This window comes from Neltuma alba, unplaced genomic scaffold, assembly GCF_004799145.2.
Source record: "Neltuma alba isolate B1F8T4 unplaced genomic scaffold, ASM479914v2 tig00012192_pilon, whole genome shotgun sequence".
In the NCBI taxonomy this organism is placed as follows: Eukaryota; Viridiplantae; Streptophyta; class Magnoliopsida; order Fabales; family Fabaceae; genus Neltuma; species Neltuma alba.
This window is the reverse complement of record NW_021636732.1, coordinates 225382-294835: the sequence shown is the minus strand read 5'-3', so window position 1 is coordinate 294835 and position 69454 is coordinate 225382. Positions and strand designations below refer to the sequence as shown.

General features: G+C 37.1%; 8 protein-coding genes across 10 annotated transcripts; 4 read left to right on the top strand and 4 right to left on the bottom strand.

Moving 5' to 3' along the window:
* Window positions 1–9918: 9918 nt before the first annotated feature.
* On the bottom strand, window positions 9919–14240 carry LOC114724524 (hydroxymethylglutaryl-CoA lyase, mitochondrial). Its single transcript, XM_028910877.1, has 8 exons — window positions 13709–14240; window positions 13365–13428; window positions 12876–13055; window positions 12464–12544; window positions 12207–12370; window positions 11622–11758; window positions 10954–11069; window positions 9919–10445 (listed from the first exon to the last, which is right to left on the bottom strand). The coding sequence occupies exons 1-8, from the start codon at window positions 13918–13920 to the stop codon at window positions 10197–10199; spliced, it is 1203 nt and encodes a 400-aa protein (XP_028766710.1). The 5' UTR covers window positions 13921–14240; the 3' UTR covers window positions 9919–10196.
* Window positions 14241–23288: 9048 nt separating this feature from the next.
* Window positions 23289–25358, top strand: LOC114724526 (transcription factor bHLH106). Its single transcript, XM_028910878.1, has 2 exons — window positions 23289–23708; window positions 24508–25358. The coding sequence occupies exons 1-2, from the start codon at window positions 23421–23423 to the stop codon at window positions 24934–24936; spliced, it is 717 nt and encodes a 238-aa protein (XP_028766711.1). The 5' UTR covers window positions 23289–23420; the 3' UTR covers window positions 24937–25358.
* A 9341-nt stretch (window positions 25359–34699) lies between these two features.
* LOC114724552 (CDPK-related kinase 7) lies at window positions 34700–39221 on the top strand. Its single transcript, XM_028910911.1, has 11 exons — window positions 34700–35694; window positions 36103–36233; window positions 36374–36415; window positions 36555–36663; window positions 36992–37070; window positions 37158–37454; window positions 37556–37671; window positions 37969–38076; window positions 38149–38211; window positions 38297–38464; window positions 38688–39221. The coding sequence occupies exons 1-11, from the start codon at window positions 35212–35214 to the stop codon at window positions 38823–38825; spliced, it is 1734 nt and encodes a 577-aa protein (XP_028766744.1). The 5' UTR covers window positions 34700–35211; the 3' UTR covers window positions 38826–39221.
* Window positions 39222–40242: 1021 nt separating this feature from the next.
* Window positions 40243–45343, top strand: LOC114724553 (uncharacterized). Its single transcript, XM_028910913.1, has 6 exons — window positions 40243–40832; window positions 41372–41464; window positions 41692–41925; window positions 42436–42538; window positions 43934–44163; window positions 44863–45343. Exons 1-6 carry the CDS (start codon window positions 40531–40533, stop codon window positions 45083–45085), a joined length of 1185 nt encoding a protein of 394 aa, XP_028766746.1. The 5' UTR covers window positions 40243–40530; the 3' UTR covers window positions 45086–45343.
* A 2360-nt stretch (window positions 45344–47703) lies between these two features.
* LOC114724554 (dual specificity protein phosphatase 12) lies at window positions 47704–51834 on the top strand. Of its 3 annotated transcripts, none has more exons than XM_028910914.1 (7): window positions 47704–47821; window positions 48284–48773; window positions 49453–49505; window positions 49907–49971; window positions 50076–50154; window positions 50532–50837; window positions 51304–51834. In XM_028910914.1, exons 2-7 carry the CDS (start codon window positions 48337–48339, stop codon window positions 51456–51458), a joined length of 1095 nt encoding a protein of 364 aa, XP_028766747.1. In that variant the 5' UTR covers window positions 47704–47821; window positions 48284–48336; the 3' UTR covers window positions 51459–51834. The 3 variants fall into 3 exon arrangements, with proteins under 3 accessions (XP_028766747.1, XP_028766749.1, XP_028766748.1); XM_028910915.1 differs by lacking the exon at window positions 47704–47821 and adding an exon at window positions 47850–47866; XM_028910916.1 differs by lacking the exons at window positions 49907–49971; window positions 50076–50154.
* Window positions 51835–52263: 429 nt separating this feature from the next.
* On the bottom strand, window positions 52264–56922 carry LOC114724555 (rhomboid-like protein 20). Its single transcript, XM_028910917.1, has 8 exons — window positions 56794–56922; window positions 56579–56679; window positions 55888–56028; window positions 55416–55482; window positions 54241–54392; window positions 54036–54137; window positions 53699–53821; window positions 52264–52979 (listed from the first exon to the last, which is right to left on the bottom strand). The coding sequence occupies exons 1-8, from the start codon at window positions 56816–56818 to the stop codon at window positions 52809–52811; spliced, it is 882 nt and encodes a 293-aa protein (XP_028766750.1). The 5' UTR covers window positions 56819–56922; the 3' UTR covers window positions 52264–52808.
* Window positions 56923–58651: 1729 nt separating this feature from the next.
* On the bottom strand, window positions 58652–61276 carry LOC114724590 (F-box protein At2g26850). Its single transcript, XM_028910963.1, has 5 exons — window positions 60393–61276; window positions 60191–60270; window positions 59940–60112; window positions 59684–59758; window positions 58652–59211 (listed from the first exon to the last, which is right to left on the bottom strand). Exons 1-5 carry the CDS (start codon window positions 60993–60995, stop codon window positions 59024–59026), a joined length of 1119 nt encoding a protein of 372 aa, XP_028766796.1. The 5' UTR covers window positions 60996–61276; the 3' UTR covers window positions 58652–59023.
* Window positions 61277–66411: 5135 nt separating this feature from the next.
* On the bottom strand, window positions 66412–67838 carry LOC114724506 (F-box protein At2g32560-like). The gene is made up of 5 exons (XM_028910857.1): window positions 67503–67838; window positions 67335–67402; window positions 67043–67215; window positions 66757–66831; window positions 66412–66647 (listed from the first exon to the last, which is right to left on the bottom strand). Exons 1-5 carry the CDS (start codon window positions 67836–67838, stop codon window positions 66412–66414), a joined length of 888 nt encoding a protein of 295 aa, XP_028766690.1.
* Window positions 67839–69454: the final 1616 nt, after the last annotated feature.

Here is a 69454-nt window from a genome sequence, read left to right as displayed (position 1 = left end):
CTTCATTTCGTTGAGACGAGATGGAGATATGGGCTTCAGGGCCCACGTGTGAGAAGAAGATTTCACCAGGAGTCATTTTGTTGGTTTAGGGGGGAAAATATTTTTCACCGGCATTTAAAATACTTGTTTGAATTTTATTTTGATACTAAATATAAGACTCTAATATATTTTATTTCTCATATTTATTATTATTTTTAAAAATGGTTATTGTAATAATAATAGTTCTAGCTAATATACTTAATTATCGAGGATATTTTGAGAAATATAACACATATTTATTACAAAGAACTGATTTAATTAATTTTTTTAGTCTACTTAAATTAGTTAACTAACTCTTATATTAAAGACCGGAGTTAGTATTTATAATTCAAAATTTTAAAGGTTCATCGTTGGTATTTAATTCAAACGGTCTAGATTTCATCATATGGAACTCTAAGCCTCAATGAACAACAAACCAGATCCCGTAACTAACGTCACTAAAGGTTTGTAAGTTATGGCAATTGAGGTGTCTTAAATTTTAATTTTCATGCAAATTTTATTGTAGATGTACTTTATTTAAATTAAGAAAAAACATTTATTTTTTAAGGCTTTTTTCGCCTTTTTCTAATCATGCAAATGAAGTTATGGAGGCAAAAAATAAAACATGAGTTAATGACAACGCTACCTACTCATTATTTGGTAGCAGCCTAGCAGGTCAAGAGCATAATGGTGTGTATGTATGTGGCCTTTCTTATGGGATAAGAAGGATGGGCGGTTGAGTGGTCGGCAAAGAAGGAAAAAAAGAAGGATGGGTGTGTCAGCGTGAATCAGAAATAAACCATTTCTCAGATGCATAGGTATCTTTTTATTGGAAGTAATTTTATTCGAGACACTGTACAACACTAAATGTGGACACCTCTTCTAGCAGGGATTCGAACCTTAATTCATCATATTGTAAAATATTAGTCTTTTCTGTTAGACCTAATTTTTATTAGGAAAATGCTTTTTTTGTTCAAGAGAAAAAGAATTTGTGGCCGAATTCAAATCCCAACGGTTCAGATGGGCCCAATAGAAGTCCCGCCATAGGAAACGGGGACCGTAGACCCAAGCGTCCCAAGCATGGACCCAACAGCACTATTTGTTTATTTTTTCACCCTCGAAGTACTGTCAGGATTCAGACATGTTCCCAATAGAAATTGAGTCTAATAGAATAAGTTTGTTCCTCATCACATATTAAATTAAGATTCGAATTTCAGTTAAAAAAGATACTCATATTTAGTATCTGACAATATCTTAAATAAAATTGCCTCTGGCAACTGGGAGGAAAAAAAATCGAGACGCGTCACTGGAATAAAAGTGTTTTTCTTTTATTTCTTATAGGTATAAATCGTTCAGTTCATTTTAGTGGGTCCTACCCGGACTAGAAATAACTGGGGGCTTTATTAATTCAATATTTTTCGGTCGAAGATTTGAATTGGAATTATAAATTATTTGCACCAGGTGTTAAACAATCAACGTAAGAATTCAGTTTTCAATTATCTCTCATTTAAAAAAAACTTATTCACGTTATGACTTTCAAACAGCGAGGATATTAATGATGTTATTATCGCTTAATTAAATATTATTCCATTCACGTTTCTGTTAGTTTGTCTTCCAATCATGACCAAATCTCGCTCGGAATCGTCTTAAAGGCGCATCATTCTTGCGCAATATTATTGGTCCGCTTTATGCATCATTGACATTCTCATTCTTGATGCTAAACAAAATTACTTACAAAAATAATCCATCTTTAGATTAGCTGTATAAATTGGTCAGCTTTAGATTAATGATGTAAATAATCTATTTTTAATTCATTCCATTAAATAAAATCCTAGATGTTAGTTACGGTTCGGGATGAAAGGGGAACGACATGCCAATGCTTACGAGATTTTTTTAAAAAAAATAAAAATTGGATTATTTCTTAATATTCATGACATGATTGCGAGTGTCCTGCATTTTAAACGGGTGAGAGTACATGGGGTATGGGTTCAATGTACTGGTGCTATTTAAGAGTTGACCCAAATATTTAAACTCCAGCATTCAAATCATGACATTATTTCAGTCTCCAGGCCCAGCTCCTTAATTAGACTCATAACAACTAATTGCAATTTAAGTTACTGTACTGAGACATGATAATGAATGGAAAAGATGATAATGCGATTCCAGAGGGTAACCCAAAAGAAATCAAAGGTGGAAATCTTAGAGACAGGTTGGCGATCATCATGGACGATCTGACCACTTAATTTATAGCAATGTATAAATAAGATTTTGAGGAGCCTTACCATATATTACCTTCTGTCCTAATTATAAGATCTCATTTATAGTTTACAAATAATGTCTTATAATCAAGACCGAAGGTAGTACTATTTCTGTTATTAATATAAGAGATAAATAGTTAAGTTATGGATATTATAAAAATTAGTTAATTAGTTATTTTTAATAAATATACTTTGATTTTTTAAACCACCTTATTTAATCATGTGCATTAGAGCTGTCTCTTGTTTGATAAATTTCTCAATCATTGATACTACCTTCGATTCTTAATATAAAAACTAGTTTAACTTTCAATTTAATCACAAATATAATACTGAATCCATCTCTCATATTTATCTTTTTTTTAAAGACAGTTCTTGCAGTAGCTTCATATGTTAAATGTTTCATCATATGGTAGTTCTAACTAATACACATGATTAACAATAATATTTTAGGAAAGACAACACATATTTATTACAAACAACTAATTTATCTAATTTTCTTAATATATTTAAATCAGTTAACCAGTTTTTATATTAAGTAACGAAGGTGATAGTTGACATGTAAAATTAACATGAATGCTTTAAATAAAAAAGTATAAATTTAGGAAGCACAGATTATACAGGATCTAAATGAACAACTTGTCGAGCTTAGCGTTTTTATGTAAGACCAGTTGCGTTGATGACCACATTTTTCACGTACTTAATTTGATGGACACAGGGCATCGAACGGAAGATGGCTGTGTGTTGTCCGTCAAAAGCAGAAGACGAACGGCGTCGATCTCAAGTTGATCTTGTCAGATTTACATAATCCACCGCCTTAAATTGACTTATTCTCAAATTGGCCTGTTCTCATGCATTGTCCAAAAAGCTTTCGTGAAGTTCTCTTGCCCGCGTCTGCACTGAGCAAACAGATAAAATTTCCTCTTTCCTTACGTTTCTGTCAGCTCACAGCCGCAATCCAAATCAAATGCCACTCAATCAAATTTCTCATCCTTTTCGTCTCTCCAAGCATCCAGACAGAAACTAAGACAGACACGGTCATATAAATATGATTCGAAAACCCTAATCAATGGTTAATAATAACGCTATTATCATAGATTACGTATATTTGGGGACTAAATCAGAAGACATGCATTATATATGCACACACATGTGTTATGCGTGTGCATGCTTTTTTATATAGCAGCGCCACGGTCCATGGTTCTTCCTGTCACCTTAGGGTATAAAAATTATATGTCAAGTTGACAACTTTCCATGGCTTTCATGAGCTAGTCGATCCAAACATTAAAGCAAGCAAAAACATAATCATTTCCGGCAAGAAAGTTAAGATGCGTGTTTTCTGAATTCGTCTCTCTCCCACCACTTTTCGTTCGTTCGTGGCCCACATCACCATTTTCTCTTCATTCATCCTTTGTATTTCTCATAATTTCTTCTGTCATCATCTTCAACCTAATTCCAAACAGGGCTTCAAATATACTTGCTACTTAAATTCTGCATATACCAGTCTCGCTTTATATACACATAGCAAAAGATGTATAGTATATTTCTGGGTCGCAGTAACATCACATAATATAATTGAACTCAGACTATTCAATTAAAGTAATGAACGTGTTTACTCCTTATTTTTTGACTTCATCATCTACGAACTGGGCACATATATATTTTTGGGAGTTACAAGCTAAGGCAAGCAAAGCTTGAAAAGGTAGATATTGTTGAATCATCAGTCAATTTTGTATAGCCGCAACTTGGTGTGGAAATAGGGCATAATTATGCGAGTAAGTGAGCCAACATACTCATTTAACAAATCCGATGGAGAGTCTAATCACAGGATTAGCTCGTTTGACGCAAAGCACGTTATTTGTCAAATAAATCAACTTCCTTAATTAACTTTGTTGAAATTCCATTGCCATGTATGCTTAAATTTAATTTCCATATGTTTTTGAAAGTTTTACGGTCAAAGACGTAACTGTAATTTAAAGAAGGCATTCATCAAATGATGCAGTATGTGGATACAAAATGACAACCATATGGGAGTGATGGACCGATCTAATACATTTGACTCAAAAAAATTCAAGTTGGACATACCCGTAAATATATTCAACCTGAAAAATATCAGCTTTGAATTATTTATTCCCACTTAAAACATACATGATATTTGTCTTGAGCGTTTTGTTTTGGGATCTAGTTTCTGTGCTCATCATTTTAATAAGCACTATCAGATCTGGATCGTTTATATCATATTTGGATAGTCTAAATTTGATTTATTTTTATTTTTTTGTTTAAAATAATTATCTTAATATGTATAGAATCTAAAACAAAAATAACCTTTTAACTATCATTTTTTAAAAATAATTTCTTATTTAAAAACAAGTTTTTAAAACTTTTTAATTTGGACAACTCAAATCAGATATAAACATTTTAGATCTAATAAGTTTAGAATGTTAATCAAAGTAATGATCACTAAAACTGAGTCGTTGTTTGGCATATGCATGTGCGGAACAACAGTAGTCTGTATTGTTTTTTTTTGTTTTTTAAATTTTTTTAACTTAATTTACTTGGATCTGTATTCTTTGAAGCTTGAGTGTAAATAGTCTAAGATTTAATGAATTTAAAATACTCATCAAAATAATAAGTACTAAAATTGAATCGTTTGTTGGCATATGCATGTACGGAATAATAGTAGTCAGTATTGTTTTCTTCTTTTTGTTTTTTTTTAATTTTTAACTTAATTTACTTCGATCCGTATTGTTTGAAGCTAGAAAGCTGCTACGTTGGCGATCAATTAAGACTCGACATTATTTTACGATAGAAAACGATGGTGTGGGAAAGTTACTTAAAAATAAATGCGCGAAACATGTTTGCTTATTTCACGCTGCATTTATTGTAATATAATTGATTCGGTATCAAACAGCTTTAACTGCAATTTTCAACATATATAAAAAATATATATATAATCTTTGTTTTTCATGTTAAAAAATATCTGCAGGAGTCTGCGCGCTGGTCAATATCAATAATGCGTCCGCACTCATATGATGCAACAGTGAAACAATTCGACTGTTTTCTGGACCTTCGAATTGTAAAAAGTTTAACAAAATAAATCTGAAATGGGTTTTTGTTTGATTGGATTAGGAATAATAATTCATTGTCGAAGCGGCGATCGACCTGAAAGTGACGCAGGGTGGTTAAGTGGCTGTGTGATTAAGAATAATCATAATTCCACGATATTCTCCTCTTTTACATTACACACATACACGTGTGATATACAATATTTGAGATATATGAATATCCCATCATCAAATAATTTAACTTTAGATGATATATGGCATGGTGTTCGTATAAAGAATTGTCGAAATTAAAGACGTTATAAATAGGGGAATCCAGCGAGGAGTTAAAGAAGAGCCAAACAGTGAGCAAACTTTGACAAGAAGCTCTGGGTGTGTGTGTGCTGGCCATTTTAACTAGAACTTTAGGAAGTGAATTGGGAAGCTTTCATTTCACTTTAAGCCATCACTCAAAACCCTTCATTTTTGTCTCTCACTTTTTCTTCTCTTTTCCTCCCCTTTCTTCTCCTTTCCTGCTACTTTCTTCCTTGCTGCGTGTGTTTGTCTTTGGGTTGAGTGAGACAAAACCCGGCTCTGAAATCTGCATTTTCTTTTATTTTTCAACATATAACCAACAAAGTGTGGCACCAAGTTCCAAGCATTTTGACTCTCCCCCACTTCATTTGACTTTTCCACTCTGTTCCAACTTCTACCCATAAAGACTTCTTTAATTTCTTGCTCGCATATAACAACCCCCCTTCCTCTCTCTCTCACTCACCGTCACCTTCACCTTCACCTTCGTTGTCAAGTCTCGAGAAGAAGATCGATCCTGGGTGGTCAGTGAAGATCTCAATCCCATGCGATGGTTTGTGCAAGGAGCAAGAAGCAGACGGGACTGATGGTTGTGCTGTTTCTGATCCTCCTTACGCTTTTACAATTCACCATTCCATGCCTTGCTGCAAAATCCAGATTTCACAGTTTCGAAGCTTCTTCTGGCTCCGCTTCTCAGTTCAGACCTGGTCACTCCCCTCCTGCCTTCAAAGCGAATACAAACAATAAAGATCATGATCAAGTCATTTTCGGAGCAGACAAGAGGAAAGTCTACACAGGTCCGAATCCTCTACACAACAGATAAGTACGTTAGCAGAGATGTAAGCCTCCATTTCTCTCCCTTGCTTGGTCCAGTTCTAGGTTTCCTCCTCTCAAATCCTTTCTGCTTCTTTCTTTTCTTTGATTTTTTTCAACTTCGCTTATTCGTGATCTGCCGTCAAGTTTGCGGATGTATATACTATGTATAAGAATTAGGATTGAGATTATATTATTGTCGAGAGAAAAATATTTATGAATTACTATTGAAAAAAATAGTGAGATCCTTTGCCAACCGTTACTTTATGAATATATCAACTTGTGCCGTGCCGTGCCGTCCATTCCATCAAGCTATTAATGGGGGCTGTTTGCTGGTGCGACCAATTAATATTATTGTCTGCTTTTGCTTTTAGATTCTGAACCGTGTTCGTATGCATGCGCGTCCTCTTGTCCTCTCCGCTTTTGATTTCTTCCCAGAAACTCTCACATAATCATCATTAGGTTCTGCATATAAATAAATAAATCTACCCTCCAAGGCTTACAGTATCACGCATGTAATACGGTAGAAACTCCGCCGGTAATGTCTGTACCACGTTGTACGTACGTGCAGTGTCTACATATATGGCAACGAAAGATTCTGGTAAAATAAACAAGTACGTTAATTCATAGTATAGCTTGCTTTGCTCAAATATATAGTCTCGTTCGGTTCACTATATCTGAGTCATATAAGACTGGCTCAATCTATTATCTATCATTACACCCAAGCAGCCTTATTCGCCGCAGTAAAAGTTGATCTCAGCATAGAGAACTGTAGGGTGATCTACACTTGTCTTTTGGAGATTTTAATTTTACTATATATATAAAGTGGAAATGGGTCATGTGTTATAAAGATTTGATCCGTGGATGTAAATGAAATTTTTCAACCACAATGAAGACCTTTAATCATGAAGTTGAGCAAAAATCAAATTCCGACGTCGCTAGCCGTCGAACCAGTCGTCTAAATTTCTTTGTCGTGATTATGAGGCGGACCCACTGCAAGCTGCATTTTTTTATCATAAATTTGTGAAATGTGTAAAAGAAAGAATAAATATGCATGTGAATTATGCAAACGCATCATGTTACGGTTCAGTCCAACCACTCCTGTATTATGCATAAAACATACTAATCATCAAAGGCCTAGTTCAACGAACTTTAGTTAATCTCTACACAGCCAAATGCGTTGCCTTTCGCTAATCTCACAATTTTTCTTCGTCGTCACGTATTTGTAACCCTCCAACAATTCATTGAAGCACCTGCATTTGCCTTCTTCAGTACCTCTTAACTGATGCGCAGTTCAGTTGGTTTGGGTTTGGAAGATATTTGGCCTAAAATACTTCTTCCGTTCCTTATTATAAGAGACATTTGATGCTCATGGCATGTTCCTATATATAAGAGACACTTAAAAGTTGTCTCTAATTTTTTGTGTTGATTTCCTATTTTACCCATATTTATTTTATCTCTAATTCACACTCTCTCTCCTTCCCACTTCTCTTTCTTTTAATAATTTAATTGTTCTCTTTCATGCTCTCTCTTTATTAATGAGGGTATTTTTGGGAAAAAATTATACTTTTTACACATTGATTGTTCTTAACTAATTTTAACTGTTTTTTTGATCAACGTAATTTGATTATTTGTCTCTTATAATAAGGAACGGAGGGAGTATAATCGTTCTGAGAACGGATATTTCTCCATCATCATTTAAACTGCTGTTTTTTCTTGGGCAGTGGGAACAATTCCTTGTGGCTGCAAATTTTTCAGGAGAAACTACGTTATGGAGCCTCCAACAAACGGCCAAATTGGACATTCAATGCGCATTAATTACATTTTGCATTTCTCGAGCAAATTGGTGAGATTTAAAAAAGGGAGGGAAAAAACTTCTCGCAGTTCCCTTTTCACTTCTCTCTTCTATTCACGAACCACATCTTAGGATCCGAAGGTTGAAATATTTACGTGTGGAAGGGCACAGAAACGTTTGCTAATTGAGGACACATAAAGAGCAGAAGCCTTAGGATCCGAAAAGAGTCACTCCAACCTGAGAGCACGTCAAGTCATTTTCTGACAACAGAATGTCATAGCAACGAACAAGCATAAATGTGCTCGACAAGATTGGCATTTAAAGTATGTTTCGCATTATTTGAGAGAGCTCCATATTTCAGTTCTCTTTAACGAAGCAAACCTTTAATGGCGCTTTCAGAGTGCTTTTAAAGTTTTTCTCCTGTGCCTTAGATCCATCAACTCGAGAAGGGGTTGAGGATTTCAAAGTCATGACAGTTCGACGCGAAAATGAAGAGAACGGAGGCCAACTGGTAAGCAAAATCTGCGCTTTTAGTGGAATCATATTGATGAAATGCTTTGACTATTTCATCAAAGCACATAGAGAGAGCAGGCTCTCAATCTCACCTGGTACGTTACGAATATGATGAATGGTGTTTTGTCGGTTGGATTATGTCTTCCCGTTTGAAAAATACGTTCTCTTCTTCTCTGGTCCCAACCCAGGTAGCGTACGACTAGATTTTCTTTATGTTCTTTAAGAAACGAAGGTTCAACTTCATGATTACTGATTAAAAAAAAAATTTATGTTCCGTGGAATGATTATTGATGATGTTAATCCATGCAGCCACGTTCTCATTTAGCGTCGTAAGACTTGTTACTATTCATAATCGTTGTGCCGTAAACTTCCAATGAAGTGAACGGCATCCGATCCATGGATAATTGAAAATACGATACCCAGAATTTCAAACATTATGTCCTCGGATTCTTGTTCTTCGAATATCAGCACTCTTGAACAACCAAACAGCAATGTTCATAATTAGCCGCACTTGAAGATTTTATGGTATTTTATGGTGAAATTTAAATCAAATCAGTGACCTCAAACTGAATTGCCTGCACAATCAGGCCAGTTGCAGACCAGGATGCAGCGTATTAAATTTGGAACTACTTTTCTTTCACCAGAAAAACTGTTTTTTCGACATGGGAAAGATTATTGAAACAAAAGCAAGGAGACAAACAGCCCAGAGCATTGAAAGCGGGTTTGAATGCCCCGGTTCAAGTTGGAGCAGGTGCACGGTTCTTCTCCCAGGACATTCAACAGCCCTTTCAAAATATTACTGCCAGTATTGCTTTTCGGCCAACTAGTCCCTCACACATACTAGTGCTAACAGAAATGCTCTCACTGGGAGCAAATCAAGGAAGGATGAATATAAAATGACATTCAAACTTTCATAAAGGCTATTATTGCGCGGGTTAGAATTGTTTAAAAGCAAGAGGAGGAGCTGAGGTTTCTCAGGCAGTCACCTACAGGCACCTCTATTATATAGTAGTAATTAATTGTGCAGTCAAAGCCGACCATTCTCTCTCTGACTCTCTCTTCAAGGGTGGTTGGCCTTTAACCCTTTGTCCCCAATCAAAGAACCACCCTGCACGTTTTTCTCTCGTCTTTGGAGAAATAAACAGCATTCGTCATGAAAAAACACGACGAGTGCGCAGGGGATAATTGATACGCATACTCGGTAAAACTGTATCAAGGGTCGAGATACTGATACCTTCCTATATAGCAGTATGCTGTTAGTAAAAATTAAATTAAATTAAATTCTGTATAACTGTGTGCTGTTGATACTCATAGCGGAGCAGGCATCCCCCGTTTCATGATTATGGGTTAGCTAAGCCGACGGCACATACTCTGTACGAATGGATCATGACAACATATGGATACAAGTTGCGATGTGGGTGAACATGTCCATCATGGTAGCGACAGTACTCACAGTTTGGAGGCATTAGCTGTAAGTTTAGTCAAGGCAGTTGCGGCTTTAGAACCAGAAGCACGGCCTAAATGCTTGCAGATATACTCCCCGGCCACCATAAGCTTTCGAAGGTCAACATTGGTTTTCACTCCCAGTCCATTCAACAAGTAAACAACATCCTCTGTCGCCACATTCCCAGTTGCACCCTTCGCATATGGGCAACCCCCAAGACCAGACACCGATGAATCCACTGCGCTGATCCCCATCTAACAACAATTCACCACATTACCAATTAATTGTAAACTGTCTTCAAACATATGAAATCACACACCTCATTCTTCCTAGAACACACAATTTTTTGTAAATTACAAGTCTTTAGATTAACTAAAGAAGTGGTTCCTGAGCCACACAGAATGCGAACAAAGAGATTTAACTTCATTTAAAAAAAAAAAGAAAAAAAGCTTCTACTTTGTAACTCCTAAAACCACAATGTTAACGGCTTCAAAACAGTAGAATTCCACAAGTTTAAATATGTATGCGATATCTCTATAAGTTACCATACATATTTATGTAGACAAATGGGTAATAGCAGATGCAGTAAACCTCCCATCTGTGGTTATTGTCAAAAAGATTCAGTTAAACACAAAAATTAATTTGCGACACAAATAGGGCATGTTGAATCTTTTTTTTTTTTTGGCCGAGAAATACAGCATGTTTAATCAAAATCAGCATCCAAATAATTCTTCCAAATTTGGAAGGGAAAAAAAAAAATACCTGAAGTGAGACAAGAGTATTTGAAAGTGCCTGACCATAAGTATCATGAAAATGAACAGCAAGTTTGTCAACAGGGACAACATCAAGAACAGCTTCAAGCATTGGAATGACAGTACCTGAGAAGATGAGAAAAACTGAGTCAAATTAGACCTCATGATAAATCAAAACAGCCTGGATAGCCATAAAAGTTATATAAAATGTTTATATTAGACCAGAGTTCACAGAATACTAAATGACAACAGGCAGTTTTGGTAGATGTTTGCACGAATAATGATCTGATAGGAAACATTTAAAGAATATTATGGCTATATTGGACAGAAATATGCCCTATTTTTTTCCCTTGAAATGTCTCAAACCTTAAACATCTCATCATATGCTCCAGATAAAATGGCACCTAAACAGCAAACCCCTACTTAAGACAAAAGAAAAGGAACCCTCATTTGAAATGATATACAACATAATTCATCATGCACACAGTAAAGACAACTTGATAGTCTATTGACTTTCAGATCTGCCGCAACCAAGCAAAATAAGATTAGCCAAAGAAGTTAGGCCAAGATAGATAAAATCGATAGCCCATACCAAAATCCTCTAACACGGAAGATGGATACAGAAAAACCGCAATCAAATCAACCCCTACAACAAAGAAGACAGTTTTGAACAATTACCAGGCGTGCCAACACCAATGGTATCGCCTAGTGAGATCTCTGAGCAACCCATATCATACAGTGCTTTTGCCACGTATGCTACTTTAGCTGGAGCAACAAATCCTTCCAGAGGACACCCCACAACACAAGATATATATCTGAAGTAAACGGAATTCTGTTACAGGAATAATCATATAAAATGCCAATGATAAAGCTGAAATCTAAAAGTCAAAAGATGAGAAACAGGCTGTTGTTTTAAGCTTATTCAAAATCTCAAAAGGAAAAAACAACAGATAGTGATAGAGGCATCTTGAAATCTAAAACACAGTATCAACAAGCAAACCAGTTCTATAATTTAAACTATCTTTCACGCCATGCCCAAGCCCGACAGGCAGACGTTCAATCACTACCAGAGATAATGCAAATCAGATTTATAACTTAAATTTATTATATAAGCTTCAAGTCTCTATTAAACACTACGATATCTCACAAACACAACAAGCAATTTATACAATTCAAGCATTCTTTAAAATCAGTAAGCAAACATCAGAATATACTTTTATCATTTATCTTTTATCCTATCCAGTAAAAAGTATAGTAAAGTACCCACGAACAGGGATTGAGAGCTTGCTAGCAGCTGAAGCAATATCACGGCATCGAGCAAGATTATCTTCAATGCTACAGTTTAGATTTGCCTTAGAGAATGATTCTGAAGCTGCAGGAAAAACAGCCACTTCCTTTGCACCAGCAGCAACAGCCGCCTCAAAACCCTAAGATAACGGATCCCATAATTAATCCCACACATAAATTTTGACTCACTCATATATTATATATTTCACCGGTGATCCATGAAAAACTCTTACTTTAAGATTTGGAGTTAAGACAGGAAATCCAGCACCATCAACATTCTGAATTGCTGCCATTACATCCTTTGCGTCTGCAAGCTGAAATTCAGTCACAAACGATTTTGAATTAGATTAAAACACAAATGAGGGAATGTTCTATCTTCCATCACATAGTACACCATGCACAAGATACACTGAAGAATAATTTTATACATATGCAATAAAACAAGTACTAGGAATAGGAATTGCAAACTGTGTTTTGTTGGTTTGTTCGATTAACTTCAGCTTATAGTTAATTGATGAATGACAATCTTCATATCACTAAATCAAGAACTAAGTGAAATATCGAAATAATAACAAAAAGAATATAATACCAGGGGGAGAATTGCAAACTGTGGATTGTCTTTCAGAAAATCAAATCTGCTCTTACCTGGGGTACCCATTTTGGTGACACAAAACTTGTGGCCTCGACAACAGGCAACCCAGAAGAAACTAGCAGTTTTATCAATTCAACTTTCACGACAGTAGGAACTATATTCTTCTCATTCTGTAATCCATCCCTTGGACCAACCTCCACTATCTTCACATAATCTGGAATACTTTTAAGTAACTGAACCATTGTACGTACTACAAAGTATTAGTAACAAATTCTCAAAAATAAATAAATGAGTTAATGCAGAGAGGAACTAGTCAATTCAACAGATTTATCAGAACATAGTTCTACATTGGCATTAAAAGTTTAAAATTCGATATAGAAAAAAAACTCGCTGTCGTTATTTTTATATTAAAAAAATGTATGAAATGGATACCATAATTATGTACCAGGTCACCCGGGACATTTTCCTTGCTTAACTACAAATTTCAGGTTAATATACATCACAATACCAAAAGGAAAACTCTGTGCATAAATCAGATGTACCTTACTAGAGAACTCCTTTGCAGTAAATCGATCGCTGCCATCAGACGTAAAATGACGAACTCCCCTGTAGCAGGGACAACGACCATTATAAGAATACTTCCAAAGATATACATCTGAAATCAAATTCGCACGTGACATCGCAGAGGAAGAAGAGGAAGAGAATTAAGCAATGACGGAGTGAAATATGTAATGACTAGCTAAAAGTGATAAACATGTAGTCTCATATGTCAAAGCAACTGGCATTGTAACAACAGGAGATGGGCATAAAACCTCGAAATTAATCGTTCAGTCAAAGGAACAATATTGATAACTTTCTGAAATGACCTGCAAAAGAAATGGCTTACTTGCCACTTTTCCAAAAACAGACAGCATCTAATCCATTAGCTCCAATAACGTTAGCACAAGCGCTATGATTCCAGATTTTGTCGACTCCAGCACTTGAGACCCCAGTCATTAAGCGAGGAGAATCCTCCAAGCTTGGCATCGTCAAAAGCTGGAGGCGATTAAAGAACAGTCCCCTTTGCAAAATCCTATGCGCACGCATGTTTGCAAACATTTGATCACTTTAAGAAATTGCGAGTTGCCAGCCGGACTTATATAAATTGAAAACCAACCAACTCCAGCTAGAAGAAACACATGAAATTCAGTATCATGAGAAAAGAAGGTGGGGGAAAGCAAGTCCTTGATGACGATAAAGAAGAACCCGGCTGAAACACAAGGAAAAGCTACAGCCAGCAAACAAATCAATGTGGGTTTGATCCCCGAAACAAATCCAGAATTCAGATCACACGAGGCGGAAGTATAAATCCTAGAATGGATAGGAGAGATAGAAAGGAGATGAAGTGCGGGAGCTGAAGAGGATGGGGATGGGAGGGATAAACTAAATTAATAGAGAGAGTGACAAAATTGATAATGCAGTTCGTTATTTCAGTCAATGGAGGATCGGCTGAAGAGAGACCAAAATGACGCAGTGGAAGCTGCGCGTAAAGTAGAGGGCCCATTCAAAAGGATTAATGTTGGGCCTTAGTCGAACAACATTGGGCTTTCGACTCGAGTGAATCACCTTATAATCACACAACATAGGACCAGCAGCGTGAGAAAGAAGTCTGTATTTATAATTCTTTCGGCAACCAGCGGGGGATTGGCTCTGAGGTGTCATTTATCACATTTAATATCTGACGGTATCTCGAATAAGATTACCCTATATCTATACTTTAGCAAAGAGCTCTGAAACCCAGCTCATTATTAAAAAAAAAAAAATGTTTTTCCCCCTTTTTTCTAGAAGAAATCCAAAGAGAAATTAAGAGGGGAGTTTCAGAGACAGCCGGGGGATCATCATGGATGGTTTGACCGCGGGATTTGCAGCAACGCATGGACGACTTCGAGGAGTCTTTCCGTGCGCGCATATTTGAGTCAAACAGTCAATGACGTCTGGGCTCGAGAACGGAGAGGCCAGAATGAATTAGTGGGCCCATTCCAAAGGTTGATATTGGGCTATTGTGGAGCTACACTGGGCCTTCGTGTGAAGCGGGTGGCCCAGATTGGAAAACCAAGTACTTAATGAGCGACACGTGGTTCAACCTTGATGGAGGGAATGAATGTAACAGATGCATGCATGTAGTGTATTGAATGGAATTAAATGCTCTTGAAGAGTATAGATATAGTTTGTGATGGAGCAGGGATGATTGAGAGAAGGGAAGAGAAGGAAGATGAAGAAGGAAGGGGTGTCATTTGGAGTTGTGATGGTCGTGATGGTGGTGAGTATCAGTATGATGTGTGTTGACGGAAGAGGAAGAGGAAGAGGAAGAGGACGGGGTGAGGGGGAGGAGGGGGTGTGGAGGATATGCAGGCAAGAGATGGGAGCATGCGTCAGCAAAGAGGATTGCGCATTCAGGTGTGCTGCAGCCCACCCTGGGGGTCAAGGCGCCTGCAAGTACTCCCTTCTCTCTTTCTCCCCTCACGGGAATCCCTGTCTTTGCAAGTTCCCTTGTTAACTTCCCTCATATATACATTTTCATTATTATATATCCCCAGTAAATTAACAATCTGTTTTTTCATTTTTCATTTGCACTTTGCACGTTGCCACTGCTCTTTTGTTTCTAACAAACCACAATTTTCGTACAAAGGATGATCAAGTGATGAGAACTTGGTTGTTTATTAAACTGAGATTACCAACGAGATCCAACCCATCCACGAGTTTTATGAAATATGATGAGTCTAATGTGGCGACATTTCCAAAGGCCGACATGTGGGGAACGCTATTCATACAGGCCACATTAAAAAATTATTTATATTCAGTGACTAACAGATTATTTAACACTCGAGTTATATGAAAATTTACAAATGCTCATGATTCAACGCCGTGTCATGCATCTCCGCTAATGTTTCACGTCTCCTAGTATCTCCTTAATGAGGATTTATCATGGAAAGACTGAAACCAATTTAACGGAAGCATTAATAACTCTATAACATCAGAATTTTCAGCAAAATTTAATCTGTAAAAAAATATTTTAAAATATTGACAACCAAGATTCTAGAAGTATATATTTAATACATATACAAAAATTTAGAAAGCATTTTTTTAAAACAAAAAAACTTTCAATACTTTTTACACACGTATTTAAGAAGTATCGACACATATTAATATTTGTTGGGATACCAACATATATAGATACCTCAAACATATTTTTTTGGCCAACGAGACGCCTCAAACAATTTTAAGCATTAGTGGTATTTCAACCAAAAAACAATTTAGAGATTATAAACTTACGATAAAGTGCGGATCAAAAACCCTCTTCGTGCTCCCCGACCCGTTCCTCGCCTCCCTCTTCCATTCTGAATTCCTCCCACATATTAAACTAAAATATATTATAAAAATATATTATGTATTTGCCTACAATAGTTAATATATATATATTTAACATATACAGAATTACATGCCTTGTCAATTTAACAATATGTGTGTGTATATACTGTGCGTGCGTGTGTAGAAGATACGTATTCTCATTAACATGATACTACCTCCGGTCCTTAATATAAAACCCCGTTTAACTTTTATTTTGATCCTAAATATAAGACCCAAATCCACTTTGTCTCTCGTATTTATATATATATTTTCCAAAGTAGTCATTCTAACAATGATAGTTCTAGTCAATACACTTAATTAGTAATGATATTTTAGAAAAGATAACACCTATTTAGGGCAAATAACTAACTCAACTTACTTCTCTAATCTCCTCAAATTAGTCAACTGGCTCTTATAATTAGGACCGGAGGTACTATATATTAATTACCTATGATTCCACACAATGCAATAGAAGAGAAAGAATGCGCGATAATTAAATAGACGTGAAATTAAAGTGTTTAGATATATTATTAAATTATGATAAATTATAAAGAAAAAATTAATCTTTTAGTGCTTATAATTTTAACTCATTTGTAACTCAATCCTTACAATTTTGATTCTGTTGTAATTAAGTCCCTAAAATTTGACTCGCTGTATCTCAATCCCTATTTTTTTTACCCATTTTATAATATAATTCTTGTATTTTAAAAAAATGAAATTATATACTCCTTCGGTCCTGAATACAAATATAATTTTATAGTGTAATTTACACTACAAAATGAGTATTGTATTTAGGATTAGAGGAGTATATAATAGAGGGACTAAAATATAACATAGTTAAAAATATAAAAACCAAGTTACAGTGAGTTAAATTTTAGAAACTGAATTATAACTAAGTCAAAATTATAAAGGCTAAATTGCATTGAGTCAAAGTATAAGGATTGGGTTACAAATGAGTTAAAATTATGAGGGCCAGAGATTAATTATACCAATTATAAAATAATAGGTAAAGAGTACTTTAGAGGTAAACTTTTTTAAAAAGCAAAAAAAAAAAAAAAAACGAAGGGTATCACATGTGTGTTCACTGATGATCTTAAATATTGAATAGCACTGATTGCGTTAACAATAGTCAAACCAGACTGGCTATAAGTGCACGCATAGGGAGACACGAGGAATGCAGGAAGAATAAGTGGTGGTACCAGATCGAGAGTTACAGGGGAGCCGAAGAAGATGATGAGGAAGCAGTCAATCATTTCCTCGTGCATTATTCTCATCCTGGTCATTGCTCTGGGTAAGTTTCTATGTTCTGTGCTATTATTACTTTCTTCGAGTCTAAATACGTACTTGTCTTGATTTGGTGTGAGCACGAATGAGTGAATGAAACAGTGGGGACATCAGAAGCAGAGGTGGGGATAGAGATACCAGGAAGGTATTGTATGAGAGACTTCGGAGCATGTGGTGTGAGCATGTTCATCTTTTTCGTTCCTTCCCTAATCCCTCTTCCTATATCCTTGTTTCCCATGATATAATAATTTACTATCCTTGATTATTACTAAACAAGAATCGAGATGGGTGCCTGTGAGTTTGAGAGATTTTTTTTTGGGCTTCACTTTTCTAACACCCTTGGGCCTCGGCCCGGCCCAACCCAGTTATCTAGAATCTGATCATATTAAATAATTACTGCTTCTTATCTTAATTATAAAATTCCGTTTTAGGACCAGAAGCAGTATTTCACAAATCATTATTGCTTTGAAAAACCCAAATTAATTATAGCACGTTTCTTTCGGGAATTAACTGAATGGATGGCAATAGATAAAAATTTCAAAAATAAATTAGAATTCAGATTTATGTTTCATGCTTGTATAATATAAGTTTTTTTTAATATTAAGAGAGGTGTTTCTGAAACAAAGGGGGCATTATGTAATTTGAATAAATAAATAGTGGAACACGTTTCACCGGGGGGGGGGGGGAACATATACTCATGCGAAATGCCACGACCCAGAAAGGCGTTGCATCTCCAAAATGCCACTGCCGGTTTCCTTCTTCACTCTCCTCCCTCTTTCTCATTCCCTTCAATCGACACACACACACTTTCATGCATTATTATTATTATTATTATTATTAGTACTGCTGCTGCTGCTAATATTGGTAATTAATTTATCATGTTCCCCCTCCCACGGTTCATATAATAATAATTTAAGTCCCTCTATCGCTTTGATCGTCTTCTCCGTAATGCCTGCTATGTCTTCATCACCAAAATATATAATAATATAACCATTATCGCTCGTTATTGAAAATCAACTGTTCCGGTAGAGCCGGTAATATGGGTTGAGTCCACGGGCTCAACCCACCAACCCGCTAACAAGTGGCGGGTTGGGTTGATAAAAATTAGGACCGTTTTAAAATGGAAGTTTGAGTCCATAACCACCAAGCCCAAACCCGCGGCGGGCCAACCCGCAGGGTTAGCGGGCCAACCCGTTTAACCCTTTTTTTTTTTGGTAAATTTTTCCCTTTGCCTCTCAGTCTCTACACTCTTGGCCTAGTCCACAGTGCAACAGTAAGCAGTCCATGTCTAATAATCTAACATGGCAACACCAACACGGTCTCATTTTCACATTTTGCTTGTGTGTCGCACTCCTCCCAGACTCCCAACTCTCCTAGACCCAGTCTCCCAGTCGCCCTCGGCCAGTCCTAACTCCCAAGTCCCAAGTCCCAAGCCCCAAGCTCTCTGCTCTCTGTCTTTGCTTTACGCCTTTGCCCTAGCTTATGAGTGATGATTGAGCACTTGATAGTGATTTGTGTAGTGACATTGTGTTTGTGACTTTGTGGTAGTGTTAATTTGGATTTATGTTTTAATTTGAGATGTTTGTTAAATTATTAAGGACATATCATGTTCATTTAATCATATGTTTAATATTTTGATATATTTGAAACTTGAAACTTGGAACTTTGGATGGGTTCCATGTTTTATTTATGATAATTTCTATTTACATGTTTTATTTTAGGTATTTAGAAATTTGAAACTTTGAGTAGGTTTTATTAAAAAAAAAGTAAAAACAAAAAAACAAAATTTGGCGGGTTGGTGGGCCTAACCCGCCAACCCACCCTCGCGGGCCGGGTTGAAAAAATTTCAACCCGTCAGAAAGCGGTCCTAAAAAACCTAGCCTGCCAAGCTTCAGGCCCGCCACGGGCCAACCCATAATCGGCGGGTTGGCCCACATTACCGGCTCTATGTTCCGGTAAAACTATTATATATGATATAATTATGTCACTAACATCACTCATAAATAGTCTGATACGCAATCAATCATCAGTTACATACACAGTGAAAATGTATAACTGGATCTATTGTCTCAAAGTAGTTCGAGATTTGCATAGAACGATTGTCGGCTCAACATTAATGAAAATGGAAGGGTCATAGTTGCATCAATTGATCTTGTATGGTCAATGGTTTAATGATTTCCGCGCTTGCCGTGCAGTGGTGCGTTCTTTCACTCTGCAGTAGTCTATACAACCTACCTACAATTTGGTGTCCCCCAAACAATCCGATATTATGAGTAAAACAGACCCCCAGGCTTCCTCTTTATTATTGGAATGATAAACAAACAAACACGTGGTTACGTGGGTTTTATTTTGGTTTGGACGTGGATGGAACAGAAGCAGTCGAGGTAGTAGAAACAGAGAGAAGGAGATGCATTCCTGTGCATTAAAGACGCGAGAGCATGCTATAATTATAAGATCTTTTTAACTAAATTACTCGATTTAAGAAAATAATTAAAATGCAGTAAATATAATTTTTTTCTCAAATATACTCCTAGATATAAATAGGTAAATATGAAAAAAAAGAATGTATTAAATGTTTTAAATTAGAGATAAAATAGGTAATAATACTTTAAATATTTAGATAAACTCTAAAAAGATCTTATAAAAAAGACAAACTTATTCAAAAAATTGGTTTTTATATTAAAAAAACGGAATAGTAGTAGACAGTTCTTAACTTGTTTCTGGCAGCATCCCGATCCTTGTTAATCCATCCCTTTTATCATGAGATTTTTTTTGGGTCGAACCTTTTATCATGAGATTGAAGGGGTCAAGCATCTAATTTAGGAGAAACAATCTATTCAAGTGAACTATGGTAACTGGGAAACAATTGAGTGTGCTTATATTTTAGCTAGAAATGGCCATCAGGGTGGCACTGCAGACAACTCTGATAAGTGAGATTGATCCAAGTTGCAGAAGATGACTTTTGGAAGACTTTCATCGAGTGAGGGAGGCATGTGCCTCTCCCAGTTCGAGTCTGGGTGTGTTTTTGCCTCAAGCGTGAGCTTGCCTTTGTATTTTTTTTTTAAATAAAAAAAGTATATTAAAGCTTCACCCAAATTAAGTAAAGTTTGTACTTAATTACTACTCCCTCCGTTTCTTATTATAAGAGACGAATAACCGAATTACGTTGTTCAAAAAAACAGTTAAAATTAGTTAAGAACAATCAATGTGTAAAAAGTATAATCTTTTTTCCAAAAATGCCCTCATTAATAAGGAAAGAGAGCATGAGAGAGAACAATTAAATTATTAAAAGAAAGAGAAGTGGGAAGGAGAGAGAGTGTGAGTTGGAGACAATAAATAAGAGACAACTTTTAAGTGTCTCTTATATATAGGAACATGCCATAAGCATCAAATGTCTCTTATAATAAGGAACAGAGGGAGTACTAATTAGCTGTTTCTTTCTCCTCTCATAATGCACACGCACTTAGGATTGATAGCTAGCCTGAGCTTGTCCGGTAGGCAGGGCGTGTCCATGGCTTTAATTTGCAGGTCATAAGTCTGTCTTTTTTATAGTTTAATATAGAATCTAGTATATTCTTAACACGGTGCTTTAGCAAATAGTGCAGCTAGCGCACGCGTGTTAGCAGCTTTTCACGCTTAGCAGACATTTTCTGCCCAAAACCCTTTCGGCTCAAAAACAAACCTGCATATTAATGAGCCGACAATGCGTAGAACCAATTGATTGATCGGGATAAGCTGGGATCAGGCTTCGTCTACGTGTCTGGCTGGGTATGCAGATTTGAAATGCATGTTTGGCTTCAAATATTATGCCCACATGGAAAGGTACATAATTTGTTTTACTTCCTTTCTTTTTTTCCATGGGTGATTACGTGTAGGCTAGCGGAAGCATCGACTGCTGTCATCCGTCCAACCTAACCAAATAGAAAAGCCCATTGGGTACCAAGACTTGGGCCATGTTTAGCCCACTATAAGCCCCCACCCAACTCTCTCCCTCCCCACTCTCTCTGCGTGTCGCCGCGGCTGCGGGTGATATAAGACTGGCGCGCTACCTGACAGTTAAACGGAGCTAAACCGTTAGTTCAAACACCCACAAGTTATATTTAGTATTCGATAATATATTGAATATGATTGCTTTTAATAGAATAATATCAATACATAACAAAAAAAAGAGCACTAGATTGTTCTCTTTTTTTTTTGTCAGTTTTTTTTTTAAAAATTCCTTTTAGATTTAGTAATTTTAACATAATAAATAAAGCTAAGACACTTGGATGAGATCAAGTATTTAGAACAAATGATCTATATATACATACGTATGTTTATATAACTAATATACAGCTTAAAAGGAGTGACGCCATTCCTTACAGGGTTGGCTCGACTTCATATAATAGATTAATAGTACTATATCTGATTCTTAATATAAGATTTTGTTTGACTTTTATTTTGGTTATAAATATAAGATTTTAGTCTACTTTGTCTCTCATATTTATTTATTTTTTTAAAGTAGTCTTTCTAATAATTGTATTAGCCAATACACTTAATTAACAAGGATATTTTAAGAAAGATAATACCAATTTATTACAAATAACTAACTTAACTTTTTTTTGATCTACTCAGATTAGTCAATTGGCTCTTAGACTTAGGACCGGAGGTAGTAATACATACACAGCACCCATCAGTATAATATAAATGTAGTTAATTTCTTAACATATACGATAAAGCTCGTTACCTGCAGGTAGCATGTCAATATATAACACCTTCTTGCGGCGCGCATCTTAATGAATAATAGATACTTTGCAGTCAAATAAGCCCACCGCTGAAGAATGGGATTACACATGAGATTCGCGTTGTAATTATGATTATCACAATTCTAATTTGAAGGCTTCACATGCAGGCAGTGAGTATTGTGAATACATATAAGATTCAGACTGATATTACTGGTCTGTGACGTCTTGAAGGTTTTCAAATTGGCCTGTCTTGATGCTGGTTGTTGATGACATATTGTTGCCGTTTTCTATGACTCGTGCATTCATCTGCAGCCTCCAGCTCACACACAATATTTGTCTTTCAACCTCTGTCTTTACTTATTCCCACCATATTCCGTCTCCCCCACGTCCAAGTTCGTTCACGTAAAGCCCTGGCTCAATAGCCAAACACTTGATTTGTCGAGTTTTGTATAATCGCCCACAAGTTCTGAACGGGATCCATTACGCGCACGATAATATGATCTGTGTATCATATTCGAAATACATAATAATTGTTTATGTTCGTTTTTGAATCATTCATTTGTTTATCAAAAGTGATGACAAAGCATATGCGAGTGTGCTTTTAACCATGATTATTTACCGCTACGCAGTTTGAAATTCAATATTCCTAAAAGGCCTGACTTTCCTTTTCTAATTAACTCTTGGAAAAATAAATAAATAAGAAAGGTGCTTTTGATTTGTTTGTTTGCGTGAGGGCAGTGAGTTAATTGGACATGCCCACCAATAAAAAAGCGAGAGAAGTTAATGGATTACATATATGATGACTGCATAAATTATAATTATCTATAAAATGGGAGGACCAGTTTTATCCACAAGATAATATTTGATAAATAATTGAGCGTAGAAGGAAAAACATAAAATAAAATAAAGGAGGAAATTAATCACCGAAAGCCGGGCATTCCCAGTCCAAGACTTTTTATTTTTTTAATTTTCAATATCCACAATCCAAAGTGGAACTCTCGGGCCAGTCAAAAAGCGCAATCATAAGTATCACCACCACAAGAACCCCTCTCTCTCTCTCTTCCCAACACACACCACCCCAGAGATTATTTAGGTCGGAGGCTTGTAGGAATAACATAGCTGTAGAAGTTGAGGCTTATTAGCTGAAAGCGGCTAGCTACATAGCTAGCTATCTTCATCTTCGTCGTCATCATCGTCATCGGCATGCAGCAGCAGATGGAGAACTCTGAGCTCTACCAATTCCTCGCCGGCAACGGCGCTTCCTTCTTCACCCCCGCATCGTACGGCCTTCCTCCTGCTGCAGCCTCCACAATGCACAGTTTCTGCAGCTCCTCTTATTACCCCTTGGATTCTTCCGAAATTACTGATACGCCCCAGCAAGATAGAGCCCTCGCCGCTTTGAAGAATCACAAGGAGGCTGAGAAGCGCAGGAGAGAGAGGATCAATTCCCACCTCGATAAGCTTCGCACTCTTCTTCCCTGTAATTCTAAGGTAACTCCCCCCCTCTTCTCATCAAGTCAATAAGATTATTTGTTTTGTTTTGATTCTTTGGTTTAGATTGTCATTTAATTCGTCGGCGAGGGAAAAATAAACAGGTAGAGAGTAGAGGCCATGCATATAGAATGCCTTGCGTCTGAAAGGCGGCTTGCCTTTTGACCCACAACACATACAGCTTCATCTTCTTCGACTTTACTGGACTTAATTTTGCTCCATTTGAATTGAAATGATGATCCGTTAATCAGATCAATTAGTTGGATTGAGAGTTTATTAATGGATATTGTAAGTTGTTCATCAATGATGATCAGAAGATTACTAATTGAACTCTTAATGGAAGCCCTTGTTTTAATTTTCTGCGTCTTCTTCACCCTCAGAATTCTCCGTCAACCATGAGAGGAAGCGAACTGCTGTCTGCTCCATTAGGATGAGACAAAAAATGATCTCTTTCTCTAAAATCGCTATCTACTGATCGTATCTCGGACTTTTGAACACTTGCATTTCTACGCATCTTCTCTTACAAAAGATCATTCTTTTCCCCTAGGATTCTTTCGTGTTCTTTGAAAAAAAAGAGCTTTTGAATGTTCAAAAGCTTTATCAGGCCAATCCATTAAAGGCACGTAATGAAAAAGAGAACTCCCACAGTTTCTTTCTACGAGCATAAATACAATGAAATAGGGAAAGTCACAAAGCTTTACACAAACTACAATAATATTTCTGTTTCTTTTAATATCTGCCTCAATTATTCTCATCCGAATTCTCATCTAATTAAATATATCTGTATGGGTTTGCTCAGACTGACAAGGCCTCGCTTCTAGCAAAGGTTGTCCAGCGAGTGAGAGAGCTGAAACAGCAAACTTCACAAATCACCGAACTCGAAACCATTCCTTCAGAGACAGACGAAATCACCGTCCTGTCCACTAGCGGCGACTACGCCGGAGACGGAAGGCTCATATTCAAAGCCTCCCTATGCTGCGAAGATCGCTCCGACCTCATACCTGATCTCATCGAAATCCTAAAGTCGCTGCATCTCAAAACCCTCAAAGCAGAAATGGCAACACTAGGAGGAAGAACCCGAAACGTTCTTATTGTGGCCGCCGACAAAGACCACAGCATCGAATCAATCCACTTCCTCCAGAACGCTTTGAAATCTTTGCTTGAACGTTCCAATTCAAGCGAAAGATCCAAACGGCGTCGCGTCCTGGACCGCAAATTGATTGTCTGAGTAAATAGGGAGAGTCCATTAAATTGCAGAAGTCGTTCTCATTTTCTTAGCATTGGTATTTCTAGGACGGTAGTTAACTCGTTATGAGTTAATTTGTGCGATTTTAGTTGTTAGGTCGTTTGTTTTAAGAAAAGCAAAATATATAAATGAGATAATCATGTGACAGGCGCTGGAGAGGGATGACTAGGGTTTATATATATGTGGTGTTGGGAATCTTTGCATGTGAACTGAATGTTGCATGTAAGTAGGAAAAACCGGAGGGGAAAGAATCTGACTCGTAGATGAGGAAGAAAGAGATATAGTAATGTACTGTGCGTGATGTGTAACAGGTGACAACGAAGGGAAGGGCTCTGTAATATCTCTGTAAAAGCAATGCTTCTGTGAGTTTCCAAGCTATAGAAAATGGCATATTCGTTTCTCTCTCTCGTTTTCATTTGCAGTATTTGAATGAGTACTTTGGGGGGGGGGGGGTCCTGAACTGAACGTATATGCACTGATTCTAAAGAAGGCATGGGGGATCGGGAAGTGTGGAATTGCTGTTACGTTGGTTGGGTTGTATTGTAGGTCAGGCCAATGGGATGCTGAAGTCTTAGTTACAGACTTGGTGTTATTGTGACAGCGAAATCTCAAAAGGGGGTTGTAAGCGGGACATTAGGATTCGGCCCCATAACTGGAAGAATGTGTTCCCAAATCTGGCTTCATATAGAACAAAAAAACAAAAAGGAACGAATTCCAGCTCTGATATATATATGTATATGTGTGTGTACAGCCTCCAATAATCAAAGTTGCTAGATCTCTGCTGTTTTCTTTTCTTTTTTTCCTGCTTTTTCGCAAGTCTCTACCTTTTTATACTTCCCACTCCAAGTTCCTGTGTGGATTTTGCTTGGAAAGCAAAGACCCACTAACCCAGACAAATACAACCCAACCCTGATATCAAACAGGTAAGTATATACGGCGAGGGCGAGCAAATGATACTCCTTATTTATGTTCTTTGATTTCTATATTTATTTATTTACGATAAATGAAGAGGAAAGGAGAACCGAGAGATTTGAAAAAGAAAATCCTTCAAACGGGATATTTTTTTTCGTTGGGTAGCCGAAAATAAGAGGTATTCTGTATACGTGAATGCTTATATGATCAGGAGCAATCAATAATTCTCAATGCATAGAAGTCTTCTTCACGTGGTTGATTTTTATTAAACTGGTATAGATTCACAGTAAACATTAGATTTGTTTAAAATAAAACTTCTACTTGTTATTCTATTTATAAGTATAATATTATCTTTTAACAAAAAACTATTCGACGGTCCTGTTAATGACGTTGCGAATTAAGAGGGTATTTGGTTTTCTTTAAAAATATTTTTATACAAGTCAAGATAAAACTACATACTTATTTTGTATACCATAAAATTATTTTTTAAATTATGATTTTGTTTTCACCTCATCTTTTCTTTTTTTTTTTGGGTGAAGTTTTCACCTCATCTTTAAAATTGAACACGTGCATACAAAATTGCATTTTAAATAAATAAGGCATAAAGCTGAGACGCTCGCAGCATTGACGTGTGACAAGAATCAAATGACATGTTAAAGTTCTCTCCACCGTAATGATGTTTTTGCTTTTTCTTTTTAATTAAGTCCGTACCGTCGGATTAATTCTGAATAAATTACAATTAACACTCAATCACAAAATTGTGATATATTAAGTATAAATAAATTAATTTTGACCGTCACAACACAATTTGTGAAAAATTACACCAAAAAGAAAGAGGAAAAAATAGGAGTTAACTTTGCATCGGTTTCTGTTTTCTTCTTGTAGGAGATTAGGGCGGGGGGCGGGGGTTTTATGGCATATGGTACGACGACACAGAAGATGATGATCATTGAGCAGCTGAGAATGAATGAAGGAGCATCTCTTTTTCTCGTGTTTTGGTTTCTTTTCTAATGCGTGTCTGCGTGCAACTGTTTTGCACGTACTTGCGGCAGATTCCATTATCCCACAACCCATGAGACCAAATCAAGTATGTCATTCAACGCGAGAGCTTCCCTTTCACTCCCACCAGGCAATATGATTTATCAATTTCTACCATATGATTTTCAAATTTCATTTACATCCTGAGATTTGCGAAACCAATAATAATGTGCGTGTAGCAATTAATCAGTCAATCGCTCACGTTATGTGCAGTGTCTTTGGTCAGTAGTTAATAATAATAGCTCGCAGATACGGAGGGAGCATGATAAACAGGGAGGGGGTTTGAAAATGTGAATTCATTTTTGGAAACTAAATCAAGGGGGGGGAACATAAGCAGTGGTCAAAGCGTGGAATGTCTAGTCCCTGCCCCGAAACCCTGACGTTTGAATGAGGAAAAAGGATCCAAATTTTAAAACTATGATCTGTGCCAACCGGAAATAATTGAATATATACAGTGATAAGGACATGATGTACTGGCAGGAGTTTGAAATATGAGGAAGAGCAAATGAGCAAGCTGCTTGTTCATATGATCCACGAGACTTCTTAATTTTTCTAGATCACTATGCTGGTCAAAACACTCAGAGCTACCGGGCATTCCAGCCATATAGTCGTACGATTCATCCCATGACGTGACGCTCTAGCACCCCATATCTACCTTGGATTCCAATCACCCCTTTTATAATATTAACTGTCGGGGCTAACCTTGTAACCCTCATTCTTTTTTTCTTTTTTTTGGGTGAAACTATTAACCCTCATTCTGGAGTAAATGTTGACGCACCCCGATTAGCTAGGTCTTTCTTTAAACAACAACCATCCCTGTTCATTCATGATTCCATCTCTGTCCCCACACACATAATACATATATAATAATAATGCGGAACTTGACAAGAAAGCTAGCTAGGAGAGTGGTGAGACACTCTATATATGTGAAATCTGTTAAAGTTTAAAATGGCTTTGTATATATGGGCTACAAAAATGAGACGTCATATGGACGCAAGAGAAATGAAAGCACGCATGTGAATTAAATATAGGAAGGGGGAGGAAGGGCGAGAGAGAAGCGTGCATAAAGGAGGCTGACAAGAAAAGCCACCTTTGTAGCTAGTGGGAATACATATATTTACATTTAACACACACACACACACACACACGTATATAGGTGAGAGGTGGAGTGTGAAAGAAGAATAAGCACACACTATGTGGTCCAGATATATGATTATTGAAATGGAGCAATAGAAATATGTCCACAGAATTATATAAATGATGAAGATGAAGGGGAACAATGAATGGGAAAAGTGAAGACAGAGAGCATTGTGCATGGGGTGTTATGTCGGAGACGTGCTCTTCTTTTCATTCTCTCTTTTTGCCTCTCATCCTTCTCTCTCTCCGGCGTGCTTTCCTTCTCTTTTTCTCATCTCTGCAATCATTACCCTCCACTATTTTAACTCCCTCCCTCCCTCTCTCCCTCTCTGACATTTTTCCAATACAAATTACTATACTCTTCTTTTCGTCTTCATGTGTGTGTGTGTGTATATGCCTCTATAGATACGACTTCTTCTCTATTACCTTCATTTTATTTACCATGGAAGAATAGGACGATGTACTGTAAATGACAGATATATATATATATATATATATAGATGCATGAACAGAATATAAGGAGGAGGGAGAATAATAACATGATGAGTAGAGTGAATGTAAACGAAAGAATGGTAGGTACGTAGATGGAATCCAGGCAGCCTTAGCTGATATGTGAAACAGGGCACTGCCACAACTGTGAACGGACAGAATGAGGAATTTTGCTGATGAATTTCAACAACCACCACTAGTGCACTACTGGTGCGTATTTAGTCAGAATCCCTGCTTCCTTCTTACCTACCCTCGTCATCCTCGATCATTCGCATTCCCTGATCCCCTGCCACCACATCTGCATAAGCTGACTCAACTCAACGGCCCCCACCGAGGCACCACTATGCACCCGGGCCACACTATATATAATTTCTTATTTTTGCTAAAATTAATGTGTTATTTATAATCACATATAGTTTAATATTATATTCAAATTTATGATTTTTCCTACTGAAAATAAATGAGAGGAGAGGTTTCCACCATGTGTGCGTGCGAAAGAAAAGAGACACGAGGCCCGTCTTAATAAAAAGTAACTTTTTTGTACAAAAAGGTTTAGATGAGTTGACTTCCGGGAGCTCATTAGGATCAGGACATGCCTCCAGCTCAAAGAGCGCTTACAGATATACTTACAAATCACCCACCAACAAGGTCCTCACATCAGCAGCAGGATTCGAACTTATGACTTTGTGAGTTATGAGCTGACACCTTACCAACTGGACTAACTATTAGTTAATTAAATCTGGATTAACGTAATTCATTCAAACATATGATGTTATAATTTACGAATGATCACACGGTGGGTGCACAGCCCTTTCATTTGAACAGACCAAATCTGGCAAGTTTGGGGGTTGAACTTTTGTTGGGCCTTGGCGGAGGCCCATGTTATTCTCCTTTAAACTTTATATCAGCTTGGAATGGGCTCTCAGCCTCGGATATCTCTTTAACTTGGACTTGATTATTTTCTCGCTTAGTTGCTTTGATTGCTCGTCTTTTCTTCCCCTCCCCACGAAAACAACAACACGGAAAAAAAACATCTGCCTCCATATTCTATTAATTTTTTAATGAAAAGTTTTATAATTCCTCTATACCTTACTTCTACACGTGTTTGTTTTAGGTTTTATAACTTGCATGTAAAATTATCTCTTTCTTTTCGTGTGAACAGCTTAGCGAATCTTCAAGGATCTCAAATTCTTGCGAGTCATTAGAAGCAACTCCCTCTTCATGCTTTGACCAAATGGTTGCTTCATATGGCAGCACAAAATTTTGTCCCAAAAAAGGGTCGATCGTGCAATAATATAATCTTATGATGGAGATAATAATTGGAGAGAAGCATAGGTGGAAAATGAAGTGTAAACATAATCAAAAGAAAGCCATCGTTTTTGAGAAAACATGATCGTGTGGTGTGTTTTGTCAGACAAGTCAAAATGCGTAAATATTGAATAATGGGACGCAAACGTGGAAATTAGAGTGGGCCCAGTTGCTTGCATATTTTTGGATTGGGTTTTCCCATTGGGCTGCCACCACCACCACAATTAAAAAAAAAAAGCAACATCCACGTTGGCACAGAATCTCCGATCCCTATAAAATTTAAACCAGGTATCAACAATCTTCTGCGCGCGCGCACACAAAATTGTCACATGTATTCCTTCAACCTCCCTTGACATGCGTTTCCGCGTTATTTATTCCATCCCCTCAGTTATCTCCTTAATCTTATATTTATATCACGCATAACTTTATACTCTTCCGGTCTTTGATATAATACACATTTAACTAATTTTATTAAATTAAGAAAGTTAGGTAAGTTAGTTAATTATAAAAAAAGTGACACGTTTTTTCCAAAACACCATAATCATCTTTTTTAATACCTCTCTCCATCTTATATTTGATTATGGTTGAGAGAGCATCCATAGGGGTAATTTAGAAAAAATTGATAAATAAGAAATGGATCTTAATTTAGGACAAAACTAACTCAAGAACTGTGTTCTATATTAAGGACCGAAAGAGTAGTACTCCTCCGGTCCTTAATATAAGACTCATTTAACTAATTTGATTAGATTAAGGAAGTTAGGTAAGTTAGTTAATTATAAGAAATGTGACATGTTTTTCCTAAAATACCATAATCATTTTTTTAATACCCCATTTTCCTTTTCTACTTGATTATGGTTGAGGGAGTATCCATAAAGGTAATTTAGAAAAAATTGATAACTATGAGAAATAGGTCTTATATTTAAGACCAAAACTAATTTAACAATTGGGTCTTAAGACCAAAACTAACTTAACAATTGAGTCCTATATTAAGGACCGGAGGAGTATTTTATATTCTAATTATATTACACTTGTTTGGATCATGTTCATTCAAGTCTAAATACTGGGCACGTGTTGGAGAGATGAGGGTTGGGGGGGGGGGTGAAGGAAACACATAGCAATTAGCAAGGGCGAGACATAGTGTTGTCTTCCCTGTAAGTGGGTGGGTTAATGTGACAAGTGCTGAATGATGAACACCGTCCCAAATGGCTGTCCCTTTCTTGCCTTTTTTTCTCTCTTAGTTGTGGTCAAAGCAATTCCAATTCCAATCTAACAAAAACGAGATCTCTCGTATTCCTGTGGTGGGTCACCTACTCCTATATTATATTATGATCCACATCTTGCGGGGCCTCTTCCTCACTCTCAGACTATTATTTCTACTGCATTACTGCTGACTGTCCCCCAAAATAAGCTAATCCAATCAACTTCTCAAGTTTTCATATCTAAATCATCTGAACACGCTCTCTCCACAGTATTCCCTCTTAATAAAGTAGATTAACCAATAACCATTTATTCATACTCACTTCTCTAGGCATTATTACATCCTTCCCAACCTCAGGCACAAGAAAACAAGCCAAACTGGTGTCCAACTCTAATTTCCAGGCCCTTTTCCCACCGTTTGCTAGCCAACTTATAACGTCATTATCATTGATTAATTCACCATTACATGTATGTGCCCTAATTAATAACATTCCCCGAGGCATATTGTCCCTCCTCCTCCCCCCGCTTTGTCCTTCTTCCAACAACTTCTCATGAAAAATCTTCAGCCCCACCAATTAATTACACCTTATTCTTTCTTGTCAACTTTCAACTTTGAAAGACAGCAAATTAGAGGAGGGGGGGAGGGAGGGAGGGAGAGAGGTCATGGGATCATAATTCAGAATCAGCTAGATATGTCGTGATTAGCGCTCAGGCAGGGCCTTTGGATTCTGAACAATGAAAGCGGGTTCTTAACAAACATTTGACCAAAATGGTTGATCATGCAGATTGGGGTTCTCTTCTTTGGGGATTTTTTTTCATTCTGTGACTATTGGACACATCTGTACCCCATGTTCTTCCATGTTCACTTGCATTATTGTTGTTTATTTTTTTAATGTATTTGGTGCCCGTGAGAACAAAATGTACCAACTTTTATTCTATTCCTCCCATCTTCTTTCATTGCAGCTTTATGCAATTTTTTTTGAAATAGAAATAAAGGATGGAGAGAAGCCTAGAATGCAGTATCAGGGTATCAAGGAATAATAATTTCTTTTTGAGTCCACTGTGACATCAAAAAGTGCCCCTATTGGTGTTCTTGTTTTACCTTTCTTCTCTATCTTGTGCCCCCCTCTCCCTCCCAAATCTAAATTATATTCCCACGCTTACAGAATATATTGCTTTCAAGAGTTTTGTCACTGCCCACTCAGAGTTATCCAAGGCCACAATAAGTGCTCTTTTCTTGGATTTTATTTGTGACACACAATCCTCTTTTACTTAGATTAGTGTGAGCCTACGGTCATGTGTTCCGGACAGGTCACCCCACCAGCCCCCCTTTGATTGCCTTGTGTCTTCATTAAAGGGTCAAACTGGGACTTCTGAACCAGGAAGAGAAAAATGAGAGAAATCTGTGTTCTTGCTTCCCCACCTCTCTTTGCTTCACAAAGCCCCAACCACTCTGTTCTGCGGGCCAGTCATGACTCTGTAGTCTCAATTCATAATGGGAAGGAGATTTAATCCATCATCCACACAATGTATCCCATTATTTATATGCACTCAGTAGATTTTGAAAAGAAAAGAAAATATATTATATATCTGACAGAATGAAGATTAGAAATCATTTTTATTGATTCTTAATCATCTAAGAAAGGTGTATAATAGCCGTCAGGCAAATGATTCAATAAGCACATTTCTAGTTGGTAATAGAAAATACTTTTGTCTGTATGTTGAAGTCACAGAGAGAATGCAACAGCTTGTGCTTATATAATAAATTAGCAGCAATCATCATACTGTGGCTTACCAAGTGCCAACCTGACTTAATCATTTCATATATGGTCAAATATATGCAATCGCCAATGTGCCACATTATACGGTTACATGTATAATTTAGTACTTATATTCATACTATAGGGTATAGGCTGTAGCCATCTATGCCTATACAACCTAGTGCATTTATTCTGTCACTATGACATCGCTTGAGCCAAGGTTCTAAAGCTTAGCTTTCCTGGGTTTTGAGGCCATTCTTTTTTTTTTTTTTTTAAAAACCTTTTAGTCTCCTCATGTTCAAATCGATCAAATATATGAATATTGCTAATAGTTTAAAATCAGAATCAAAAGTTTGGTGCTTTGAATTTTAGTGAAAGGTGAGGAATAAAGAAGAGGAAGAGGTTAAAAGCCTTGTGCTTGTGGAATATATACCCTCATCTCAAACTTTATGAGCATAAATGAACTGCCTTTTTTTTTTTTAATGTATCTATGGTTCCAAGAAATGGCGAACACCCAATTTAAATCTCATAAAGCTTTGGTGATTCGTAGGCGTGATCTAGCTCCCTCAAAAAGAAAGGCATATGATGCTTGAATTGTTGCCCTAAAAGCTACCATCTTTATATTTTGGAAACTTTCGTTAAGCTACCATATGATTGACATCTTCATTATGCTGGTTTGTTGGATAGGGTTGGTTAAATATAGTTATGTCTAAATCTTTCTACATGAACGATTGCTTGTTCGCGCTATAATATTATGATATGTCGCATACTCTACTATTGCAACTATAATAGGGTGTGGGGAAAGAAAAACCCCTACCACAAGCAGTGATTAATTAGAGTCTGTAAGAATAAAGTGACGCTCAATAATGCTAGTCAAAGGCAATGCATCTTTAAAGCCTTTATGATTGTAATTTTTTTTTCTTTTTCTCCTTTATTCCCTTGTCAACTTAGATCTCCTTCTCAAGTCTTTATAGTGGAGCTTAAAAGTTGCTGCACCAACTTTGGAGCAACACCCGATTTTTTTTTTGAATGAAAACTCAATATCAATTAACCAAAGTACAAACCAAAGCAAAACCCGATTTCAAATCAAATCTAAACTAAAGGGTACACGCGGCACGTGTTGATGAGGGAGTTCACAGGTAAACTAATACCAAAATCAATCCCTTCCTAACAAGATGTAGGCTGAATCTGAGGACTTGGGTTGTTTGGTTTACAGACTATGGATTAGCAAATTTTCAGTTGTGTGCCGGCAGACATTCTTGCAGAACTGGTTTTCCTTAATAATATAATCATCATGCTTTTATTATTGCATTCCACTCCAACTCTTTCTTTATATTTTAGCTGTCTGGTCTGCAGAATAGAACTGCTCAAATCTCAATAAAGGATATGGCTCATGAATTATTTAATTATTTGGAGAAGAAAATCTAATATATGAACAGAACTCGCATGTTTTACTTGCATTCCCCTCAAGGTGAATTGTGATCAAGTTACTTATCGGCATGACAGATTCACTGAGGAAGACACAAAAAAAGATAAAAGCAGAAAAAGACAGCCTTTGAGAGAACAGCAAAAGGGGGTCAAGGCTTGAATTTGGATACAGTGCAGGCAGTTGTTTTTTAAAACTCCCGAGTAACATTGTTCTTGGTCTCATATGAAATGGATATATCTTTGTTTTTCTGAGATCAATAAGGACAGGCTGGAAGGATCCAAATTCTACCCCACTCACCTTTATTATTAGCTGAGAAGAAAGGATATCACCACTAATAAAGTGATATGTCTCTACAAACTATTTCATGGAAGCAAGAAAACAATTTTTAAAATAAAATAATTGTGTTTTTGAAAGACCATGCAAAAAGAAGGTTTGGGTTTTCTTTCTTTTTCTTGCAGTCCCTGCTAAGCATCTTTGCCTCACTTTCCTCATCTCTCTCCCTCCCCACACCCCTCCTTTATATTGGAAAAATATTAACTAAGTTTTCTTCTTGCTCTGGTTCTACCATCATTTTCCTTGTCGTTCTAACTACAGATTGCTTCTTTTTTAGGTTAGTTTTCGCCAAGTTCCCCTCTCGAGCATTCCTTGTTTAGTCATAAAAGTATAGTTCCTTTCCTCAATAATTTCACGATTACTTCTCCCCCTCAGATTTCCCATTCCAATAAATTCCCCTGATTCTAGTTCAGGGAATTACTGTGCTGATCTTTAATGGTCATCCTTGATCAACCAAAAGAAATTCAGTCCCCTTAATGCTTCCACTCAAGGAAATCCTTTTCTCTCTCCATTCCAGTATGACTTCCCTTTTCTGACCTTGTTGCAGCTTCAAAGCTCTCCATTCAGTTCCTCCTTCTCTCCTTGTATATTTAGATCTCCTGCCTTGTTAATTTTGTGGATTCCAGTGTGCTCTGTTATTGACTTTCTGATTTCATGGGACTCTGTCATGGAAAACCTATTGAAATCTCACAAACTCATGGAGAAAACCCATTATATCCCGATGACAAGGACGGGCTTCCAAAAATTCGAACCCCCAAATCCTCAAACTTCCCCTTTTACAGCCCAAGTCCCTTGCCAAGTCTGTTCAAGAACTCACCGGCAAATTCAAGTGTGAGCTCAACTCCTTTGCGCATTTTCAAACGCCCATTCCCTCCTCCTTCACCGGCAAAGCACATTCGGGCATTGCTCGCTCGCCGGCATGGTTCTGTGAAGCCAAACGAGGCCTCTATCCCTGAGGGAGGCGAATGCGAGATTGGGTTGGATAAGAACTTCGGGTTTTCGAAGCAGTTCGCTGCTCACTATGAACTTGGAGAAGAGGTGGGTCGCGGGCACTTTGGGTATACTTGCTCCGCCAAGGGAAAGAAAGGCAGCTTGAAGGGACTAGATGTGGCCGTCAAAGTCATTCCAAAATCCAAGGTCTAAAGTCTTCTAATTTCTTCCTTTCCTTCTGCATATTTTTGTGAGTTTATGCAATGGGAATTAGTATAAGATAGAACATTGAAATTAGAAATTTGGTTCCTCACCCTAACAATGATTGCATTCATAATCTGCTTGCTTCCGTCGTGATCTGATAAAACCGTTGGTGGGGGCGGTTTTTCTTGAACACATGCAAGCATGTAATCAAATACAGTTCGCGAGGCTTGTATGCTTTCTGTTCGATATAGAGAATCATGTTTGAGTTCTACTTTTGCTTAAGTGAACTCTGAATCTTAAGTCGCATGAATTAAGTATACGAATCATGGTGATCTGTGGTGCCTTTCTGCTATTGATTATTAAGACAATTGGGTTCCTCTCTTGTTCTGACGTTGGATGATAAATTGCCAGATGACAACAGCAATTGCTATAGAGGATGTACGGAGGGAAGTCAGGATATTGCGGGTTCTTACAGGACATGAGAACCTAGTGCAATTCTATGAAGCCTATGAAGACGATGAAAATGTTTATATAGTTATGGAGTAAGTTGAAGTTTCTAATTGTTATTCCTATTTATTTATATATATATTATTTTCTTTTTAAATCCTCTCTGTTAATTTGTCATGGATCTCCCTTACAACTTTCAGAGTTATTGATTAACAATGTGATTTACGCAATTCAGGTTGTGCAAAGGAGGTGAGCTGCTGGATAGGATTCTTTCCAGGTAAGATGTTCTCCTGTTTCCATTTTTCAAGCCAAAGAAGAGAAGGGAAAAACCAGACGAGGATATTCTAGTTTCAATTTGGTAGCGTTGCCATAATTGATGACATTCTAATAAGCTCAGATCCAATTGTAATTTATAGGGGCGGGAAGTACTCGGAAGAGGATGCCAAGGTTGTCATGATTCAGATATTAAGTGTGGTGGCCTTCTGTCATCTGCAGGGTGTGGTTCATCGTGATCTCAAGCCAGAGGTGATTAACTCATAAAGCTTGTTACTTTGCTAGTATATATGACCTGTGTTTCTTTTTGTGGCCTTTGGGCTTCGTTAGATCATAAATGACGTTCTATTATGTCCGTGCTTGTTCATTGATTATCTATTATTGAAAAAGATAAAAACTATAGTTTAGAACCCTAAATTGTAAATATTCATACTGAAATATAAATTTTAAAATTGTTCTAAAAGGCTTTAAGAAAAAATTTAAACTGCAAGGAAAAATTACAGTATAGGATTCCAAGCTAAATTTTTGTGTGGCATGCTTTGCTGGCTTCCTGACGCAGATGTTTGCTTTTCTGCTTCAGAATTTTCTTTTTACGTCTAAGGACGAAAACTCCAGATTGAAGGCAATTGATTTTGGACTGTCTGACTATGTGAAGCCAGGTTCGGCCCAGTGTATAGTTTGTGCATATTGTCTAAATTTTTAGCTGAAAGGACAACATTCAGGGCTAACATGTAAAATTTTTGCAGATGAGAGGTTGAATGATATTGTAGGAAGTGCATATTATGTAGCTCCTGAAGTTTTGCATAGATCATATGGGACAGAAGCAGACATGTGGAGCATAGGGGTAATTGCTTATATTCTTTTATGTGGAAGCCGGCCCTTTTGGGCTCGGACAGAATCTGGCATATTTCGTGCTGTCCTGAAGACAGATCCAAGTTTCGATGATGCTCCTTGGCCTTCTTTATCGGCTGATGCAATAGATTTTGTGAAGAGGCTGTTGAATAAGGATTATCGTAAAAGATTAACTGCAGCTCAGGCTCTCTGTATGTCTTTCATCTCCTTTCCCATGTGTGGCATCAATGCTATTAATTTTCTGCTTTTATGGACTAAACAATAAAATTGCTTATTGCCCGCTTTTACTCAGGTCATCCTTGGCTGGCTAATCATCATGATGACTTGAAGATACCTTTTGATATGATAATCCTCAGACTTGTTAGATCTTACATATCCTCATCTTCTTTACGCAAATCAGCATTAGGGGTATGGATTATCTTTTGGTGTCTGACTGTATATCATCTGACTAAAGCGGTGCCTGTTATTTTGGAATTGGAATTTTAATTTCTGGGTTGCCTGGAGTGACCAAAAGTAAATTTACCAGCAACTATAGCAGTAAATGGAGGACCAAAAAGAATATATATGGAAGTAATGCAAGAGACAGAATGTTGGAAATCTCTGTCTTAATTATTTGAATTGACTCTCAACTTCTTTAATATAACCTCTAATATCTGCTATTGGGGCCATGGACATGCATTGATCAAAGCTTTTCCATATTGGCAGGCTCTCGCAAAGACATTAACAGTACCTCAGCTAGCATATCTCAGAGAACAATTTACACAGTTAGGGCCAAACAAAAGTGGATTTATTTCCATGCAGAACTTTAAGACGGTCAGCAGTTGTCCAAAATTATTGTTTCTTTTCCAATACTTTTCAAGCCATTATTAATGTGTTTATTAGCAGGCTGTTTCAAGAAGCTCCACTGAGGCCACAAAGGATTCACGGGTCTTAGATTATGTGAGCATGGTAAGCATCTGAGAGATCATAACTACTCTGCATTTTCTAACACCTTGCTTCCCTGGAATGTAAATCCATCACATGCATGTTGCAGGTTAGTTCTATCCAATACAGGAAATTAGATTTTGAGGAATTTTGTGCTGCTGCTATAAGCGTGCACCAGCTAGAGGGAACGGAGAGCTGGGAGCAACATGCAAGAAGGGCTTATGAACTGTTTGAAAAGGATGGGAATCGACCAATTATGATTGAAGAGCTTGCCTCGGTAATCATTTTGTGCTCTACCTACTTGACTACAATTTGCCTGTGTGTGTTTGCATGGTATTATGCGATTTAGTACAGTCTACGTTTGTATATGAACCATCTGAATCAGCAAATGTCAGCTTACTGAACTCCTCTTAGATGGAGCCTCTTCGACTTCTCACATACTCCGTCCTTAACATCTATATAATGTCACTAAGCTTTTGGAGTTTGATGCGTTATTCCAGGAACTAGGGCTTAGCCCGTCTGTACCTGTTCATGTGGTTCTCCAAGATTGGATAAGACACTCGGATGGAAAGCTCAGTTTCTTAGGATTTGTGAGACTTCTGCACGGACCTTCTTCCCGCGCAATTCACAAGGCATAAGAGTACACCCGATTGCTATTATACAGATCCCTTGTCGTCATTGATGATGAAAATCTAAATTGGATTTAAATTGTTGAGTAAACTTCATCAGCAATGCACAATCTCCATTGCGATGATGGTTTGGGCAAGCTAAAAGCTACAGTGGACGAACCTACTTTCAACATCTGCTATTGTTAAGCTCGCTGTTCCTAATTTTTTGTACACACGAGAATCCTTCACCTCTTTTCCTACTCTCTTACGTTTGGTAGTTCTCAAAGTTAGAGGATTGTACAGAGGAATGTAGATCACATATTGTACTTGGTACTGGAGGAACTGCTCAAAACTGAGTTGTGTTTTCAGGTCTATCGCTTGTGTACCCATTCCACTTACCAATAAAATCCTTCCGATTCTAACAAATACATTATAGTTGACAATATTTCTGCTCTCTTTTGATTGTGGTTCAGGTGGGACTTTGTTTCCGGCCATTTTATTGCTTCCAAAGCCAAGGTAAAACGATAATAGCTGAGTCAGATGAAATGGGGGAAACTAATTTCAGTCATGGATCATAAAAATTTTAATTATCAGCAACTGATACGGATGGCACGTGATTGTATTTAAATATGGTAAATGGTCAAAATTCAGATGCGATCAGATGTAAAGTGGTCACTTCCATAATTGCATAGGTGATACTATTCCATCTTTACAAACAACCTGTAAAAGTACCAGTATTGAACACAGGAACTGACTATCCGATTTCAACGACTGTTAATTAAGGTCATATATGTGCCCAGGGCACCACTCCATTCATAAAACTTGTTTCAGCTGACTGTCAATAACTCTTCTACAACTGACTATGTACATAGAATTCCTCTCTCTCTCTTTGTAAGTTTTAATTTTTAAATATATAGCATAATTTTTGTGAAAAGAAACCCAGAATAAGGGCAATACTGATTTTCTAATCATTTTTCTCTAAAGTCTAGGCTCTGCCATTTGCGTCCCAAACCGAATCTTCGATGGTGAATTGGTTCTGCCACCATCGTAGCTCTGTTTTGAGATGGGCTTCCCATAACTAATGCATTATCTACACTGAAGTGGTGGAACAGCGAAAGAGTGAGTGTGATGTCACCTTTCTTAGGGTTTTTGTTTTTGATAAAAAAATAATTTCATATTTAAGTTTTCTAATCACACTTATTAATCATGTGTTTTTTTTATACAACTTTATAATAATTAAATGCTATTAAATGCTAATATTTTAAAAATAGGACACATAGTTATATATGATTAGAAAATTTGATATAATAGGTAATATAAGTATTGTTATGATTCTAATATATCATTTTGCCTTTTCTTAAAAAAATTAAACATTTTTATTATATTTAACAATTTTTATGCGAAATATAAATTAATTATTAATCTATATTGTCCAATAATTGAGAATTAACAGCGTTGGGAAAAAATAATTGAGAATTACAGAGAAGGTACAGTTCGACAGAATCCGATCTTTTCATGAAACAGGTGGAGGAGAAGCATCGACTTTCACCTATAGGCCTACGTAGAAGGAACAAGCTCCTGGCTCATAACCTGAATTCCGGAATGGAAGTATAATTTGATTACACGTAAAGCATGGGCCCAGCCCCATGTTCTTCGTGCTGATCTGGATGATGTACTTAATTCCTCGCGCAGCAGGCCGAAACGTTTTATCTTTTTGCCGTTTCTGTCACTTGGAATGGCAATTCACGTCACTCCAAAGGCTAAGCCAAAATTCAGATCTCCAATTCTCCTGCTTGCCCTGGCAATTACGGCAGTCGCGCTATTGTTCCTGTCTCGCTCTCTGGTTTCCACAACCGGATCCTCACTCCTCATCTCAATATCTCTTCAAAACGAGGTGAAACAGGGGCGCCATGAAAGGTACTTGTACTGGGGCACTAGAATTGACTGCCCAGGAAAACACTGCGGAACTTGCGCAGGTTTGGGTCATCAGGAGTCCAGCCTCAGGTGTGCCCTTGAAGAGGCCATGTATCTTCGGAGGTACCTCCATCGATGCCTTTGTGTTATCCGCATTGAGTTATCGTAGAGGTTTTAGTATGTCTTCTGTTAACCTTTCCTTACCTGTTCCTGGAGTGAGAGAACCTTATGCATACTAACGACAATAATGAATTCAGATAAGAAAGGATATAACTTGGCTGTTGAACTGACAGAGACACGCAAGGCAAGTCTGCCCGTGCTTAAGGAGATAGTCCCACGCCTTAACCTTCTTATTAAAGAAAACTCTCTCTCCATATCTATCTGTCTGTCTGTCTGTGTATATTTCATGGTCCTACCCAAATTATTACAGATCCATCTGCGAGTCTAAGATCATCTCATGAGTGCGTGATTTATTTTTGTTGGACACTTCTGGTCAAGTGCTTGTTCTCTATCTTGATACGGTGTTGCAGCGTCATTAGTTTCCAAAACCTAAACTTTCCAATCTGCTGCGTCGTTCACCAACTAGACTTGCTCTATATACTTTGTTCTGGCTGAATTTGTGTTTGTGGGTTTCTCACCTATTTTGACCACATTTGCTGCAGAACTTTTGTCATGCCATCAAGGATGTGTATTAATCCAATGCATAATAAGAAAGTGATTCATCATCTGTCCAATACCTCCAGTTCAGAGGCAAGGTGAGTTGCTTTGAAGTTTTCTTGTCTGCTGGTTAAGTGGGTATAGAAAGAGAACAGGCGGAGCTCTTTTCTGCTTTAACTTGTACTTCTGTTCAAGAAATGAACAGTACCCTTGTCTAAGTATGTGAATGTTATACTTTTATTTGCCTCTAGTATACGCATTTTTATAGTTTAAATAAGAGAATGCTTAGATCATTTGACTCGACCAGCTGTATTTTACACTGTAGTTGGGCTGGAAGTTCTTGTCCCATGGACACTTTATATGATATGGACCTCATATCTGAGACTGTTCCTGTAATTTTGGATAATTCAAAAGAGTGGTATCGGGTTCTATTAACAAGTATGAAGTTGGGAGCCCAAGGAGCTGGTCATGTGGAAGGAGTCAGCCGCATTGATCTTAAAGAAAATAACAAGTTCTCCAATCTCTTGCTCATAAACAGGACAGCCAGCCCTCTTTCTTGGTAAATCATCCAACCATGTATCTTCATTCCCCCCACCTTTTCCTTTTCTTAATCATCATGGCTCCTTAGAATCAGATTTATGAGTGATAAACTACAGCTTCTTATATGAGCATATCGCGAATCAAGGTTAACTAACTCATGGGATAGAGAGTTGGGTATATTTGGATGTAACATGAATCAGAATTTTCTTTCATTCAATGTATGTAGGAACACAGCATTTGAATATTAACCTGGGAAAATTAAGGATTTGCAAATTTTCATTCCTACCTAGTGCAATTATATGTGATACCTGATGGACACATGGATGATCTTGACACTTTTTAGTATATGGGAGTTTTTAACGTATTAAATGTTCATTAAACTCGTTATAATGGCCTTAGTGGAACTTCTTGAAGATTCTTTCCTAGTTCAGCTTTTTCTGCTTTTGGTCATATTGCCATGTTTTCTTGTAAAAGGAGTTCATTTGTATATTTTTCTCTTTTGGCTGAGTTACTAGTGATGATCTTCCAGGTTTATGGAATGCAAGGACCGTAACAAACGAAGTTCTGTAATGTTGCCACATTTATTTTTGCCGTCAATGGCGGCAAGGAAGCTTAGAGATGCAGCTGAAAAGGTCCATTTGATATGTACTCTCTTTAAGTTTTCTCCTTTAAGTTGGTGATTTTCCCGTGCAGTATTTCACATTTGTACGTAAAATAGATTTCAACTCTATAACTTGTAGATTACAATAATTACGAATTTATCACGTGGATATTTTTAGATCTTTCATTATTGGAGTTGGAAATGTTGCTTTGTTAACACCATACGAATTATGTCCTGGGAAGATGTACGATCTGGCACTTGCAGTTTCAGGCACATGAAAATCTGTAATCTCTGCACCTGGTTGTTAGTTAGAATAAAAGGAGTAAACAACCAAACCTTGAAACTTGCAAACCTATTCATGGCATGTTCACTACTTAATACTCGTCATTTAATTTTTTTGAGCACATCTAGGTTTTTGCTAACTCATTCAAGCTGTTCAATCGAGGTGATCCCTTTATTGTATAGAAAATGAAAAGGAAGGAAGGACGGGAGGGGCGTGGGGCAGGTTCCTATTGAGTAAAGCCAACTCATTTTTGAGCTTTAAGAGATCATACATTTGGGATCTGAGCTCGGGTAAATCTGTCACCATGCTCTCACTGAATCATTGGTAGCTGTTCATTTAAAAAATGATTGTGACATTTTATCGAAGAACTGATTTTGACAGTGACTACAATGAGTTTGGATTCAGTAAGAGGCAAATTCAGTAAGAGATGGTTAGAGTTCATCCCATTAGTCCATTTGCAACTCGCAGGAATTAACAAAATGGTGTGTTTTGGTTCATGCAATTTGGAGCGTCTGTTTAATTGCAAACAGATGGTTGGGATGTATTTTTACTCCCTCTCATGAAATCTCTCTTTTACTACGTCCCTTTGTTGTCTTCCTTTCTGATGGTTGGTGGGGGTAGGAAGGGGAGAGGAAGAAGGGAGATGATGAAATGCAAACAGCGTACATCACGTGGTGGGGTCAAAATGACGAGTAAGAGGATATTTGCTTGAGTCCGAAATGATTTTACTGAAGATATTAATTGTTTAGTTGATTATGAGTCATAATTGAATGTGGCTTAATAATACCTACTTTTGTAATAGTCTGCGAGCATGTGCTTCTGTTTCATTAATATGCTACTTAATGGTAACATAATTTACGTCAGTCATCTATTAAATGGGTAGTTGGTCGTTTTGACGTCCTGCTTCATGGAAACTTCAGTGGTAGTGGGGGTAGAGTCACATTCTTGAATCTTGACAATGGCAGTTTGGAACAAAATCAATGAAAATTTTAGGTTACCAGTAGATGAGGCTTTGCATGTTTCAGTATGACAAAAATTATAGTAACCCTGATACCTATATGCTGGATATGCAATGCCTGGGCTTTACACACTAAGGGTGCCTTTTTAATACTAATTGGTTTTTAACCATATTCTTGCTCACAGATCAAAGCAGACCTTGGAGATTATGATGCCATCCATGTCCGTCGTGGTGATAAATTGAAGACGAGGAAGGACAGATTTGGGGTTGAGAGGAGCCTGACTCCTCACCTTGACAGGGATACACGACCTGAGTTTATTCTCTGCAGAATTGCAAAATGGGTCCCCGCAGGAAGAACTTTGTTTGTTGCTTCGAATGAGAGGACTCCTGGATTTTTTTCACCACTTTCTGTCAGGTAGTCATACTCATTTTCATATGGGGTCCTGAAAAGTTGAAATTATGGAAGTTATCTTGTATATGAAATTAGATTCCATCATCTCCTTCTAATCGAATTTAAAACCAATTTTATTTTGAAGGATCTGGCTATAACTAGTTCATATTACTTAATGAAATTAAGGAAGCAAAATAAATTATAACATGTTAATTTTGCTTCTCATATTTTGTTCTCTTGCATCTTGTGGTCTTGTTTGAAAATCCGTTCAGCATATTTGAGGTCGGCTGTGCATATCATCCCCATGTGGTGGAAGTTTGAATTTGTTTGTTGGTGGATGGAGTTGATTTTGTAGGTTACATATATGTTATAGATATATTTACTGCTTAATGTTACCAAGGTCGGTTGCCTAAGCAGTTTTGTTCATTCTCGTGGCCTTTTGTTCTGGTTAAATGATTCTTCTGAGGTTGCAGCATTACCACATGCGTTTGTAGCATGCATCTGCATCTTATCAAGTGGCTTGGCTCTTACATAAAGTTACTTGATCAAAACCTAATTCGTATTATTTTATTAAATGAAGGAACATTTTCTTTTCTTTTCTTTTCTTTTTTTTTTGGGGGAAAGAAACTTATGTCTTGATGGCCTAAAGAAAACAAATCGACAATTTTAAATTTCTTTTACCAAAGCCTGATAGTTTATCTTGATGATGAATCATTTTTGCAGGTATAAACTGGCATATTCATCAAACTATAGCCACATACTGGATCCCCTGATCGAGAACAATTACCAGCTATTCATGGTCGAGAGGCTTGTCCTGATGGGTGCTAAAACGTTCATAAAAACATACAAGGAAGATGAGACAGATCTTAGCCTTACTGATGACCCCAAGAAGAACACTAAAAACTGGCAGATCCCTGTTTACACCAAGGATGATAATACATGCTAACACTAACCCTCATTGTATACTGAGGTTACTTTGTAATTGAATTTTCAGAGAGAATTTCTAGGTTTTGCAGACTATAGGCTGATTACTCAGTTGTAAATTGTCATAAGTTACAGGCAAAATTACTTTTGTTTTTTTGGGGCTAGACATGCAAAATTACATTTATTCGTTATTCATATTTAAAATAAAAAAAGGTATCACAGTGAACGAGGTGTGGACACTATCTATTTTATTGGAGCTGTTCGCTTGTCTTCTTGTGAAGTCTTGATCAGTAAGGTAACAATAATTCGTTACCTGTGGAGTACTGTGAAGGTCGAGTGGCTGCTATTTATTTTAGTGGCGTACACTTGGCTGCTTGTTCAATTCCTCCAAGATCAGCAAGGCAAGAACATCCGCTTTCCTTTTGCGAATAATCAAATCAAACACCCCCCCCCCCAAAAAAAAAAAAAAAAGGACCCCTTGCAAAAAGCATAGCTAATGCCTAATGGCTGTCAATTGCAGTCCTCAACTCCCAAAAAAGCTTCAACTCGCTTTTCCTTGTGACCCTGTCAAGGCGTTACATTTATAATTTATGAGCTAATAATATTCAGCCGTTATAATATAAAATAGTGTTGTATGGGAGGAGATTTGACAGCATATGGCACTGGCATCGCTCATTTTGAGAGTAAAGAGAAAAAGCTATCGAACGTCCTTTCATTGTTTTGACTCCGTTCAGCGAAATGGAACCCGCATTCCCATGTCAACCCCAACACCTTCTTTTTCCCCTGAGCAGCATTTCGTGCCACAATTGTTCGAATCAAATTCCTTCCGTCCCTTTATGCAAACGTTAACTGCCATTATTTCTCTCCAGCCTCTTTTTTTCCGTCACAAAAAAAAAAGAAACGAATACTTGTATCAAAATCGTATTCCCGAATATGTTCAAGCAACTATATCTGGGTCTGGGCTGTAATAAGGTTATCCATCAGGATTTACATTTATATAAAAGAATAATCTTCGGTACCATGGTTACATATCTTTAGTTCAGCTATTTATGTTCTTCGTGTTCATACCAACAATTGACAAAAGCTTATAAGGGTGTGTTTAGATAAAACCAAACCATGGTTTGAAGAATAGCTTCTGGAAAATAAATTCTGGAAAGAATAGATTTTATGAAAAAGTGATTCTGAGAAGTGAGAGTGTTTGGATAGTTGTTACCAGAAGCACTTTTTATATGTACAATTTACTAAAAAGGGCATAAATTAATATTATAATTATATAAGGGATAGATTTTATAATATATTTTGATTTGAAGAAATAAAATTGTTAATAAAATAATTTTTACTAACATAATTAATAATATATAAGATAATATAACTAATAAATAATTAATATGTATATATATATTTATAAATTATAAGATTAAATAGTGTGGAATGAAGAGAGGCATCAATTATGGGAGCTGCTTTGTCATATGCTGTTGGGCCCACACCAATATTTGGAAAATTTGAACCAGAAGCAATTTCAAACCACTTCTGTCGAAACCTTGGTTTTGGGGTTCAAAACCATGGTTTGACCCCAAATCATGGTTTCACATTTTCTGTCCCTATTTAGTTGGTTTCTTCTCCAAACTATGATTTGGGTTTGGAGGGACATCCAAACAGCACCTAAATCTAGCGATAGTATCAGGATAAGAATGTCAGCTTCATAGGATATATATAAGCATGCGTATGTGAGGACAAACCCAGGCACAGTGAGAGTCATAAATGGGACGATGAAAAGAAAGTGGCGTAGATGGATTTCCAAGCCTCCCAAGGGATGACGAAAGGCCAAATCTAATGAACATTGGACACTTACCTCCGTCATCATTGGAGGTATATCATTATCATTTATCAGTTGCCTGATGCTGATTGCTCGATAACGACAGGAGGCAACATGCAGGCGTGTAGGCCCCAGACGGGTGCACCAATTACCTTACAACGAAGTGTGTAAACACGTTACTTTATGACGTGTCTGACACGCGGCTCAACCGGATTGGATGAACTGCTCAGAATTGGGGTGCTCATTGACATGGACTGCCACGTGCCCACATGTCATAGGGTGCCTCTCCCACAATGACCCGTCATGCACAGCTTGTGACCACCCGGCGTACCACCACCACCACCTGGCGACGATCTTGCTGTGACGAGTCCTCCTATCTCGCTGTGCTACGATCAAATTCATTACCCAATATTGGATTTCTCATTGGTTTGCCTTGTTGCTTTTAGCAAATCGCTTCTAATCCGTCCGCCTCTTGCCGACTGCTTCATTACACTGTGTTTGTTCATCACATACCAATATCAACATCATAATTAATGTCACTATAACGTGAACGTCCCAGATACGAACTAATTAAAATTAAATGTTAAGTGAAGGTCGAATAGGACGCACTCGATCAATCTCACCAAAGGACTCGATATTTCCACGTAGCAAAGGATTAGCATTTGGAATTACCGAAAAGTGCATAGTGGGCCCACATCCAGAACCAAAAGGGGCTAGCTGCTAGCCGCCCTCACATATAAACCCCCAACCCCAGAGCCCGTAGGCCCAAGCGGCACGTGCCAACGCTGTCCTTTGCAGTTTTTATACGTGCGTAGCGCTATTTAAGCGCCAGGCAGGTATTGAGTTCTGACGATTGCTTCAGCCTAAGCAGTCAGCAGTGCAACTAGAATGAATTAATGAAAGATCAATCATTTCGTCCCCCGGAAATTTTCGATTCTTCAGGTTTCATGATTATTTCATCGATTTGTTGTGCAACGAATAGTTCATGTACTGTTTTGTTTCTCGATTATAATTCTATGGTATTTCACTCTGGATTATGATTTTGTTCTCTCATTTTCTATGATGGCGGGCTTTTGTTGTGTTTCTCTCGTATTCAACCGTTTAGTTGGCGAGATTTTTTTTCCTTCTCTTTTTCAAAGGAGGAGCTAGACGGTGTTGTTTTTAGGTTATGATTTTATGTCGAAGTGTTTTATTGAAAATTGCGTGGCTTTGTAAACTGTTTGATTTTGGGGGGTCAATCGTATAAAAAGCTGGCGAAGCAAGCAGTTCGTTATACCGGTGTCAAATTCGATATATTTTATATAGTGTCGTACTTATTGAGTTCAAATTTTGTTGTTTTCAGTTTTTGAGCAATCAGTTTAGGCTAGCATTCTGAGTTATATCTATTTTTATTGCATTTGACAGCGAAAGAAGTCGACGGAAACTTGTAGGAGACGGTGTTGGAAACCCCTGTGGCCATGCCTTACCTTGTCCGAGAGAAACTATTTATTGGTGATATCAGTGACGCTGCGGCAATCCTTCAAAATGGTAGCGATGAAATCACGCATATTTTATCGGTTCTTACCTCTGCTTCAATATCATTCTTTTCCGAATGGCGAAGTAGCCTAACGATCCCGGCGAAGGAAATTAAGAAGGTATATGTGGGTGGTGATCATGTTGGTGCTCCTGATGATGACTTGGGTGATATATCAAGGAGTCCGTTGTCACCGGCGAACCTTTTGTACTCGTTGGAATATGCAGGTAAGGATTTGAAGTTGGTCAGGATGGCTGTCCCTCTGAGGGATACAGAAAATGAAAATTTGTTGGACTACTTGGATGTTTGCCTTAATTTTATTGATCGAAGTAGGAAAGATGGTTCTGTTCTGGTGCACTGCTTTGCTGGAGTATCAAGAAGGTATCATTTATATTATATAACCAATTCTCTTCAATTTGCTACATCAGTTAATTGACTTGATTCTACCATTTGCTGGATGAAAATAATTGAGAATTTGATAAAAATCTAGTTGCATATGTCAGTTCTCCAAATCATTTGCTCAATGATTTGGAACAAAAGATGAGTTTTAAATTAAAGTCAGCGCAAGGCTACTTAGGAAAATATGGAACTTGTGCCGTCTTACTGTTAATATACTCCTGAAGTAGCTGGTAATTTATCTAATATTGCTACTTCAGAAGATTTTGAGACTATGACTGTGAATAAGAGTTCAAGATGTATAATATTTCTCGCAAATTCTGGTGCTGGTTATCTGATCATTTTTTGATTGACTCCTAACTATTTTCTGTCTCCCAAAAAAACTAAAAGGAGGAGAAATAATTGTTAAACTTTATTCTTATGTTATAATTTATTTGATTCTGACCACAAGAATTTAGATGTATTATGAGGCTTTTTTCTATGACCCTTCAATAATGCTTAAGTACATACAAACATGGCTTTTGCAGTTTGTTTTTTTAAAAGACTTTATACTGATTAATTTCAGAAATGGTCTAGAAGAGGCTTATGTTGGAACTGCCTTTCCACTTTTCTGGATTGTCTAGACCTAATGGTTTACATCCTTCTTTGCGTGTGTTCATTACAGTGCAGCAATCATTACAGCATATCTGATGAGATCTGAACATCTATCTCAAGAAGGTGTGAACCACTACGCTGTATAAAGTCTTCAGGGAATGCGTTTTGGTACATGCAAGTAGCTTTCTACTTCAGTATGCCTTAATTATACTAACAGATATTCTTGACAACAAAATCTACTTGCATCTTTACCCTGCTAAACAACAGTTCAAGGAACTGGCAACTGAACCAGTAGATTTTCCAAACAAACGTTACCCCTTCCCAAACCAAAAGGGATGGAAAAAATGCATTGGCTGTTTTGTCTTATCACCATCTGTTCTATTATCGATTATAGTAGTATCTCTTCCCCACACCTCAGTGTCCTTCATTTCTCTTCTGAGCTGAATGTATTCGAGTATCTTTGTCTCCCAGATTCAGCTGTCATTTTATCCATGTCTTCTATAATTATTTTCCTGCGCCTGCAGATGCCCTTCATTCATTAAGGCAGAGTTGTGAATTCGTCTGCCCCAATGATGGATTTCTAGAACAGGTGTGCAATGAAACTTCATGATATATGGTGTAGATTCTTTTACGCACACACATCCTACCAATCAGAAATATGACATTCTTTGAAGTTTTCTTCTTCTACTTCAGTTAAAAATGTTTGAGGAGATGGGCTTCAAGGTAGATCGCTCTAGCTCTATATACAGGCGCTTTCGTTTGAGAGTACTGGGTATGGCTTCGATTCTGTCTGCCCTGCTGTTTTGGTATCTCATATCTTCCTTGTAGGTTTTAGTGGTAGCATGACATATGATAGATGGGCTATTCCTCAAACATAGAAATATCAAAATTTCACCAATCCGATAAAATAGAGGGCTGGGCGAGGGATTAATGTAGAAGGGAAGCTTAGAAGTCATGGTTGTTCAAGTCTCCTGAGAGCGGTGCTTGCGAGACAATAAATATCAGCAACTGTTCTGATGGTTCCCGTTTTGTGCATACTTTGGTGTTCATGTCACGAATCTTTTTGCCTTCTTTGATCTTCAAAATTTAAAAAGGTCACTTCTAGTTTGCGTCATCCAATGAAAAGTTATTTTTGTCATGTTCTTTCAGGTAAGAATTATAACTCGGGGGCGAGAATAGACAGTTCTAAACTTGGAGCTGATCCTGGCATGCCTGTTAGTGTTGCTTCAGAAGTAGAAGGAGCTCCAAGAGCCAGAAATAATCATAGTCCTACATATCGCTGTAAAAAGTGTCGGCGTGTAGTTGCATTGAAGGAACATGTTGTAGACCATGTTCCAGGTGAAGGTGATGCATCAAGCGAGTGGCAGAAGTGGAGAAGTGACAGCCTGTTTAACAAATGCAATGAATATGAGTGTTCTTCCATATTTATTGAGCCACTTCAATGGATGAAAGCAGGTAAACAATCATTCAACTAAACACACCCCCCCCCCCAAAAAGAAAAAGAGAATTATCATGAGATTCAAGAAAAAAATTTAATTATCAAAAAGTCTCAATAACAAGTGAGTAGTATAAACTAATTGTTATTTCTTGCATTAGAACTTGTCATTGTATACTACTCAGTTATTGACGGACTTAAAAATAATTAAATCTCTTCCTTAAGACCTGATTACAGTTCCCCCCATGAGTGTGAACTGGCATTTTTGGATGATCAAAACCTAAAATTTTTGGATGGTCTTTTCTATCCACTTTGAAATGTGCTTGGTTTGCACATGTACTAAAATGTTGACACTTACCTTGAATGCTATATGGATGGGTTCGCTTGAGTGTTCTGCTGAGCTCTCATTAATTACCAGAGCTTGAAAAAAAAAAAAAAGTTTACTTTAAGATCCCCCTAAATTTTAAAATTTGTTTCTTAATTCAGTTGAGGAAGGTGCATCGGAGGGGAAGTTGAACTGTGCCCACTGTGACGCCCGCTTGGGAAACTTCAATTGGTTTGGCATACAATGCAGCTGCGGAAGCTGGATATCCCCAGCCTTTCAGATCCACAAGTGCCGAGTGGATGCAAGCCCTATCTAACTTTATGACCACCAACTCCTTGCATATTTTTGGTGGGAAACGATGAATATGTTGTCAGAAAACGCCTATTCTGCTCAGGTTTCCCTAAGCCAACGGAGTTGAAAGCGATTGAGGCCTTCTTGAACTGTTTGCTTTACTTGAGGGGTTTCAGTATCTTTAGTGAATACAACTACATGAGCTGGCTTATTTTCTACATGTGGGCTTGATTGCTTGATGGTTTAATTAATGCATGAAGGGATTTCTACATGCCCCTCGTTTATGGTATCTTTATGCTCGCTCACTTCGAGTGTGAAGAGTAAGATAATACACGATACAAGTTGAATTATTTGTCTTAAGAGTTTTGAGCCGTCAATGATCTAAAGACTGGTACATTTCCGGAAAATCGGTTTCAACGCAGTAAATGGGTATCATGCAATTTTTATGTTCATCATCTGATAAAAGCTAAGTCTCTATTCTCTGCATTACTCCAACTTTTTACCATTAAATAAATATTTAAAATCTATTACATCTAAATCTAATCTCCAAAAAGAGTAGCGTTGCTCGCTGAGCACACGATTCTTTTATCTCAAGCAAGACTTCATCTCCAGATGATCGCTTCCAGATAACCAGAATGCAGGACAGTAGTCAGTAACTACTAGCGTTCAATTAGTTCCCTGATGCGAGACAGCTTACAAACGTAATAAAACCTTCTAAAAATGATGAGGCTATTAGTTTAAGATCTCATCACAGGAGGAATCTTAAACCCTCTTTAAGTTCAAGGCATGTGCCTTTTAGAGACGAAAACCATTTGTTTGACCATTGAAGAGAAGCTGAATCAGTAAGTGTAATTATCATATTGAGGAACATCTTCCTCCTGGCCAGGGCAACAAAAATGTTCTCTTTAAACATAAAAGAGACGAATAAAAAAGGAGGGGTAAAGCGGGGATGTCAAAGTGCACTTGACCGGGACCACACATGGGATGCATTCTTGATTGTTTTTCATGTTAAGCATGTATGTGCCAGAACAATCTGCGTACAAGAACCTGTCACTACAGCCATCTAATTCACAGCTTGTTTTCCGTATGGCATAAGAAATTTGTACAGGTTCCTAATTCTCATTCACTTAACAATGCCAATCCTGAAACATGTTTCTAAAGATTCAAGTAAAGGTGGGGACAAAAGTGAACTTTGAACAGGAGAGGGGGAAAGGAAAAGAGGAACCCTAGTTAAGGATGGTATCAAAAAATGTCTGAAGTTACCGTAACCATGACCATCCTCACATTAGAATCAGCGACCCTCCAGGACTTCATCTCATGCTGTGGCTTCCATATGTAAATATAAAAACAATTAGGCTCTCATTAATACATGACTTTATTGGTGCGATTGTGCCTCCAGCAGGATGTTCGTAGCCACATTAACATCGTTCCTGGCCTGCACCAGTGCCTGTCTAGCAGAATCCCTATCAAAGCCCATAGAGACAAGTGTAGAGATGGAGTCCTCCGATGGTACTGGGACAGACTGCACTGGAGCAGGGTAGTTCCTCTGCAACAAACAGATAGTTCTCAAGTAAGCCAACATAATTTAGTTGCCAGCTACCCAGAATGATGTAGATTCCATATAATTCATCCTAAACATGGACCAATTAATGTTTCTATTTTATGGCTACTGTTCTCAACTATGTATTACTAAAATACAAGTTTTTACGAGATGGAAATTTTGATTTAATAATCTGTGCACAGCTCCGAAATGTTCAGTAGCAAACCAATGGCCGGAAACAGCCTTCCAAGCTTTCAGGGATACTCCAAAATGCTTAATGGCACCTATGCGAAATCACACACTTCATAACCCCAAAACGAAATAAAGCCAGATTTCTTTTATTTCATTCTTTCTCCCCCTGCCCGACCTTGTTTTCAACCCAAAAAAAAAAGAAAGAAAGAAATGAATCAGATTGCTAAGCTAACAACAGCTGACCTGCTTCTATCAATTCTTTTTCAAACAATAAAATGAGATATAGATAATTTTACTGCAGCCATTGTGATAATTGCAGCCTGGATTAAAGATTCAAGAGAAACAGGAAAGTAACTACATAAATTTTTTAGTAGGTGTTGTCATGAAGACCACTAGGGATATTAACAGCATCAAGCATAAAATAGCCCAAATTGTTAACATATTGGCCCCATAAAAACTGATTGAGTTATTCATATCATAATTATAATGCAACCAAAGTAGTGAAACAGTTGTGAGCACAAAATAAAACTAACCTCCATCTGACGAGCAGGATAGGATGGCATGTTTCCCACTACATTCCTTGTTGATGCTGAACGTGGACTTCCCATGGATGGCAAGGAAATCCTTGAAAAGAAGGAGGCTATAAACTCTGGGAACTGTAATGCAGAATGTCAAAACACAATCATGTATTAATTACAATAACTGCCAGATGATCAAATAATTGCATCATAACAATCTATATTTGCAGTCTTTGATTATCATTACTCTCTCTCTCTCTTTCTGGAACTGATTTGAATATCATCATAGATGCAGCGCCACAAGATTTTGATCCCTTTTAAAATATACCCCAATCTTCCGACTGAAAATTACCTTTGCTTTGCGTATGTAGAAGACATTTAAACGGTACAAGGAACCAGCAAGGATGCCACACATCCCTGGCAAAAGAGACCTTTTCCATGATGATAAAAGAAGCTGCAAAATGATTAACTAGCTTTAGCAGTTGACTGTTCATGAAATATGTATCTGCTGTTTAAAAAAAAAAAAGACAATTCACACATACTCAGCTGTAACTTACCTGTACACCAGCTAAATATATGAATGATTTATCAGAGAAGTGGAAACCAGCTACACGAAACCGTGTTGAAACTGGAATGTCAAAGAAAAAGGGTACGAATGAAGCAAATATAAGACCATAAGGTCCAGGGGTGACTAAGATTGCTGCAGGATCTGCAAAGAGTGAAAACACTTGGACAATAAGAATTTTAGAAACATAAACTATTTTGTAGCATTGTGCAAAAAACAACATGAATTGATTAATCACATTATAAAGTCTCTTAACTGCAGTCCTAAATATTCAAATTTAAAAGAGTATTCAAAGGCTTCATGATGTGAACTGTTCTATCAAATTCTCACATAATAATTGTGCCCATCGGGCCCTTGAAAGAACTACGCATGACACGCTCATATCATTCAGCATGCCACAAGGCAAGACTATAGCTAAAAAACACTAAAGAGATAACCTTGAATTCTTGAGTTTTCTAAACTGTACAGAAGTTTCATTCTAACCATCAGGATCTACTGTTTAGATTTTACCAAACGAACCTGCTCATGCTAATGGATTCCCTCCATCCACTTTTGTCTATACCTCCTTACATTGCAATCTGAGTCGCCCAATATAATTGAACAGCTAAAAGAACAACCTGAAGTTAACATCTCAAAACACAAGACACTCATCTATATCTCTATAAAATGTACTTGTTCTCACTTCTCTCAAAACTTCTCTTCCTCAGCTTCCTGTCCCATCCACCAACATTTTGAGATGAATTAATTTTTTTGTTTGCTTCCCCAGTCAATTACCCAAATTTTTTTTTTTTTTGTCATCATGAAAGTGGTTCTTTCTTTCGGTGAATAACGGACAAAATAATAGGGAGAAGACAAGATCATGGAATGATAAATTCAGGAATTAATGAAAAATTCATAGGTCATCTTGCACTACGTCAAACATCCTTATGTCCATTTACTGCCATGACCGAGTCCCACTTGTAATTTTGTTGCTGGGAAAGCATCTTATGAAAGAAAAGAAGAAACATCAACTGTCAAGAAGGAAACTAAGCAGATGAACATAAGTACCATGCAGGAACAAAATATGAAGCAGAAGCTATCATTAAAACATGTATTAGAAAACAGATCAATCAAACAGGGTTCTGGAGTTGAAAGGTAAGATAAAAGTATAATATTGAGAATGAATACCTCTTAGGATTGCTATAGAAAACACCTCAAACAGTAGTGAGATTAATATGGAGAATGTGATAAAGACCTGCATAAGGAGTGGAGATGCTTCAAAATAATATACAGGGTGTAGAGGGCAACTGTTGATAAAAATAATGTAAGGCACCTGAAAAGAAAGACAAAATAGACCCAGGCAGGTTGCTTGTGGGGAACATGGCATTGAAATGAATCACACAAAATGCAAACGTTGATGATAGAACACTAGCTATTTTTGAGATCTAACGACCAAATGATGGTGCTAGACAAATGACTATTTGGGGGAGGTAACAATGGCAGGACAGTAGCAACATAAAAATGGTTCAGCAAAGGGCATCAGCCTTAACTAAACATATGCTAATCCACTCATCAACCTCTGATCAAGCCAAACTTGGTCCTGGAAATATATTAGAAGATTGCCCAAAAATTCTTGAATATAAACTTACAACTGACTTACTGAATATTTATTGGAACCTATCTGTCTCTCGAAGACCCTGAAATAGTATAGCAGAAACAGTCCAAACATCAACTCTGGAGTTGATGAAAAAGCAAATATGGACACAATCAATTTCCAGAGGCGAAGCTTTCCAAATATGTCCTGGCAGGAAGAGGGCAGTATACGGTAAGAGTACGCAGAAGTTGTATGAGGTGCACAAGTCTTTTAATCCTTTCATTTTTATTGGCAGTTAACAACAGTCAGATAATTCTTTGTAAATATTCTTCTTCCAGACTTGTTCATTGCTAGTAAGATCTTAACAACAACTTATAAGGAAAACGGAGTCTACTAATAAAGCTCTGATTTTATACCAAATGAAAATTATATCAGACCAATTGTATGACCTTAGCATCACAAATTGACAATTAGCATGCCAGGAACCTGAATAATGGTAGCAAAAAGTATCAGAGACCCATTTTAAAAGAAATCGAAGTAGAAACTAAACTGTACATTTAAGGACTAATAATCCTCGGGCGTCGACCGCAAATTTCATATCGAAATGCCCAACGGCCAGTTCAGTTTAATAACCTAATGCAGATGAAAACTATCGATTCGAATGTACAATTGCATTGACATCTATTGGTGAATTTATTTGATACCAGATACTTAAGCAGAGGAAATAAAAATAGATCGAACAAATTGGGAAGATCACCTGATAAGACAATCCCAGTCTGTTAAAACGACCTTGGATCCCAAAGAAGATAGTAAAAAGCGCTGAGGCGATAATAAAAGTCCTTGTGATGGGAGCATTAGCTGTAACAAACACAGACGACTAAGCTTTTGATTATGAATCGAGAGAAATTATTTCCAGTAAGCACGCCCAACTGATTATTGGGTTAGAGAGAGGGGGAGGGAGAGAGTACGCACTAAAACCAGAGGGGCCACCGTTCATCTTCTCAGTGAAGCAGAAGCAATGGCCTTTGACGCGTGAATTGCCTGAATCTCTGGGTTGTTTTTCTCGCACCCTTTTCTATGGTTTGATCTCTTCCTTTTATTTATTTTTTTCGTATATTTCAGATTCGTGTATATATTCCATTAACGCCGAGTCATTTTTTTCAATCCCACCTCCGATCCTAATTGTAAAATCTTTAGATTATTTTCACCTCACCGTTACAATGACTCTAGTTTTTTCATTGTTCATCTCACAGAAAGCCATTCTTCTTATTTGATAAAGGCCTGTGGTTCAAGATAAAAAACTGCTTGCAAAAAAAAATTGCAATGTTGTATGGTGGTGACTGGTGAAGCGGAACCATTCTTCTCAGCATTTTTAATTCTAAGAAGTATGATATTAATTAAAAGAAACAGTTTCTACTTTCAAGTATCGTGGCTTTTATTCATAAGTAGAGATAATATTTTTTTATCCTTAATATAAAAGCTAGTTGACAAATTTAAATATATAAAAAAAATTAGTTAAATTAATTATTTATAATAAATATGTATTATCTTTTTTAAAATAACCTTACTAATCAAGCGTCATTTTATGAAATATTTAACATATATAATTATTATAAGGAATATCTTGAAAAAATGAATAAATATGATAGACAAATAAATTAGAATTTTATATTTAAAGTCAAACTAAAATACAAATTAACTCTTATATTAAGTATCATGATTCTCTTACAGCGGCCTCTCATGTTCCTCTTCTTTCTTTGGTGGTTTTTCTTGCCATAATCTGTCCCTCATATTTTAACCCTTGTCATTGTAGTAGTAAATGGCTTATAATCTCTTTTTTTTTTGGGCCGATAAATGGCTTATAATCTTGCGTTTAATAAATGAAACAAATTAGTACATCAGTAATGTGAGGATCCAGTGATTTGGATAAGAATTTTTATTGAAAAGTAGTTTTTAAAATAAATTTATAATTTTGAAAACATTTTTGTTATATTATAAAACTTAGTAAATAAATATTGAAACATGATTTTTCTTTTACGGGTTTTGAAATTTTATAAAATGGCCAGTTAAGAAATGGATTACGAAAATAAAAAAGAAAAGAAGTCACACAAAACAAGAAGCACATCTTTACAACAGTGAAACTAATTTTATCTTTGTCGGGATAATATAGCCGACCATCTTTGTTATCGGTGTGCATGTCGTAAATGTTCTCTCTCGTGAATCATAATATTGGCAAAAAAAAAAGGTAAATGTTAATTAATAAACATCATGATATGTGGTAATAGTAATAGTAAGGATAATTAGGTAAATAATGAGAAGGGTAGGTTTATAATAGGATATGAAATGATGTATTGGAGGTTGACTGAATTGATATTTCAATGTTTAGTTTATTTCTCTTTCCTACTGTTATCACACCATTAAATGCAAGTTTGAATTTTTATAAGTATTGACTAGCTTCAGTTGAATTTCTTAATTTGTATAAAGTTATTAATATTACCTTATATTTAATTTTGATTTTAAACATAAATAAAAAACTTCTAATTCTATAAATAATGATTTGTAGAAATAGCAGAGTTGCGTCTGTTCGCCGACTTGGTGACCTTTACCTACCTTCGTCCTATTCTTCGTAGGTTGAAATTAAATTCATTTTGAGAAGGATAAGAGCCGGTTCCTTCGGACCATCACATGATCATGAGTCAACGGTCAACATATATATAAAACCTATGAAATTTATTTCAGACCTCATGCGATGCACTGAGCCTACAATTTAGCTCACATCACAGACAAGGTTCACTAAGGCCCAGAAATCCTCTAACATGAAAACCGATCAAGTCTTGAATATCGATGAATTTGTCATGTTCTTCGACTTCTTTCAACTGAACAAGTTAGAAATAGACTGGTAAAAAAAAAAAAGTAAAAAACAGAACAAGATAGAAACAGAATTGCCTGCGTAGGAAAAGGCATTCATTACAAAAAAGGATAAGCGACCATGAGTAACATATACATGCACACGCACTAATCTTTTATGTCACAGTGATGGTACATATGTTGCTATGTTTGCACTCTATAAATCCTATTCCAAAATTATGAAGTCTATGTATGACTTATGCACAGGACATCATTGAACAATGCCTTCCACCTTCTAGGAAATTTACAGAGTTGTAAAGCATCATCGGTACGAGGCATGCTATGTTATTGTCATCTATTCCACAGTTCTGGTTGGCCAGAGGTTGGTCCATCTTGCAATCTCGTCCTCATCGTGCAGCTTCCTTATTCCCCCGTAAAAACCATCCACATCATTGCCTTCTTCTTTGTGGTTCTTCCTGTTTATCACTGTCTCTCTCCATCGGGACCCAGGGTTGTACTGCTTAAACTCCAATATCACCGTATCTGTTATCCACACCACTCTTTGGTCAGGTAATAAAATTGCAGCTTTGAATTTAAAGAGAGGTGTATAGATGCATTTCAATCTCTAGCCTATGTCCTTTTATAGAGTCACAGGCTACCACAAACCAATCTGTAACTACATGTCATGCACTGCAGAATGTAATGTGCATTATCAAAAGGGATAGGTTTTTGGTAATCAATTATTTCATTAACATAACAAATGTCGTATCCTGAATGCATATTATAATTTAGTGCACCTCCAATCATATAGAATCAACAGTTTTAACCAGGTGAATTTAATTTACTACGATCCTGTTTTAGTTTTGACAGTGGCGAAGTTCCATGCATAAAGCATTAACCTTTTCGAGTTCAATTTGTGATTTTATAACCCCAGAAGATTTTGTACAGATCACAGAACATGGAAACCAAACATATTTTTGCTCTCTTAATTAAATGGTACAAGTGATTCTCTTACCACTCAGGTGACAGCAGCAGTGATTCCCATGCTCTGCGCATGATTTCAAGTGACCAACAACACCATACCACCAGCCTGCAATGACACATTTTTTTTTTTTTTCCAAATGTATTAGAAGCATATAATGGAATACATATCTTGACCAAATTGATGCTAATATGCGTTTCAAGTGATACATAATGAAAAGACTACTGTGGACCCATGGACCGGAGATAGCAGCAAAGCCTGTCAAAAGCGCAAGAGTAATGAAAGATACCATAAGGAAATTCTCTGTTTCTTCTCCACTGAATCTCGATATGATCTCCAGGCCTCAATTCAGCTAAACAGTCAGAGGTATAAAGAACATGAGGAGAAATGTCAACGGGTGGAATTCTCAGTCTTTCCCATGGTATATTTTCCTCAACTGCCCATCGGCCATGAGGAGAGTACCTGCACAAAGCATTCTCATTTTAAGCTCAGGCACGAAGAATCGGGTTTATGCATGTTTCTCAAAGCTTAGTCTCTTACCTTGCCTGAAAGGTGTCAGTTCCAGAGTCATAACAAAGTTGGGCATCATAACAAGATAGCATGAACCCAGCATGACCATTCTGAAAAAAATACAGTAATTTTAGTGAGCAACAATTAAAGAGAATCCACAAAGCAGGGATTGTATCGGTGAAACTTAATGCAACTTGTGAAAGTATTATGAAGATTTTGTGCAGTCAATTACCTCGCGGTTATAGACTTGAGCTGGGAACCAGAACTTGCCATTTGTAAGAGAAATACACAAGGCCATGACAGAATGACTCCTTTCTTGGCCACCATTTTGGGATTTCGTTTTAATCCATGAACATGAACTAAGTAGACCTTTCTGATTCTGTTGGTGGATTTGTGTGTTTCTGGAAGCTACGTGGCATTGCCATTGCTGATAAGCAGAATCACCAATTACTTTACCCCATTTCTTCTTCATGAGTTTCTCCCACAAATATTCACTCTGACATCTATCTCTGAGAGACCTGCACACCGTGGCCATACCGCACAACTCGGCTGGTGAAAGTCGTTCAAGGATACTCTCCAGTGGCAGATCAGGCAAATCCAAGAGCGAAATCTTGCCTCCCTCACCTTCATCATCCAGCTTTGATTCTGAAGTCTTCTTCTTCTTCAATGGCATGGATAGGGGGACCTCATAGAAACTGAAACTGATGCTGCTTTTTTTAATCCTAAAAATTGATGAACTCAACAGGTTCAACCAAGATCCAATCGAGAGACACTTACTGGTAAAGGACTTGGAAAGGATGAGGAAGGAGAGAAAGGATATTAGGAAGCAAAACATTGTAAGAAGATAATAACCAAAGCTGGGTTTCAAGACACAACAACAACGCAACGGCCGCAACGAGTGAAAACGGGAACAACAAAAAGAACTAAAATCCACCTACGGAAGACAATTGCCGCTTAGTGCTTTAATAAAATGATTTATGAGTAGTAGTTTTGTAGGGCCAGCAGACAACAAGCTCTGGAAGCTGGTAGTAAAAAGCAGTTCCAAATCGTTCAAAGAACAAAGATCAAGGATGGTTCATAGTTGCCATTTGCCCATTCGCATCACCGTACAGTGAATTCCCCCACAAAAATAAGCGGGCAGTGCGATGCAGCTGTCACTGGATGTTCACTGAGGAGAGAAGAAATTGAGCCCAAGCGTTGTTTGGTGAGATCACAGCCCCAAAAGAAAAAGACACCGAGAGAATCAAAACCAAAACGCCCGAAATGAATCTGGGAATAGGAACCTATGGTCTAATCTAAGAGGCGGGTTTGAGTTGGATGGCAATTTTAGCGTCTGAACTCTGAATCTCAAAACGCAACGAAAAAAGCTTGGCACGAACAGAGAGAGGCAGAGATCGATTTAAATTGAAGATGACGAGGAGAAGATAGACCAAGCGGGTCCCCCCGAATTCATTTACAGTCTATCCACATATCCATCCCTCACAGCTCACGTCGCGTGAAAACGCGTAATCCGTGTGGACTGATCTATGTGTAGCGAGGAGAAGAAAGAAAGAGATAGATATCGGAAGGATGGATCTTGAGGGGGTGTTTCAAGGGAAGAAGGATACTTTTTGGTGAGGTTCGACATGACTTGTCATAATGCCATAAAAATTTTACCAGTTATTTTGCCGAACTCCCACCAAACTTCAACCCCCCAATGGGCCCAAGCCATCAACGTTGAAAGATCAAACAGGTGTCTGGATAAAAATCAAATTTATTAAAAGTTATTTTATTTTTTTTGTTGATTTTTATTTTATCCATATTTATTATTTTAACCACACTCTCTTCCCCTCCCACTTCTCTTTCTTTTAATAATTTAATTGTTCTCCCTCATACTCTCTTTCCTTATTAATGAGGGTATTTTTAAGAAAAAATTTATACTTTTACACATTAATTATTCTTAATTAATTTTAACTGTTTTTATAAGCACAATTCAGTTATTTGTTTCTTATAATAAGAAACAGAGGGAGTATGATTTTATAAATATAAAAATTTATTTCGTTTTATAAAAAAAATAAAAAAAAATCCTAGACACTCCAACTAAGAGTCAATGACCCTTGAAATTGGGGTAAATAATGTCAACTCGTATAGCCGAACATTGATTACTCCGTTTGCGTTAGTGCCACGCCATGCCTTGTCCTCGTGTCTATCCATCATAAGATGACGATTCCAATTTCGAGTGGCCTTCCCTTTCGTTTCCCGACTCCCACGTCGCTTTCCCCTCTTAACTGTGCTCGATTTCCTCGCGGAGAAGTGACAGTGAAACTTCTTCTAGAATTTCAGTCGTTATTAGGTTATATATGAAAGATGCTCAAAAAATCAACTTCTTCTGATGTTTATGAGCAATTAAAAACATTAATCTTGCCAATGATCTAGAGTTTGCTGCTCAGGTAATGCAAACATATATCCTTAATATATTCATACAATTGACGATCGTACGCATTATCCGCGTCGTGGGATCACCATTTTTCCTACGTGTTAAATATTCATAGTCCATAAAAGTGAGCCGTGTCAGATATGTCTTCGGGAAAAGTAGGTTTGAGGAAGACATTGATTGGGCAGTTTATCCATCGAGGCGTTATTCGATTTAAACTTTTTTTTATTAATATCTTTTTGCAGTTGGGCTGAGGGGCCGGCTTCTTGTGGAACAGTTCCATTGCATTTGTATGTTCTTCTGCATTTATTTTACCCAGGGCAGTTGCTTTGGTGCCATGACCATATCGGATCGCCTGTGTTGGGACCCAGAAGGCAAATTAGTTTTAAAAAAACAAGCAACACGTAAACCACTTCCACTTCATGAACCAATCTTCCCTTGGAAAGCTTGCCACACTTTGCAAACACCTTCATTCCATGCGTTGCCTGTTTATTGCGTTCCGCGTTATTGTTAACAAATAGAGAACTATCCACTCTTGTACCATCTGATTCTGACGATATCTATATATATATATATAATTTCATGTTGTGATTTGTTCATATTACGGCGGAAGAACCAAGTAATTGGGAGAAACACAGAATGGGTCGAGTGGGAAACCTAACGTCATTATTGTGCTCCGTTTCTTTATTAGGTTATCCATATTGCAAGCAAACACGTGATGAGCTACCAACAAAGTTGGTTCAGTCGGGAAAAAATTAGCTCATAACCTAAGGTTATAAATTTAAAATTTGCTACTAACATAAGGATCTTTGTGGGCAATCTTTAAATACATTTTCTATAAATTATGATGAGTTGAGTCATATATAATTACTGTAAGAACGGAGGTGCTTTTCTGCACATGCATATTTAGGTGAACAAATATAAGTCATTGTCATATTACAAAATCATTTCTAAAAAGGTAATATAAAAAAGAATGACTTTCATCTGCAAGCAACTTACAGTTAATTTCAAGCCGGCCATTTTTCATTTTGTTGCGTGTCAGGTGGCTTTCTAAATTAGGAGTATATGACTTGCTTTTTCAAAGTTAATCACGAAATTCTGGATAAACAAACTTAATCTGAATTCAGACTCAAATATATATGGACTTTTGTCACTTTAAATTGCATCGGCTGCTTAAAGGGGTTGACACCAGAAGATATTTATCAAAGGGGCGGCCAAGTGTGTGAGATATTTTCGTTGCAATTAATAATTGGGGGGAGGACTGAGGCGTGAGGGCCATACGGATGTGGCAGTGTAGGGAAGGACGTGTGAACTTTTGACGACATCATCCAGTTATTAATTGCAGGGATTCACGAACCATATCAGTTGCCAACAGCTGGGCCTGGGGCCCTTCCTTTATCCCATCAGATATTTCCTCCCTTTTTCCTCCAAGCCATGAAGAGTCTATATCGTCATCTTCCGAGAAATGCTGATTTTACAGCTTGATTCCTATATGCTACGTACATACGCTGCTGACGTATATATATTTTGAAAAAAGAAACCCATAAAAACAACTTAATTATATTTTTGTAAGTTTTCTTCTAATTAAGGAAAAACAAATTTAATTTTGTTTTTATACTTTCTTGGTAACTTGTCGTTGAGTTTCCATCTACGAAATTTGACCTTGTTCCTATATTTCATTGGTAACTTGCCATTGAGTTTCCTTCTACTCGAGGGGATCAAATTTAATTTTGGTTCTGATATCGATGGTCGCACATGTACTGTAGAATTTGATAAATAAAATTTTATTGGGCTTTGTGATCTCTTTCTACTTTGACATTCCGGCCCATTTTCTCATTCTCCCTTCAATTTCTGTTCTCTTCCCCTCCGTTCTGGTCACTTCTCCCTTCTCTCTCTCTGTTTCTCCTTGCATCCCTTCTCTGTTTCTGCAACTCTCTTCCTCATAATTTCTCTCTGTTTTTATCATTCTCCTTATAACCTCCTCTGTTTACATTAGCCCAAGTGCTTGTGAGTGTGTTTTACATCAATGTGTCAGTTCGCAAGTCATAACTCAGCGTGGCATCATGCCAATTCTGCAATATCGTCCCATCTTTGCACATAGAGACGCGTAATTTCAATTAATATTTTACAGAGCCATTAAATGAATTGACGTTAGGGGTCTAAAACCATTATTACACATTCGTCATAGGGCTGGGCAGGAAACCAAAGCAAGCCAATCTCGAGTGAGATACACAGATCCGTGACAGAATCATCTGGGAATGAAGCATCAGTCCATTGTGAAATATTTCTTGAACTCGACCCGAGAGTGCTTATGATGGGCCGATCACTTTTAAACGCCCCTGATATTTCCAATCTGTTTCTTCTGGATTTAGCACCCGCCTTCCTCAAGCTACGAGCTTTTTCCATTTCTGTCTCAGCATTCTTCCCCATAAATGCTCAGTTCTGCATTTAATTTGTCCCTTGGGAAAGTGCAGAGCTTTGATACTTTGCATGTATAGTTCAGAAGGAGAGAGATGTTCCGATTAGATGCATTCCAACACTGAGTTTGGCAAATCCGACAGACAAATTTTGCATCTGCTTTCCATATTCATCATCTTGATCACTGTTTTTTTGGGACCATAATAGTGTCGCTTTTTTCAGTTGTTTTTTTCTGGGGCAATCAGGATGAAGATGTCAAAAAATGACAAGGGACGTTCTGTTTCTTCCTTCCTCATTTTCAGCTAACTTGATGTGATGATATTTTATTAGTTTAAATGGCAGGACAAGAGTCGGAAACTCCAGCAATCGTTCTTCTCAATGCTAAATTTTGGCCTGAAATTTATACTTTTGGTGTTCATAATTCTCTAATGAGGTTTTGGTAACTTAAACTCAGTAATTAAAAAGTATAATTATGAAATTGAAATAGTAATTTTGAACTTAATTTATGTTTTTTATAGCATTTTGCGTTAATCATCAATGTAATTGTAATCATTGTTCGCCTCGTGGATGTGCTGTACGACCTTGTAAACATCGAAGTCATTTCTATATTCAATTTATTATTAAGGCTGAAAACGACCTTGGGGAAAAAGTTGAGAAAAATATGCCCAATGATATTTGGGGATTTTTTTTTTTTTCAATATACCTATTTGTACGGCAGGTTGCTTCGGTAGGCTTGTTAAACAAGCAAGGAATTTGACCAAGAGTCAAAAAGTGAAGTCAAGAGTCAAGACGAAGTATTGAGATCTCTTTATTCCCAAAAGACGTGCCAAGTCGCCTGCAGAAGAAACGTATCCCATCCAGATTATCGGACTAATAAATCGCACCAACCCAACTGATTTTTGGCTGTGTTGTTCAACGGCTTTAGAAAAAATTCAATTTGACCATGCGAATATCCTTTTTTTTTTTTCCGCCGACCATGAATTATATATCAAATATTAGTATGATTTCCTTTTTTTCTTTTCATAAGATATTAGTATGATTTCCTAATACAACAAATACAGAAAAATAATGTTCAATAAAAAAAATTTCAAAATCATCATACTTTCTTCTCCCTCCCAACATTTACTTCTTATATTTTAAAACATGTAGATATTATTATTGATTATGTTTGGTTGGATATAAAATAATGATGGATGAAACTCTAAATTTTTTAATTATAATTCACTTCTAATGACCTCACCAAAATCAAGAAAACATGACTGATTCATTGACTTGTTTGGAAAAGAAAATTATTTCCAATTTAGATTATAAAGAAACACTACATTAATTTTCGACTCTCTAATTAATAAGTTGCACTAGGGATAATATTTGGAAAAAGTTAATTAATGATACAGCAATAAGCGACTCATATTTAGGACAATTAATTTCTTCTACAAGACAAAGACACCCTACAGAAGGAAGTGGAGGGAGGATGCAAGTAATGTCGAGGAAAGAGCCTTTTCCAGGTGTCAATCTGTGGTTGGCTATGAATCTTCCTAATTCCTCCATACAAGCGGCCCCTTCCATCATCATGCTCCCGGCCGTTGTCTTTGCTGAGAACCAAGCGTTTCATTCGAGATGTTGGAGGATACTGCTTAAACTCCACCACCACCACTTCTGTCACAAACTAAATATTTAATACCCACATGGCCACGCCAACCATTCATAAAATAAAATCTAAGTCACAGACGATTAACAGCATAAAACCGTAGATATATAATCTCACCACTTTGGTCACACCCACAATTATTCTCATGCTCATCACATGTTTCCAGGTGTCCTATAGTAGCATACCACCATTCTGCATATCATCACAGATTAAGGAATGAGAATTGGTATATCAAAGCTCTGGTCTATCACACATATATAATCACACAGGAATTGAATCTAGAAACAAGAACAGGTTCATGGACTTGTTCTTATACTTGGCTCCCGACCAAATGATTCCAGTTATAATCATTTTTTTTAACAGAGGAAATATTGTACGTGGTTTAGAGGCAAAGCGTACATACCATAAGATGTTCGCCTAGCTGTTCTGAATTGGATTTCAATGTGATCCCCAGGTTTCAAGTTACTGAGGTCATCAGAGACGTGAAGAGCGTTTGGAGGAGTTTCAACTGGTGTGGCTCTCACCTCATCCCACCTTATGTTTTTCTTTAAAACATGCCAACCCCGACGTTGTATTCTGCACCCAAAGTTAATAACCATTCATCTTAAAAGACCAAATCATGAAATTATTAATTCTCAAAAAAAATCAATAAGAGCAATTTATGTAGCCTGGCAGAGGAAGTCGTTGTTCCTTACCGTGCTTGAAAGGAATCTGTTTCAGATTCGTAACTAAGTAAGGCGTCGTAGCAAGATACTCCATTGCCCTGCAACCCTTTTGCATTATATATATATAGAAACAGTGTTTTTTTAATTTCATTGAAAGAAAAATCCAAGACTACTTTCTGGGAAATAAAGCATTCTTACCTTGTAAATTTGAGCTGGGAACCAGAACTTTCCATTCTCCACAGAAAGATATAAAGCTTTCATGAAATAATTTGATAACGAACCTCTAAGCTTCTCAGAGTCTTCCAAATATGAGCCGAGAGAGAGACGTGGCCAATCCCCACTAAAAGTTCCCACCGAACCATTATTTTGATGGATCCTGAAAGAGTTCTCCTCTTTTGCTGATGTTATATGCCATTTCCATTCCTTATAAACCACATCTCCTACTACTGGACCCCATCTTCGTCTGATGTGTTCTTTCCAGAGATCATCACCTGAGCATCTCTTCCTCAGAATACTACATACTTCCGACACCATACACAATTCCAATGGGGAAAGGTGTTTTAGAATGCAGTCTAAGTTCGATCCAGGCAAATCTACGAGGCAGATATTACTCGTCTTTTCATTCTCCATCAGACAATTCCAAGAGAAGGAACATAACGGTGAATCACAATCCTTCCATTCTTCCAAATTAAGAGCTTTTAAGAAATATATATATATAATACCTACATTTGTCTTCGTTCTTAAGAATTCACAATGCTAATAATTCATTCAATTGTGACGTGTAATCATCTAATAATATGAAATATAAAATATAAGGAGTCAGAATACTCTCAAGCTACAAATGAACGTTGCAGCTTATATTCGACTGTTCTTTTAACTTTTTCTCGCATTCAAATGTTCGCTTCCCATATAACTTCATTTTCAAATATTATCAATGTTTTATTACTTCTCTGCGTGTTTTAATATCGTTTAAAAGGATAAGTACAGACTCCAAGCAAATTTTAAATCATTATTTCTCCTGTATATGGCATGGAAAAAAATATAGTTTGTTCAGTTCGACAACAACGTAAAGAAGGTAAAAGATGACTTCTATGTCCCTTTGATTGGATTAAATTTTATAATTGATTGTGTTCTAGATATGGATACAATTTCTATCAGTTATGCAACTATGAAGTTTTCTTCAGATGCGGATACAATTTATAATGTTATTCTTGATCGTGTTCTAGAAAATTACAACTATTATTTTCTACAGCTTCTCCTCGTTGTTGCCTTCGGGCTTCAGAAAAAGCCGGCCATTGTTATTTTTAGATTCCCCGCCCCCTCTGGTTTCCGTGCCGTGATCAAACTTCAATAGTAGAAAATGACCTCAAACAAAATGCCAATCCAGTTTAAGTGCTGCCTCATAAGATGCCTCCAATTGGAACCTTTCATGGTTCATATTAAACAATTAGTTGAAATATCCATCCCTCCAACCATTGTCGCCTCCGATCCGTAAACTGTTATAAGAATCAGTGGAATCTATATAGATTATATATATAATGTTACAAGTCGCAATACTGCCATGAATTTCCTCAACTAAGTGTGCGTGTATCACCGTAAGATAATCAACAACATCTATGAAATCTAATCTGACAAGAAAGACCCAGTGAGCGATCGAGGTCATGGGGGTGGACCCTGAAAATATATTTAATAATGTATAAATATCTTTTTTGTTCAAATAAGTTTAGCTAATTTCTTGACCATCATATTAATATATATTATAAAATACAGATAAATTCAATTTAACTAGGATGAAGTTATATGATTTGAATAATTGTTTATTAAGATAGGTAATTTCTTGTGATTTAGCTAGCCTTCAAATAGGTAATAATGATGAGAAACGGGATTCGCTGCTTTCTCAAACAAAACGAACAGAAGATTTGTTTATTTATTTATTAATCATCATCGATCTTTTCGTCGCGATCCATCTTATTAAAGGCTCATCACATCATGATTTTAATTAAATCGGACTACTCCGTATTCCTCTAGCTCGAACATCTTGGCCAGTCAGATGTTGACGAACATGAAATGGAATATGCATGTTAACCTCTTTAATAGCCAAATAATGATTCTTTACTGAAATTAGGTACACTCAAATAGCCCATATGAAC

What these genes read in the sequence shown, in the direction of transcription:
- LOC114724524 (XM_028910877.1), bottom strand. Translation starts at nt 13,920, where the DNA reads ATGTTTGCAAACATGCGTGCGCATAGGATTTTGCAAAGGGGACTGTTC. An exon ending in CACCAAAATGGGTACCCCAG is followed by an intron (nt 12,545 to 12,875) that starts GTAAGAGCAGAT and finishes ACTGAATTTCAG; the next exon opens with CTTGCAGACGCAAAGGATGT. An exon ending in CATTGGTGTTGGCACGCCTG is followed by an intron (nt 11,070 to 11,621) that starts GTAATTGTTCAA and finishes TCATCTTCTCAG; the next exon opens with GTACTGTCATTCCAATGCTT.
- LOC114724526 (XM_028910878.1), top strand. Translation starts at nt 23,421, where the DNA reads ATGCAGCAGCAGATGGAGAACTCTGAGCTCTACCAATTCCTCGCCGGC. An exon ending in TTCTTCCCTGTAATTCTAAG is followed by an intron (nt 23,709 to 24,507) that starts GTAACTCCCCCC and finishes GGGTTTGCTCAG; the next exon opens with ACTGACAAGGCCTCGCTTCT.
- LOC114724552 (XM_028910911.1), top strand. Translation starts at nt 35,212, where the DNA reads ATGGGACTCTGTCATGGAAAACCTATTGAAATCTCACAAACTCATGGA. An exon ending in CTGGATAGGATTCTTTCCAG is followed by an intron (nt 36,416 to 36,554) that starts GTAAGATGTTCT and finishes TGTAATTTATAG; the next exon opens with GGGCGGGAAGTACTCGGAAG. An exon ending in ATCGTGATCTCAAGCCAGAG is followed by an intron (nt 36,664 to 36,991) that starts GTGATTAACTCA and finishes TTTCTGCTTCAG; the next exon opens with AATTTTCTTTTTACGTCTAA.
- LOC114724553 (XM_028910913.1), top strand. Translation starts at nt 40,531, where the DNA reads ATGGCAATTCACGTCACTCCAAAGGCTAAGCCAAAATTCAGATCTCCA. An exon ending in GAGGCCATGTATCTTCGGAG is followed by an intron (nt 40,833 to 41,371) that starts GTACCTCCATCG and finishes CATTTGCTGCAG; the next exon opens with AACTTTTGTCATGCCATCAA. An exon ending in ACCTCCAGTTCAGAGGCAAG is followed by an intron (nt 41,465 to 41,691) that starts GTGAGTTGCTTT and finishes TTTACACTGTAG; the next exon opens with TTGGGCTGGAAGTTCTTGTC.
- LOC114724554 (XM_028910914.1), top strand. Translation starts at nt 48,337, where the DNA reads ATGCCTTACCTTGTCCGAGAGAAACTATTTATTGGTGATATCAGTGAC. An exon ending in TTTGCTGGAGTATCAAGAAG is followed by an intron (nt 48,774 to 49,452) that starts GTATCATTTATA and finishes TGTTCATTACAG; the next exon opens with TGCAGCAATCATTACAGCAT. An exon ending in ATGATGGATTTCTAGAACAG is followed by an intron (nt 49,972 to 50,075) that starts GTGTGCAATGAA and finishes CTTCTACTTCAG; the next exon opens with TTAAAAATGTTTGAGGAGAT.
- LOC114724555 (XM_028910917.1), bottom strand. Translation starts at nt 56,818, where the DNA reads ATGAACGGTGGCCCCTCTGGTTTTA. An exon ending in TAGGTTCCAATAAATATTCA is followed by an intron (nt 55,483 to 55,887) that starts GTAAGTCAGTTG and finishes CTCCTTATGCAG; the next exon opens with GTCTTTATCACATTCTCCAT. An exon ending in TTCTATAGCAATCCTAAGAG is followed by an intron (nt 54,393 to 55,415) that starts GTATTCATTCTC and finishes CACTCTTTGCAG; the next exon opens with ATCCTGCAGCAATCTTAGTC.
- LOC114724590 (XM_028910963.1), bottom strand. Translation starts at nt 60,995, where the DNA reads ATGTTTTGCTTCCTAATATCCTTTCTCTCCTTCCTCATCCTTTCCAAG. An exon ending in CTCAAGTCTATAACCGCGAG is followed by an intron (nt 60,271 to 60,392) that starts GTAATTGACTGC and finishes TATTTTTTTCAG; the next exon opens with AATGGTCATGCTGGGTTCAT. An exon ending in ACTGACACCTTTCAGGCAAG is followed by an intron (nt 60,113 to 60,190) that starts GTAAGAGACTAA and finishes TGCTTTGTGCAG; the next exon opens with GTACTCTCCTCATGGCCGAT.
- LOC114724506 (XM_028910857.1), bottom strand. Translation starts at nt 67,838, where the DNA reads ATGGTGTCGGAAGTATGTAGTATTCTGAGGAAGAGATGCTCAGGTGAT. An exon ending in TCCCAGCTCAAATTTACAAG is followed by an intron (nt 67,403 to 67,502) that starts GTAAGAATGCTT and finishes AAAGGGTTGCAG; the next exon opens with GGCAATGGAGTATCTTGCTA. An exon ending in AGCTAGGCGAACATCTTATG is followed by an intron (nt 66,832 to 67,042) that starts GTATGTACGCTT and finishes GATGATATGCAG; the next exon opens with AATGGTGGTATGCTACTATA.